The sequence below is a fragment of the Trifolium pratense genome, linkage group LG5 (genome assembly GCF_020283565.1).
Source record: "Trifolium pratense cultivar HEN17-A07 linkage group LG5, ARS_RC_1.1, whole genome shotgun sequence".
Taxonomy (NCBI): domain Eukaryota; kingdom Viridiplantae; phylum Streptophyta; class Magnoliopsida; order Fabales; family Fabaceae; genus Trifolium; species Trifolium pratense.
This window is the reverse complement of record NC_060063.1, coordinates 27794542-27866630: the sequence shown is the minus strand read 5'-3', so window position 1 is coordinate 27866630 and position 72089 is coordinate 27794542. Positions and strand designations below refer to the sequence as shown.

The window sequence follows — 72089 nt, the reverse complement described above, 5'->3', positions numbered from 1 at the left end:
ACTTATCCTTAAGTTAGTTCTGCACACTTAAAATAAATTTTTAGTATCTCCAATTGTACATTTAATACTTTGTTATCATCAAAACTTTAATAAACTCAGGGGGAACATTTAAATTTCAATTTTGTTCCAACACGCATAAAGCCTTAAAAATTTAGAGACTTCCAAATTTTCATATAAGTCTATGACAACACAAAAAGGTGTTGTCAAATGATAATAAAATCGTAGTTGTAGTCTTTACCTACGATAGTTGTTTTGTAGGGCATAAAGAACAATTTTAATAAGCCATTGAGTTTGGTATAATGGTGAGGGATTTAAGTAGTATACATGAGGTGTTAAGTTCGATCCTCATTATCGACATTGTAAACCAAAAAGAACGATTTTAATAAAATTAATAACAAGTATTTTGAACCGCAAGCATTAAAAACCGTTATTGTATGCGCGACTTTGAGAATAGTTTTTATTAATGTCTTTAAAGAACACTTTAAAACTATTATCTTGGTATAAAAATTTAAATTTTCAGCTCAATTATTAAGATTAAAACAAAATTTCACAAGCGTTTAAAATAGCCCCGCTTACACTATACAAAGTATGAAAGATGTTCCAAGTATAACTTCATTTAACCAAATATTTTTTTGGTGCTAAACATAAAAGAAAACAAACTACAACGACAACGTTGAATTAGTATCCAAATTATCTTTGACTTTGAGCAACAAAGAGTCCATAAAAGGAGGAACATAGTCCCAAATCTTCCACTCTAAGCACTTTGACACACCATATTTGACAAAAAATTCCGCACACATGTTAGCTTCCCTAAGCATGACGAACTTGGACCGTCCAATCTTTCTCCATTAGAGTAACAATCGAACGCAGAATCGGAGCATGCACGTAAGAACATGAAAATTGAGAACGCTGTTTCTCAGTCACATAGACGTACCCTTCAATCATTTTAGTTAAATCATTTAGGTCATATTGTAATATCTTCTCTATATAGTACCATTGGCTCATTGCCTTTTAGTGGTATCAAAGGGTCACATTAGAAACAAGAGTTTGATGTGGCGATTCGTTCGTCTTCTTATGCAAAACATAATGGACCACAATTTAGCCATGTTGTGTAGGGTTATGAATTAACGTACAAATGGGTCCTTTATATTTCAACTTTTTGTGGTTGGAAGCATACCAAATATTTGATGTAAGGAAAAGACACGAGTGAGAATCTTCCTGTTATGTTTTTTGTTTTAGTGTTTTTCTTTCTTATAGTTTAGATATTTTTAGTGTTTCATATATTTGTGTAGTATCCGTTTTTAAGCAAACATGTTTTTCTAAAATGATTTGATGTCAACATTTTACACCTCTAGATTGACCAATCCAAACTATATAAAAAATTCTGAAAATTACAATTTATATGTTTGGTTTGGCCAATCCGAATATATGAAAAAATCCCGATTATTTTTAAAGTTTGATGTAAGATATTAAGAGTTCTCATAATCGTTATGATTAGCCAATGTGAACAATTTTCGACAGGAATGTTTAATATGGTACGGGGTAAAATTAGAAAATTGGAGGGTTTGTACCCACTTGAGTTGGTGCATTGGTATTGACTTGAGACCTGAGAGTGTGCTCCTCTTGAGGTCTGAGGTTCGATTCTCTCTGGCACCAATTTGGGTGGGCTAATTTAGCTTCTTCGAAAAAAAAGAAAATTGGAGGGTTTTAAAAATGTAGGCAAGAATAATTTTTCTTACCATTGATATAAGGTGCTTCCATTTTTTCTTCTCTGAATCATGTTCAATTTAATTTGGTTATATATCGCTTCAAATTACAAAAGGTATTACATAGTTCATATATCCTTACATGACAATTTCTCTTACCCCCCTCCCCAAATTTCTCTTTTCACTCGAAAAATGTTAACTGAAATTATTTTATGTGTAATTTTAGTTGCATTTACAATAAATTTTTTTCGGAATACGTTTTTTTGAAGTTTTCAACGTATTTTGCATAAGAATAGAAATTGGAGGGGGGGGAGGGTAAAAAAGAAACCATCTCCTTACATCCTATTCCTAAGCCCAAAATAAGAAAAACTACAAGAGAAAAAAGGCCCATATAATATGATTTAAACTAAGATAGAGGAATTCTTCATGCATAATTTTTAAAGTGTTGAATATGCCTTGAAATCTCGGTAACAAGAAGTCGAAAGTTTTTTCTCAAGAGGACCGTCGATTCTGCCAGTTGCGCATGAGGCGCAGGAAGTTGCGCATGAGGCACATAACACAAGGAAGCCACCGCCTTTTACGCATGATGCGCAGGAATTGGTGCATGAGGCGTCAGTGCGGGCTGACAAATTTGATTTGTTGTTTTTGTGAAGAAAAAAATCTTTTCTTTGAGGACACTCTGACTTGGATTTGTTCTATTTTAAAATAGATTTGTTACTAGTTTTTTGATATATATTTTTCTATAAATAGGGATCACTTTATTCATAGAAAAGTGTGAAGAGTGAAAGGAACAATAAGGATTTGCCACCATCAAAGGCTAGGGTTTTAGAGAGAGAACAAATGAGTTTTCTTTTGGTATAATTCTAGGGCAAAGGTTTATTGTTGGCTTTGTTCACCTTGAGTAGACTAGGTCAAATTGAGTTTCTTCATCACGGGAAGGAATTCGGGATTTGGATAGAGTTAGAGTTTGCTAATTCTTGTAACCCAATTTGGGAATTGCTTGTAAGTGACTTATTTGATTGTAGTGGAACGGAGGGGTTGCTCTCTCCTCCAGACTAGGTTATTTCAACTGAACTAGTTAACAAAGCTTTGTGTCTCTTCTGTCTTTTATTTGTCTACTTGCTTTTAGATTATTATCGTCGTCTCTATACTCTTTGATATTGGTTGCTTGATTGAATTGCTCCACACATCAAGTTTCATATTAGTGTGATTTTATTAAGGAAATTCACAACAAAAAGAAAAATTAATATAGAAATATTCTTTATGCATAATTGCTATATTAAGTTGTTTAACATGTGTCCAAGCGCCACATCATAAATAACTTAATATAGAAGTATTCTTTATAGGAGTTATTATTATACTTTTTCTTGTAAAAAAAATGTATTTTACTTTTTAAACATCAAATTGTTGTATTTTTTAATACAATAATTATATTTTTAATTTTATAATCTATGTTGTCATTTAAAGGCATACTACTGACAACATAAATACATTCAATCTCTCACATATTTATCAATCCTTTCCCTCTATCATCCATTTTTCTCTTCACAATTTCACTTTAGACTAATCATACCATAGACGTGGACATCTCTCGTAGCTGAAACTCAAGTCTTGGCAGCACGTTAATTATGGGAGTATATATATATATATATGATACGGTGAATGGGAACTTTATAGAATACACTATGAGGCGAATGGGTTTTGCTCATAGATGGTTAAAATGAATGAGAGCATGTATCTTTACCAACTCCATGTCTGTGTTAGTTAATGGCAGCCCCACAGAGGACTTTGTCTTTGGTAAAGGCTTGAGACAGGGTGATCCATTGTCCCCGTTCTTATTCTTGCTTGTGGCTGAAGGGTTATCTCGTTTGATGCGGAGGGCACTTGATAACCGTATTTTCACTGGCTGTAAGGTAACTAACAATTTGCACTTTCATACCCTCCAATTTGTGGATGATATTGTTATCATAGGCGATGGGAATTGGCATAATTTGTGGACCTTAAAAACAGTTTTGCGAAGTTTCGAATTAGTTTCGGGTTTGAAGATCAATTTTTTCAAAAGCAAACTCTACGGCATTAACTTGGAGGATGGATTCTTATCAGCTGCTTCTGCCTTCCTTCATTGTGAGGTGGACTCTATTCGGTTTCGGTTTCTCGGCATTCCAGTTGGAGCTAATCCTAGACGAAAGTCGACTTGGTTACCCATTTTGGACTCTATGAAAAATCGTCTCAATAGGTAGAATGGTCGTAATCACTCTATTGGAGGACGGGTCACACTCATAAACTCAGTACTCTCTAGTTTACCTCTTTATTTCTTTTCTTTTTTCAAGGCTCCGAAATGTGTTCTAAAAGAATTGGTGTGTATCCAAAAGAATTTCTTATGGGGTGGAGGTTCGGAATAAAAAAAAATTTGTTGGGTTAGTTGGGACATGATTTGTCTTCCTAAAATAAAAGGTGGTTTGGGCATCAAGAACCTAGAGTGTTTTAATCATGCTTTACTTTGCAAATGGAAATGAAGAGCTTTATGTGAAACTAATTCAATATGGCATGATCTTTTGCAATATAGATACGGTTCAATATCAGTTTCTTCTCTTACCGCAACAAATAAAGTGAATCAGGGCCATTCGTTATGGTGGCGTGATCTTTTGTCAATCGGTAACGACGAGAACGACGATTGGTTTAGATCAAATGTAAGCAACGTGCTGGGCAATGGTTTTATTTTGAGCTTCTGGCATGATAAATGGTTGGGAACCGAGGCTTTGAAACATGTATATCCAGATTTATTTGCTGCATCACTGCTTCCTAATGGTTCCATATCAGATTTAATGTGGCCTGATGTGCTTATGCCAGAACAGCAAGAAGCCGCAACAGAACTGCATCTTATGCTTTATGATATTCAACCTTTGAACAGGCCCGATCGAAGAAGGTGGATTCCAAACCAGTCCGGTGTTGCATCGCGTCGAAGGGCAGATTTTTGATGATCTTTTGGTTGCTGCGTTTCGGAAGTTATGGAGAAACAATATCGCTTCTAAGGTTAGCATTTTTGGGCGGAGATTCCTCTTAGCTAGACTTCCTACGCGTGCGGCGTCGGCAAGGAAAGGAATATTGGTGAGTCCTCATGATTTATGTTGTGTGTTTTGCTTTAAGGAGCATGAAGAAATGGAGCAGTTATTTTTCAACTGCTGCTTCTCTATTCAAGTATGGGAGAGAATTTTTTAGTGGTTGAAGGTGGATTTTATACCATATGAAACCATTTGCAATCATTTGTTAACTTTTGGATCATTATTAAAGAATAAGAAATTTGATAGTGCAAGATGGTTAGCCACCAATTGGAGCATTTGGATTGCAAGGAATAAGATCATTTTTATAGGAGACATTATCGAAGTCTCTAACATCGCTGATCAAATAAAATACATTTCCTGATTTTGGTTTATAGGACGTATTAGGAAATCAACTTCTTTTGCTTTCTCTGATTGATGTATTGATTGATCCTTTTGTTTATAGTACTTAATGGTGCTCCTTTGAATTGTAAGGATTGAATACCTTTTATACTATTTATAATTCAAGTTTTTTGCTTATATAAAAAAAGAGCAGCAAGTAATCACATAAGTGAGTTACAGATTATATTTTAACCAAATTAGACATTAAATTCATAGATAGTCCTCTTATCTTACTTATATAATATTCAACATTTACTTTTTTATGTTATATTCAAACTTAAAAAATCAACAACATAGTCTCATCTTCTAAAGTTAACTCAATGGTTTGTTTTTAGTTAGAAATTTTGTTATTCATTTCTTCACTCATTACTAGATGTCCCGTGTACATGAAAAAGAAATGTTATCAACCGACAATAATTGTCAAGTCAAGTTAATTACTATATTCACATTGCTTTTTGCATGTTCTAGTTTAATTTCCTCAGTCAATTCATTGAATGTCGTCATTGAATTATTGTTACTTGATGTAATCAAATAAAATATTAATGAACTCAAAGCTGATCATTGAAAACAGAAACAAGTTTGCAAAATACATCAACTTGTACCCTCAAATATTTAGAATTTGTGTTATGGCCCCTTACATAGGGGATTGAATATAATGCAGTAATGAATTTCTTCGATTAATTAAAAATGAACAGCTGAGATCAAATATTCCATAAAATTATCAAAATCTAGACTGTGTAATAAAACCGTATGATCGCATATATGGACGGTTGTGATTCACTAATGCGACAAACTGTGTGAATTGGCAACAATAGTGAATCCAAATCCCTTACAAAGATTCATAGTTGTCCACGAGTGTCAACAAATATTACCAATTATTGGTTCCCAAGTCATATCATACTCTCGCTTGAAGATCATGGAAAATGCTAGTTATAGCGAAGGAGATTCACTCGAATTCCATTGCAAAGTGCATTCTATCCAGCCACATTGTTATTGACTTTTCCATCTTTTTTATAAATTCCCATGAACTAGGCGGTGTGTGTTAGAATTTCTACGATTTCATAAACGAAATTCAACCTTAAAAAGCGGAAACGAAATTGAATTTAAATAGCCGAAATACCCCCAACCATTGCTATTGCTTAAGCTTGTTCGTGTTGAAGATTGATCTTGCTTGCATGAGGTTGTTGATGCTCTTCTAAACATTCTACAATCTCCTCTAGATGGTGTAAGTCCTGAATAGAGATATGAGGCTTAAGTAATCAAAACAAGGGTTTGCACTCTATTTATAATTTTTGTCCATCACAAAAATATTTTAAGTGCAATCATAATTGTCACACTATCTTTATGTTTAATGAATAACTACCACAATGTGCACCTTTTCTTCTCTTGTCCATTAGCTTGTAGAGTTTGGAATGATATATATGATTGGTTGGGAACTGATACTATTCCGAGCAATGTTGGATGGATTCATTTTGTAGCATTTGGTGATTAAGCATAGCAGGTTAAAGAAAGTGAGACAACTTATTTGGTGTGCAACTACATGGTGCATTTGGTCCTTAAGAAACTATGTTATTTTTAGAGGAGCTTCAATTAATCTATGCAATCTGTTGGCAAATATCAAGCTTTATTCTTGGTTTTGGTTCATTAATAGGAGCGGAAAAAGCTTATGTTATGCTTTTTCCGATTGGTGTACTAATCCTTTAGCTTGTTTAGAAAGTATATAAATCTCTTTTGTAAGGGTTGAAGTATCCCTAGTACTCCCTTATATTTATATACAACTATTGATTATCAAAAAAAAAACCACAATGTGCACTTAGTAGTAATTATTCTTTATTTAAATTGATTAATAAATAAAAGGAGATAAATCCAACCGTGTGCTTATTTTTCATTGCTCAATTTCTATTCGAGATGTTTTCGTGATACCCCGCTATATATAGCAATGGTGAATTTTGATATGAATATGATTCATGGTGAATTATATCGACAATTATTAAAATTTCCAATAATTTTTTGATATTGATCAACAATGAAGTCCGTCACATGGTCCATTTTTTTCTTTTTTTTTTTAATATTATTTACATGAATCAGATTCTAGATTCTGTACTTTGAGTGGTAAGAAAAAAAAATGGTATTTTTATCCACAAGTTAATGTTAATATATTATATAACACACCTCATTTTCTTTTGACACAATAATAAAAAAGTTATGAAATGCTTTAAAATGTCATACTCTTGGAACTCACTTTCCACTAATTTGAGTTCATACCAGTAAGGCAGTAACTTCAAATGTCATCAAAATGAAAAGCTACCAAACATCACACATTTCAAAAATCTCATACTATTTTGCATTATAAAATCTCTCCACCCCTTTCTCTTTCATTCTTCACTCATCATTCTCAAATGGAAAACAAAGCACAAAACATTTTTCTCTTTTCCTTATTCTTCACATTCATATCTATCCGCTTCATTACCTCGTACCCACTTGAATTCCAAACCCACTCACCACTTCTCCACTCTCTCCCCCACCCACCAACACTCTCATGGCCCGAATCCAAATCCACTGAACCCGACCCGGAAAATTCCTCCACCCTCTACCTCCATCACATAGATGCTCTCTCTTTCAACAAAACCCCACAACAACTCTTCAACCTTAGACTCCAAAGAGACACTGCAAGAGTCAAAACCTTCACCTCATTAGCCTCATCTTTAAACCAAACCCGACCCGGTAAATCCGGATCCGGGTCGAGTGTAAGTAGCTCTGTAGTTTCAGGTTTAGCTTTAGGGAGTGGTGAGTATTTTACACGCATAGGAGTTGGAACACCACCAAGATATGTTTACATGATTCTTGATACTGGAAGTGATATTGTTTGGCTTCAATGTGCACCTTGTGAGAATTGTTACTCACAAACCGACCCGGTTTTTGACCCGAAGAAATCAAGTTCTTATGCTGGAATTTCGTGTTTGTCTCCTCTGTGCCGCCGGTTGGACTCACCGGGATGTAAGGGGAAAAGAGTTTGTCAGTATGAAGTCTCCTACGGTGATGGATCATTCACCGTGGGAGACTTCTCAACTGAAATGTTGACGTTTGGGAGAACCGGAGTTCCACGTGTGGCTATTGGTTGTGGTCATGATAATGAGGGACTCTTTAATGGCTCGGCCGGTTTATTTGGTTTAGGTCGTGGTGGTTTATCTTTTACTATCCAAACTGCATACCGGTTCAAACAAAAATTCTCTTATTGTTTTGTGGACCGGTTTGTTTCGAATAAACCATCTTCTATTGTTTTTGGTGACTCAGCCATTCCGCGAACCGTGTTGTTCACTCCTTTGATTAAAAATCTTAAATTACCCACTTTTTACTACGTTGAACTTCTAGGAATCAGTGTAGGTGGGCTGCCTGTTCGTGGCATTTCAGCTTCACTGTTTCGGTTCGACAAAACAGGAGATGGGGGTGTAATTATTGACTCTGGAACTTCAGTGACGCGACTCACTCGTCTTGCTTATGTGCCACTTAGAAATGCTTTTCGAATTGGGACCAGACATTTGAAACAAGGACCCGTGGACGAGCTTTTTGACACGTGTTATGATTTAGCAGGGATTAAGGAGTTGAAGATTCCGACTGTGGTGCTTCATTTTCGAGGTGCTGATATGAATTTGCCATCGGGGAATTTACTAGTTCCGGTGAACACAGACAAAAGAACTTATTGTTTTGCTTTTGCCGGAACGATGAGTAAGTTGTCTATTATAGGGAATATACAACAACAAGGGTTTCGGGTTACCTATGATTTGGCGGGTTCTCGGGTCGGATTTTCGCCGCAAGGGTGTGTGTGATTCTTACATGAGTTGGGAAAATGTTTTTCTCGATTTTTTTTCTTTCTTTTTAGTCTTTAATTATTGAGTACTACTGTTTAAATTACGTGAAATTAACTATAAATAAACCAAATAATTTGTTTCAAAATTCACTCACCTTACTACTAAACTTTAATTAATTTAAAGCAAATCTTTCTTACTTTCTAGCACAATACATGGAAGATTCATATGCTTTATTTTGTTTTATTTTTTGAAAAAGCAAAAGAAAATATATTAAGAAATGAAAGGCATGCATGCATGAGACAATGCTGCAATAATACTTTAAATAATTGCCATACTGGACATGATGTAGTAACATGCATACACATGCCTCTGCTTAACATGCTTTATTACTCCCTCCGTCCCTTTTTATAAGACCTTATTTGACTAAACATACTATTCATATGTCTTGTTTTGACCGTATTTTTTAAAAAAAATATATAAATGTAAATATTATCATATATAAAATCTTGTTTGATTTGTTTCGACGAAACTAATACACAATTAAAGATATTCGTAATCAAAATCATGTATTGGTGTGCATGCACATGCTAATAGTAGCAAAGGAGAAATTCTATTCTTATGTCACTTTTTACACACCTTGATGTCAAAGTTTGCAAAATAAATACATAATTATATTTTAAAATTATAGATAAGAAAAACTAAGAGGCATAAACAAGAAATAAAATGAGTGTGTATCCTATTGTAGAACCACATAAGAATAATGGAATTTGCTAAAAGATAAATAAAAAAGCATAAAAAACATGCAATGTTACACCAATCCATAAAATTTGTCAGTTTCTCAATTCACCACCTATATGTTCAAATACATTTTGTCTAGATTTTCATTTTACCAGTGTCCATCAATTTTTGATTGGGTAAATGATCATTTACCCCCTACAAAATAAGCAAATTTTCGTTTATCCCCCTATGCAGATTTTTTTTCTGTTTACCCCCCTGCAAAAAATAGATTCACTCATTTTACCCCCCGTATGTACAGCACGACATGTGAATGTGCAAATCTGCAGACATGACTTGTACAGGTGGAAAAAAAATTAATATTTATTTTTTAAATTCCACGTCAGATAATATTTTTTTTTTAAAAAAAATTCCTACAAAATAAAAAAACGGATTTTCTTTTTTTTTTCCCAAAAAAATCCTACAAATAAATTTTTTTTCCTACAAAATTTTTTAAAAAAATTCCTGCAAAAAAAATAAATTTTTTTTTCCTACAAAGAATTTAAAAATTTTTCCAACAAAAAAAAAATGAATTTTCTTATTTTGCTCCCGAAATAAAGTTTATTTTCAAAATAAAAATTTTAAAGATTTATTTTCAAATCTTTTAGAATTAAAAAAAACATGATCTTTATTTTTTAAAAACAAAACATTATTTTTTTGTTAATCTCTTTGAATTAAAAAAAATAGGAAAAAAGTTTTATTCGTGTTTTCCTCTTATACCAAAATCATTTGCCCTAGAACTAGAAAAATAGAAGGAAGCAGAAGACAATAACGAAGTAGAAGACGATTCCGGTGAATGAAGAAGACGACGACGAATATGATCACGACAGTGGAAGCAAAACGACGAAGATTCTGTTTTTTTTAAATCAAAAAGATTTGAAAATAAATTTTTAAAATCTTTATTTTGAAAATAAACTTTATTTGGGAGAAAAATATGAAAATTCGTTTTTTTATTTTAGGAAAAAAATAATAATTTTGTATGAAAAAAAAACTATTTGTAGGAATTTTTTAAAATTTTGTAGGGAAAAAAATTTTATTTGTAGGATTTTCTTTTAATTTTGGAAAAAAAATTCGTTTTATTAATTTTGTAGGAAATTTTTTTTAAAAAAAAATATTATCTGACGTGGAATTTAAAAATAAATATAAATGTTTTTTTCACGTGTACAATCCACGTCAGCAAATTTGCACAATCACATGTCCTGCTGTACACACAGGGGGCAAAATGAGTGAATCTATTTTTTGCAGGGGGGTAAACAGAAAAAAAAATCTGCATAGGGGGTAAACGAAAATTTGCTTATTTTGAGGGGGGGGGGGGGGTTAAATGATCATTTACCCTTTTTGATTTAATGATTTGTTTTGTGGATTCTGATGGGCCGATTACTTTTGATTCGAGATCAAGAGTTAGTGTCTAGCTACATCTCTAACGGTCGGGTTGCTGTCTTCTCTGGTGGTCTGGAAACTAAAGAGTGTCTTTTTAAGAATGAGATTAGAAGTGGACCTCTATTAGGTGGTATATCTGTTTTGGTATTTTCATTGGTGTTCCGCTTATATATGTCGTCTTTGTTTTATAGCTCCCCTTTTATGGGTCTCTGTTGATCTTGTACACAGACCTGATTATTAATAATAATGGAGTATTTACCATTAAAATAAAAAAAAAATCAAAATAGGTTATCAGAAGCGGGTTTGGGTTTATGGTATATCTCATGTTTATAGAATGTGAATTCAAAAACTTTCTTGTCTAAAATTTTATACTCATGGTGAGGTTTATTTTACGTCTCTTAATAATTTGAGAATATTTATTCAACAACCGATAAAAATAAATACATAAGTAGATTTGTATGTGGTACCCACAATAACTAACTTGTAACTAATTTTTATTTCACATTTCACATACATATGACTTCTTATTTGTTGATGAATAAATACTCCAAATTATTAAATAGGTAAATAGCAAATTAGAAAAAACCTTTTATTTATTTATTTTTGTTTACAATGAGATGAGAATCGAACTCAAAATCTACAGTGTACTACTCAAACCCTCACCACTAGATCAAACCTAAAAAAACAAAAAACAAAAGAAAAAATCTTTTACAATAGTCCAAATTTCTTGATCTGGTATCTAATGTTTAAAGATTTTTCTTTTACTGCAAATCTAATGTTTAAAGATTTGTCTCCGCAATTTCATGCTATAGGCACGTGAATAGATAGAATGCAGACAAATTATGTAGCACGTAAGACAAAAGTCTCAGATTTCTTTGTTTTTTGTAACACAAAAGTCTTTTATTTATTGAAACATTAAAGTCTTAGATTAAACATTAAAGTATGCAAAGTATTGAAACTTGAAAGATAATGTTTGCAAGAGGTTCTGCATATTTTTTTTTGCCCACGAAACATATTAATTCTTTTATTAATTTGACTCTGTGTAAGAGAACAAACAATTTAGCAATATTATAATGTTGTTCAAAAGCAAATCACTAGATTTCAGTATAATTAGTGGCACAAAAACCTCCATTTCTCTTTTGGAAGAAGTATCTTTTCACATTATATATAACACTAATTTTTGAAAATGTGTTTTTGATCTGTATAAAATTGTAAAATTTATTTTTGATTTCTATAAAAAAAAATGACATATTTTAGTACCTCGAAAAACTTTTTATTCAGACAGTTTTAGTTTCTTCTATTTTTCAAAAGTTTAAAAATTGTAATTTTATCCTTAAACTTGTGAATTTTTTAATAATTTTTTTTCATGTATGTTTAGAATACTATACAAAGTTTAATTACAATACTTTAAAATATTTTAAAATGGGTAGAATTAAATATGAATTTTTAAATTTTAAAAGATAAATTTTTAAATTTTATAAATATAATTTTGAGTTCCTTTTTTTTTAATTTTTTTTTTATAATATTCTAAACATGCATGTCTATAAAATAATCAATAAAAAATGCATATTAGTTTAACAACAGAGACTAAACCACATGCATAATAATTTTGTATTACCAGCACTTTATTATAGAGGCTAGAAATAAAATTTAATAAATTTATAAGGATAAATATATATATAACCTTTAAATATATTATCTTTTAAGAGTTCCAATTCCGGAAAACAAATCACCTGTTTAAAGAAATGAAAATCTAATGAAGTCAAATTAGTGGGACGGACTTCAATGCAATCAGATAGTCATCCATTCGGAACAACAATAGTTGTTCGATTAAAATCGATCAGATAGTTCAAATTTCAAACTCAATATTTTAAATTATATAATTAAATGAACAACTGTCAGTGTTATGAGTGTGTGTTTTATTTTTTGGGTCTGTTTATTTATTTTGTATTTTTCTATCTACGCCATATGTGTGATTTGATTTTGTTGGGTTATGCATGGATGAAGAGTGAAATCTTTGACAGAGAAGGCCCAACCCTTCTGGGCCGATATTACTCTATGCTCTCTGAATGAAGTTAATTTTGTCGGCCTATAATTTTTTCAAACACTGTATGCTATTTAATTAGTGAACGATATTTTTTCTTAAAACTCTATGCTATTTAAGTAGCGGACGGTATTTTTTCCTAAAATTTTTCATTTTATAACATCCGCTACTTAAGTAGCGGATGAGTAAAAATAGGGTACGCGAGAAGCACGTAGAACGGCAAAAGTAACTCCTCTTGAAAATCATTTAAGTGTAAATATAACTTCTTCTTTTTTACTTAAATTTTTTTTATTATTAATTCTCCGATTGCCCAAAAGATATACTCTATCGTGCAAATAAATTTATATGACATTTAATAAAGATTAATTCTCCATATCATATAATTAAAGTTGAGTGTAGTAAAATAATTTGACAGAATACACAGTCATTATTAAATAACCGTATATAAAATTATTTTATACTGTTAGTATTTTTTTTATAGTGAGAAATTCCACCAACCTTCTATGAAGGGTTTCAAAGAACTCACATGTACAATCACGTACTTGAAAGTCGGACAAAAAAATAAAGATAGTATAATGTAATATGATACACCCGAACTACCAGCACCCTAACATTTTACACCGCCCTATATATATTTTTTTCTCTGACTATAATATTATTTTTTTGGTTTATAATGAACTGGGGATCGAATCCAGGACCTATAGCGTACTACTTAAATCCCTCATCACTAGACCAAATTTTTGACTTTTTCTCTGACTATAATATTTGTTGCCAAAAAGTATATCTCATTTGATTTAGTGTCCATTTTTATTGTGATAAACAATAATACTCTTTTTTTTTTCACCATCAATATCCAGTTCACTGGACCGTTTAATCTGATTTAGGGGTCAGTTCTGATATCTAGTAGTTCCAGGTCCTCCCGATCGTAGTTGATGGGGATCGAACCACAGTCATCCCTACCAAGTTCTGCGTCAATCACTATACTGAAACAACTAACAATGGATAAATAATACCCCCTTGTCAAGCAATGTATAATATTTTTTTTAATAGTAAGTTGTTAATATATTTTTTTTTACACTTTGTCGGGACTTAATCCCTAGACCTTCCAATCCTTTACTAAATACATTAATTATCTAAAAATATATAATAGGAAATATGCTACAGGTTAGGTAGTACTTTGTATACTTATATATGAAAATAGATGAATTCTACAAATATACTATGTTCTATGTTTTTTTAACAAAAATATGTGATTATGTTAACATCCATATTTCCATATGCCTTATCTTAATGAACAGAAAAATATGAAGGGGTTAGGTTGTTCTCTTCCAACCATCAAATTCCGATTTGGTGGAATATATGTTCGGTTGTTGGTAGTGTTTTGTACTAATTGAAATCGATGATCACGTCTAGTGCACCTAATAACCAAAATGAACATGTCCTCAACTTCTCATGATCTGAACTAATACCCTAACTAGTTCAAATTTTGGATTAAATTAAGTTGAGTCAAACTCCCTTGAAAGAATATTTTTTTAAAAAATAAATTTAACATGCAAATCAAGACAAAAATCAATCTAAATTAAATTGGCATTGGCACCCTTTAAAAGAATATTTGAGAGTTGAGCTTAGATTTGAATTCGAGTAAAAAATTTATGTATTTTTTGCATTTAGGTAAAATGAATAGTCTGTTATTATGAAACCTATAGGTTTTTTTTATAAGAATAATAAAAGGGGGTTGAAGAATCAAAAGAAAGATTACACACAAATTAAAGGGAGTTGAGCATTGGATTACACATCAACATCCAAAGCTTTACGATGAAAGCACTAACTGAACCTAATGGTTTCACATAGCTGCAAATCCATTTTCCATTGCTATCTATAGTTTTTAAACACAATATCGTTGCTATATAATTGTAACCCAATCTCCTAAAAATATGCATCTTTCTAAATATATGCATCTTAAAATTATACACATAAATATAGTACATATAGAGAAAAGATATTGACGTAGTCCCTAAAAAACTGTCAATTTACCATTTCAATAAAAAAAAAGAAAAAAAGTTGAAGTGGCGAAAAACATGGTTGTTATTGATTGACAGTATAAAATGCAAATTAGTAACAGAAATTTGAGAGGGATGTATATCTGTTGTGACGATTTTTTCCGTCGCCAATTGTGATGGATTATAAATTCCCTCACTAAACGTTTGCGACGTTGAAAATGTACGGATTTCAATTCGTCACTAAATTTGTTTGTGACGAAAATTTGACACATTAGTGACGGATTTCATCCCTCTCTACACTACAAGAAATCCTTGATTTACAAACAGATTTAATAATCAGTTACTGGCAGAATTTTTCCCTCAATAACTTAGTGGCGGAAAAAACTGCCACATAGTTATAGAATCCGCCAGTATATTTATCTAAAATTAAAAAAATAAAATAAAAATTTATTGGCGGAAATATTTGCCACTAAATTGAATGACAGATTTTTTTGGCACACTTACTGGCGGAAATTTCTGCCACTGATTCGAAAATCAACTGTCAAAATGTTATGAGGGAAATTTCCGCCACTAAATGTAAAGCTGGCAGTCAAAAAGTCGACAGATTTTGTGCCGGAATAGCTTCTCTTTCCATTCCTCTCTCCTCAATCCGTCCCTTATTTCAAACTAATATTCAATCTTTATTATCACCACCACAATCCAATAAGGTTAAAGTCCCAACCCAATAACGTCAAGAACAAAGGCGCAAATGCATTGAATTTCCATCTCCTTCTCTCTGCAACTTTTTGCAAATTTTTATTATGAAAAATGAATTTATGCACAAGTTGTGCAAAAGAAAACACAGCAAGATTACAAAACCAAAGGCACAATTAATTGAAACAATGATGGAAACCAAGCATCCAAGAGGTGATTTTTATCTCTTCCACCTTTTATCTGCAACTGATATCGTTTCTTTTCCTTCTTTCTTTTACGTTTCAATATATGAATCAACAGCAGCAACAATGGAGAATTTGAAAAAAAACCAATAGGCAAAAATTAATAATCTATCCAAAAAAGTTGCAAACTTTGTGGCCTTTTCATTTCAAGAGAGATGAAGGGTAGCTTAGAAACTTCGGCGAGCGGCGTATTCAATCGGCGTCTCTGCAACTTCGACGGGGCAAGTATCAACATCGATGAAGCAGAGATTAGTATTGGTGGGACGATTCCGGCGAAACTATGATGGAAGGAGCGTGGCACGACGGTGGAAAGTAGATCGGAAGGAGATCTGAGACTGAGATTTCTTTCTTTCCACTTTTTTCTTCTTCATGCGTTTCAACTTTTAGTTTTTAAATATTAAAAAAAATTAAAAAAAGAGCTGATACAGCAGGCAATTGAGTGGTTCTGAATCATTTTTTGATTTTTGAAAAAAAAATAAATTAAAAACAGTTACTGGCAAAAACTTCCGCCAATAAGTTAGTTTCTAAGCTTTTCACTTTCTGGCAGATTATTCTGCCACTAAGTTGGGGAATTCTGCCGTACACTTTTAGACGAATTTTGTGGCGGGAATTTCTGCCAGTAAATTTACTGGCATACGTTTTACTGGCAGACTGGTTCTGCCACTAAATATGTAGTTAGTGGCGGAAATTGACACTTTTTGAGGGATAAATTCCGCCAATAAATGAGGTTTTTCTTGTAGTGCTAAAGTTAATTTTTCTAGTAATGTATATTATGTGGATATGAGTACATTTGTTAAGGTAGATGACTCTGATTTTTTTTTTAATAGCAAATTTATTAACCAACAATCAAGACACAAGAAGAGCCAAGAAAGGGGAAGAAAAAAAATACAAACAGTACAGGTGGCCTTCTAGCTCTATCAAAGAGACGGCGCCACCCCACCTAGACAAGGGGGAAAAATCAGCTATTAAAACAACACCACCAAAACTCCTTGTCCTAAAGAATAATCAGCTGTTTTTTTTTTAAGAAGCTAAATTAGTCCATCCAAATTAGTACCAGAGAATTGAACTTGAGACCTTAAGGAGAAACACATTCACAGGTCCCAAACCATTACCACCAGACCAACCCAAGTGGGTTAAGAATAATAAGTTGTTAATACAAATGCTAGGCTCCCAGCTCCATTCATAAAAAAAAAAAGGCAAGGGGAAATTTTCAACCTCTCCAAACTACATTTCCATGAAGTAACTTTCACCTCCTCTATAATGTCTAAAGGCTTCAACTCAAGATTGTTAAAAACCATATTATTCCTTGCTCTCCATATAGCCCAAAGGATCGAATGTCACACCAACCCAAAGCCTTGCCGGGATTTCTTAAGCCAATTCACCAAAACACGCATAAAGTTGGAAAAAATTTGAAGGCATCACAATCTCCACTCCTAACCACTTAAAAATCGCCTACCAAACCAAATGAGTCACTTTACAATGAAGAAATAAATGACTCGACGATTCCGGAGAAACATCACACCAAACACAATTACCTCCCGAATTATTATCAATAATTCCTCTCAAAAGGAGATTTTCTTTTGTCGGGACACGGTCATGTAGAAGTTGCCAAGAAAACTCAATAACCTTTGACGGAGCCGAACTATCCCAAATACTCCCTAAGTAGCACATCATACGCGGACTTCACCGTAAAACACCCTTTCGGAGAAACGTTCCACCACCACTTATCCTCCTCATGAGAAAGTGTCACGTTTTCAATAGTGACCAACAATTGAGCAACACTCTCCTCCTCCCATTGGAAAAGATTCCGTCTCCAAAGCAACTTCCAACTTCGGCTCTCACCCTCTCTATTCTCCACCACATCACTAATACACGCTAACTTTTGTAATGAGAGGGAGAACAAACGAAGAAAAATAACACAAAGAGGAGTTTCGCCAATCCATTTGTCCACCCAAAAACGAATTAGCCTACCATTTCCAAGCCTTCTATCGATTGAATCCACTATCCAATTCCTCGATTCAACACATACTTCAAGATCGCGAATATCTTTCCACCAAAGTGTCACAAAGGATGGAGAGGAACCATTTGACCAATTTACATCTTGCAAAATGTGATCCCCATATTTTGCCACAAGAACCTCCTTCCAATGCGCCGTGCACTACTTTGTAAAAGTCTCCACCTCCATTTCATGAGAAGACTAAGATTTGTCACTTTTAAATCTCTCACTCCAAGGCCTCCATTCTTCTTAGCTTGGCACACCACCTTCCACTTAACCCAACTAAGTTTCTTTCCACTGTTTACCCCACCCCAAAGGAAGTCTCATTGGATGTGCGTCACCTTCTTTATAACTTGAACCGACATCTTTTCAAACGACAAATAGAAAATCGGTATTGAATTCAAAACTGAATTAATTAAAACTAACTTGCCGCCAAGACTTATATGCTTATTCCCCCACGTGTTCAACTTGCTCCGAATCTTCTCCACCAAAGGATCCCAAGTAGACAACCTTCTAGGATTTTCCCCTACCGGAAGGTCTAGGTACTTGAAAGGGATTCCTGCTCGAATACAATTAAGAAAATTACATGTCACCTCCATGAAATTGTCACTAACATTAACACCAATAAACTCTTCCAAAAGTTCACTCTAAGCCTGGAAGCTAACTCTCAAACCCTCGAAGAATGGCCTTTAAAATCCAAAGATTTTCCACCGAAGCTTCACCGATACAAAGAGAGTATCATCCACGTATTGAAGATGAGAGATTATCGGACCTCCTCTACAAATAGAAAACCCTTTAAATAAATTCAATTCTCCCGCTCTCCTAATAGCACCACTAAACCCTTCCGCTACCAACAAAAACAAGAACGGAGCAAGCGGATCACCTTGTTTATTGACTTACAAATAGTATTTATTAGTTTTTCTATATTGAATACTATTTGTGAATCAATTCAATCATCCACCTAAGCCGTTTACCGACACATATTCACATAATATGTGTACCAGATTGTTTTTTTTTTTTTTAATGAAGCAAATCAATTGAAAAGGTCGTAAAATGACCTACATTGGATATGACTGATCAAATGAAGTTGCAGTTATGATTTGGTGCACAGATTCGTGAGGTGGGGGAACTCATTGAAGCTTACTTGAAAAAAGTTTTGTATCATTCTTTATCAGGTTGGGGAAAAGTGTCAGAAATGGCTTCCACATTACCATTAATTTAAGGCACCTTACCTTGCCGGTTCAAGATTGGTGGGAGTGGACCTTCATGTGCTCACCATTGTTACATTAATTCAACTCAAAATAAAATGAAAATATGGGATGTTTTGATCTACTAAAAATTACGAGATTACATAAGACAATTTCGGTTGTACTATATTTAATTTTAAAACTGTATTAGGGATTGGACAAACTGAAGGTGAAAGGACGGAACAAAAATTGAAATTCTTATGTCCCATTTAATCACGAGACAACTTTTTATTCATGCACAAGTTATATAAAAGACCAAAATATTTTTTGTCCACTAAACATCGTACAAGACAAAATTTATTCTATATTTTAATCGTTTGTCATGTGTTCATATACTATTTTGTACGAAATTTATATTTTAGGGGACCCGATGATGCTTAATTGGAGGAGTATATTAATTCACCCAACCATTTTAAATGGTAAAAGACTCAACTCAAGAGACTTTAATTAAATAGTCAATAAATCACAGCATACCATTTTTAAATTCAAATATTTTAATGTAAAATTGTTTACAATATAATATTATGGTTATATGAATATAAATCTTATAACTATTTCAAATTGGTTAGTTAATTTTTCAATTATTTATTTTTATTTATTTTTAACTGAATTAAGAGTATCTAAACATCTGATAATAACTACATATCCAAACTATGTTGACATCTCTAAATATGTCCATTATGTACCTATGGCTCATAAATATAAATAATAAAAAGAAAAGTATGTACAAGGAGAGATCTACTGTGAAAACTTCATAACGACATATGAAAAGAGACATCCTTAGAACGAGTGTGATTCTCCATCAGCCCATGCTTGTCGAATAAGTTGATTACATAATCATAAATTTTAATTTTTGTCTGAGGCAATTTTTAAAAGGAAAATATAACAGTTTATTATTAAAAAAGTTAGATATAGTTATTAATTTATTCAATAATATATAGCTTTCTTGGCGGATATAGGACCCTAAATTAAATGTCCAATTTAGTTTTCTCATGGATTATCCAATTATTAAATTAAGGATATTTTAAATTTTTTGAATTAAAATTTAATATATATTTTCAACTAAAATAATAGGTTAAAATTGACAGAAATTTTATTAGCTATCAAAAATCCTATAAATTAATTAAAAATGTTACAAACTCGTGATAAAAAATTGTTACTAAAAGATCTACTTTAATTATATGAGCTTATACTTATACCAGTATACTTTTAAAAAGAATAAAGCATAGTAATAACATTTTATTTTTTAATAAAAGTCACAATGTTTCTTGACCATAAAAATCACAATGTTTAGTGGAAAAACAAGTATAATGGAAGGGTGATGATATTGATGGACAATGGACAAAGTTGCTAGCTAGGAACCAAAAATAAAATATTCCTTTTGCCTGATTCTCTTGAAAACCAAAATGAACTTTTTCTATATTAATATCTTGTGTAGGGTTATACTTGTCACATTCAATAATGTTAACTTTAAAGTGAATACATTACTTCCTATGGTACAATTACTTGACGAAAGATTATTTTCTCTTATATGAATCTAAAGGCATAGTGATTATTTTGCCTTGAAGTAACCTTGATTCCAAGTATCATATGATGCTACTATATTTTGTTGCAATCCTTCCTAGAATAAATGGGACAATAACATGTAAAAGTTGAGAAATTATCTACGTGCAACTTACTACAATAAAGCATACATCATGATACATGTTATGATTTCTTTTGACAACTACTACTACATAGTGGAGCTTAAGTATTAGATGGCTTTTACAAAATTTCTTGTTTATAATTTCTTAACTAGCACGTTACTTAAGATTAGGGATTGTCTAACAAAGTACTATTTTTATTTTTATTTTGAACTAAAGAGAATATTTCTTATGAACCGTTAAGATAAAACTTTTTATATTGTCGTCATGTGAGTTTAGTTCAGTTGACAAATGATATTGCATTATATATGTAGAAGATCGGAGTTCGAACTATGATCATCCCACTTATCTATCTTAAGGGTGAAATTTATAATCACTATACTAAAAAAACATTATACCGTCAACAATCAATTAAAAATTATCATTTAAATGATTAATATTAGATATGATGAAAGTAAAAAAAAAATTGACGATTAAATGACTATACGGTTGCCTAAAAGTATAAAAATCGTGTACTTATCATATACTTCATCCAATTTTTTTATAAGAAACTATTCACTTTTTAAGTTTATCGAATAACTTTTGCATATAATTTATAATATAGACCAAATATATTAGTTAATCAATAAATATAAAAAATCAATGATGTCTTATAAAAATGACAGAGGAAGTATTACCTTGGGACCTATCTTTCTATTCTTCCTTGGGGAATTGTTTTCTTATTCTTACCACTTTATTTAAAATTCAGCAACCCCATTAATTTATAATATCAATGTTTTAAGAACCGGACCGGAGGTCGAACCGTTGTGACAACTGGTTCAAGGGTCAACCGGTCGGATCGGTTCAACCGTTATTGAACCGTTTATATTGAACCGTTCATATAATTTTTCTATAATAATAAAATATAATAGAATTTTTTTTAACATTATCACTAGTAAGAGCTTTAATTAGCAACCTTCACCACATTAGAAGTCAATGGTTGGAAAGGAAAGATTTTTGATTTTTTAACCTTTCAATTTCAATCCATCGTGTTGTCAAAATAAAAAACCTTTCAATCCATCGTTTTTTTTTATTAAAAAATCAGTTTTTTTTTTTTTTTAAGTGAGAGAAAAACCGGCCGGTTTTTCCGGTTCACCGGTTCACCGGTTTTCCCGGTTCACACCGGTTTTTGACCGGTTCCACTGACTAGCGGTTCTTGCTAGTCGTCCGGACCGCCGAGGGCACCGGTTCGTGGTCGAACCGGTCGGACTGCCTGGTCCGGTTCGGTTTTTAAAACATTGTATAATATGTTTGTTGTCTTGTCCCTCGTGCCAAAATTTCCATGTGACTTCCTTTGTATGAATGCTATCAAGAACTGAAACAAACCAAACACATTAATGTCACGTACCGGTTACCATATACTCCATCCGTCCCAAAATATAAGTAAAAGTGAGTCAACAAAAGTTAATATATCTGGACTAAAATTTACACCAAATACATCAACTTTTGTTGACTAGTTTTTGCTTATATTTTGGGACGGAGGAAGTAGAGTAATTATTTTATGATATTGCACTACAAGAAAACCTTGATTTACTAGCAGAATTATTCCCTCACAAAATGTATGAAAACAGAGAAATGAAGAGTAAAAATCAACATATATGCTTACTTTAAGGTATGTTTTAACTAGTTTACTTATTTGATTTATTGAGAAATACTTTCAGTTAACGTAACAGGGTGTGGTGATCATCAAATATTTTGCATAATTAACAGGGTGATTTATGTAATCTATAGTCGTTTAATTTTATTTATTCAAAATTATTTTTAATTCAATTTTTATTAATAAAATAAAAATTAGCTAGGGTTAAATAGTATTTACCCCTGCAATGTTCGTGAATTTTAGTTTATTCCCTTATAATATTTTTTTTCGATTACCCCCTATAATGTGAAGGTTCCGTCATTTTAGCCTCTTATTGAATATGTTGACTTAAGTTTTTGTCCTTTTGCCCCTTGTAATGTTAGCGAATTTCGATTTACCCAATCACTAAGTACGTCATATTATTATTTATGCAGAATCTTAAGCCAACATAATCAATGAGAGATTAAAATGATAGAATCTTCACATTACAAGGGATAGTGGGAAAAAATTATTACAAGTAGTAAACCGATCGAAATACACTAATGTTGCAAGGAGTAAACACTATTTAACTATGATGACAGTCAATTATATGTTGTTTTTAGTAGTAATTTAGGTAGTTTTAATAGAAATTGAAGCCCAAAACAAACAAATACCTGAAAAAGTGAAGTTACTTGACCCATAAACAAGAAAAGAGGAAAAAACAGCAAAAAAGGGCAAAAATGTAATAAAGCAGCGCAGCCATCGTACCCACGATGAATCCTGGCGTGGCGCGATGAGAAGGCGGTTAAATTGAAGAAAATCTGCAACAAATCTATTCAATCTACTACGATAGCTTGTCATCGTGGCACGATGATGACTTGAAAAACACGAAGAAAATCCTGAAGAAATCTTCTATCGTACCACGATATAATCCATCGTGGCCAAGATGAGGCGAAAATACACGCCATCGTGGCCACGATGGGTGCGATGGACGCTCAGAAAAAACCCAAACCCAACTGAAAAACTATAAATAAAGCCTTCCTCCTTCACTATTATTCATTCCAAAATATTCCAAGACAGTCTAAAATATTCAAGAGTTAGGAGAACTCTAAGGAGGAGGCAAAGAGGCCAAGGAACTCCAAGGCCAACAAGGTTCTTTTCTTTCTGTCTTTGTAATTTATTTTTCCTAGATTAGGTGGAGTCGAGGAACTCCCTTACGAATGCTTGGTTTTGTATTTTGTACAATTTGGGTATGAATTCAATTGCTTTCTGATTGCAAACTCTTTTATTGTCCGGTTTTATATTTATTTTAATATTGATCACTTTAGAATAAAATCTAAGGACCTAGTGGATATCGCATAGGAAACGAAGCTAGTAATCCCGAACGAAGGACGGTATGCTAGGGCCAATATGAAACCATTAAATTATGTATCTGAGGTCTTAGTATAGGATTATAACGCACGATAATTTCTACCTGAACAGAGTTAAAACTAGTTAGAGGCACACGTGACGGCTTATGACACATGGAGCTACTAAGGTAATGATACCAACGTTTTTAACAAAAGTGGAACATGGGGCGATGAAACTTAAATAGAGTAAGGGTAACCACTAACTAGACTCTGCACATTTTGTAATAGAAATATGAAATGATATTGCTTTTAACCTATTTTCAATAGTCTAATTCATGATAGAGGAAAACAAGGGAATAACTACCAAACAAGAGTAAGGGAGGGATCCGATCACACTTAACCACCCTGTGTGGTCACACACACACACACCATTTATTTTTCTGTCATTTAAATTCTGTATTTAATTTCCTGTCATTTACTATTACCCGCAAAGATACCTTTCAAACAAACAAAGCGAATGCAAACTATCTATCTTCCTAAGCGAAACTAGTAACTTTGGCACAATCCATGTGGAGAACGATAAACTTATCACTTTATTACTTGGTAGCGATTCTGTGCACTTGCAGAACCATCGTCAAACTGTAAAAAATATTATAACAATTCTAGCTAAATTATTATTTAATTCAAAAATTATTATTTTAATTCTAGGTGCCTTTTTCCAAAAAACAATTATCACAATTCTAGCGACAGAATTAACTAGAAGAATTAAAATAAGATAAAAGTAGAAAATAAGATAAAAATGAAACGTTCAAAAAAAGATAAAAATGAAATAAATCAAATTAAATAAGTAATTCAAAATCTCATTAATTAGTAGATTAAATTAATTTGAAATGTAAGAGACTTGAGACACCTTATTAGTAGTCACTATGGATACTTAGTTATAAAACAAAATTAGAGATTATAATTGAAATGTAGGCTTACCAAAAAAATTAAAAGTGAAGTGTAGGATACTCAAAATTAAATTATACAATTTAATCAATTGTTAGTTGGTTCAGGGCTAATTGACGCTGAATTTGGTAGGGCGAACCACGGTTCAATTTCCTGCAACTGTGACCGGAAGGAAACTAGAACCACTTGATGCTGGAACTGTGACCGGAAGGAAACTCATATTTTCATTTACAAGAAGAACAAACATCATTCTTAATTATATTTAAAGTATGAACGTCAGCTACTTCTTTAGATGCTCCAAAAATTACAAGCTGAAATTAAGGGATAAATCATGCAATGAACATAATATACATAAGGACATTCTTGAAGTAGCAAAGTTTGTAAACCATTTAACTTTAAACACATATTACTAGATCGGCCATCATATTCTTGATCTCAAATGTTTTGAATGTTAAGATTTTGATGAGAATATGTTGAATAAATTCATTGTTTAACAATGGATTATATATATGTTATCTTGCACATGTACGATATGTAAAAAACACTTTTTGACAAAAATATTCTTATCAACATGTCTAACTACTAGAGCGATTCTTCTTAAAAAAAAAACTACTAGAGCGATTTGTTTTCATATAGATTCACACGTACTTCATTAACAAAGTAATCAAAACTTTTCATCGTTTATCGATATCTTTTTTAATTTCATTTTGTATGTTCCTAGCAAATACATGTAAAATTTCACTTTGACATAAATGTAATATTTCATTTTGACATTTTTCATGAATACTTTGTTTACTTTCTTATTGTAAGCAGCCAAAATCCTTATCATTTGGAAAAAATTTCATCAATTTATATCTCACTCATTCATGTCCTTTAAACATGTAAAGTTCACTAACATAAGGCTCATTCTAGCATGCACAAGGCTCCTAGGTCTCCCACCATGCACAACATGTTTTATGCATTGGATTAAATGTAGTACATGATATTATAGTGTACTGTCAGCACTATATTATTTTTTATTTTTACTTTTTTTTTAATCAGCAATATTTTTTTTTTTACTTTTTAGTTTTCGGGGAAGAGTCTTTATGAGACTGTTTTGCAAGACCCATAAACAAATTAATTTATATTTCATGCCTTATATCTTATAAGTTAAAAGACATGTTTGGTAACAGTCTTTTTACTATGAGTTTATAGCTTATTTTAATAATATTTTCTAAATGCAATTTTAAATAACTTTTGAGCTTATAGGTTATCACGTTTTTTTTCATTTTTACCTTTATTATTTTATCTAAAATTCAATTTTATCCTTATAGTTATTATTATTTTTAATTGAATATGAAATACTTCTACCTACCGGACATTCTGTTTTTTTTTTTTATTGTTTACCTTGTACTTTTTTTTAAGAAACATTATATTTTATTTGACAAATAATTTTTTTTCGACAAACTTTTTGGTAATTTTTTTTTTTGTACAGACAAATGTTTTACTTTTGATCACGTTGACAATTTGAAGAAAATGAAATTTACATCGTCGCTCCCATGCATCTCAAAGTATTTATTATATTATATGATAAATGTAAACACATTTATTATATTTGTTTATAAACACTTCATTTAGCTTATTAACTACTCCCTCCGGTCCTATATACAAGGAATACTTTGGAAAAAAATTGGTCATTTTTATAAGAAACACTCTTTAAATTTATTCTTTATTAAATAGATAATCTATTGTATACTCTTATTAAATTATATAAAATGCAACTTATTCCAATGTTATGCATTAATTACACAGACACATTCCCAATATTAGTTTTGGAATAACACATAACATTTTAGAATTTTTATTTTTTTTATAAAAAGTCTCCTTGGTATGTGGGTTTTTTCAATGTGTTCCTTATATATAGAACCGGAGGGAGTATAAGCTATCTGTCATCACCCCTCAGCTATAAGCTATCAGATAGCTTATCGGTCGTTCGTTATTTTTATCGAACAAAGCGATAATTTAAAATTCAACCAAGAGAAAGTATAATTTGATCAAGAACTAATTTTATTCTAATTTTTACCGTAAAAAAAGAACTAAATTTATTCTAGCTTTTTTTGCAAACGATTTAAAAAATGGGATAAAAGTAATCTTCACAAAATAAAAACGATATTAAAAAGGTAGAATAAAATTAATTAATGACCAATTAACTTTTTAATTCTCATGGGAAGAGTCTCTATAACTTTATAAATTAGTTTGTTTATTGGTCTTGCCGAACAGTCTCATAAAGACTCATCCTACAAAAACTAAAAGGTTAAAAAAAAAATATTGCTGATTAAAAAAAATAATAATAGTAATATAGTGCAGACAGTACACCATAATATCATATACTACATTTAATCCAATGCATAAAACATGTTGTGCATGGTGGAAGACCTAGGAGCCTTGTGCATGCTAGAATGAGCCCTAAAATAAAATATATAGACTAAAAGAAATAATAGCATATTAGTATATAAATTTTTTAAAAAATGTTTGGGGGGACCGTGGCATCCGCTGGTCCCCTACTAGCTCCGCCCCTACTACCAAATCTCTTCATTATGACTCCAACAACCATCCTAAATGTGTATGACAAGTGATGGTGGCTCTGCAAGTGCAGAGAATCGCAACTAAGTAATAAAGTGATAAGTTATCGTTCTCCACAGGGATTGTGCCAAAATTACTAGTTTCACTTAGGAATTTAGATAGTTTGCATTTGCTTTGTTTGTTTAGAGATAGTTGTGCGGGTAAAAGTAAATAGCATGAAAGTAAATGACTATAAAAGTAAAAGGATGCGTGTGTGTCCACGAAGGGCGATTAAGTGTTTTCGAATCACTCCCTTACTCCTACTTGGTAGTTAATTTCCTTTGTTCCCCACTATTAGGATTAGTCTTTATAAAATAGGTTCATGAGCACTCTTTGCCTATTTCTATTACAATCTGAGAAGAGCCTAGTATAGGTTGCCTTTACGTTGTTTATAATTATCCTCGCCCCAGTCGGTTCCACTTCTTCGTAGTTACTTATACTTAGGTATCCTTACCCTTAAGGCTCAATGGTTTCACTAGTTGTCACGTGTGCCTATACTAGTCCTCACCCTAACTCATGTAGGATTGATTGTTCTTATTATTAGCTTTAATCCTACACTCAAACCACAAATACTGAATTTAATGGTCTCCTTAAGAGATTTGAATGTACGTCCTTCGTTCGGGACAATTAGCTTTGTTTCCTATGCGATATCCACTAATTTTCCTTAGAGTTTATTCTAATGTGATCAGTATTAAAATAAAGAATAAAAATCGGACAATAAAAGAGTTTATGTAAGAACAATTGAATTTATACCCAAATTATACAATATCAAGCATTCGTAAGGGAGTTCATCGACTTCACCTAACCTAGGAAAAATAAATTACAAAGACAATAAAGAAAATAACCTTATTGGCCTTATAGTTCCTTGGCCCTCATTGCTTCCTCCTTAGTGTTCTCCTAACTCTCTCTTGAGTATCACTATTGTTGAGTGATTTATGAATGAATAATAGTGAAGCAGGAAAGCTCTATTTATAGTTTTTCAGCTGGGTTTTGGGTTTTTCTGCGCGTCCATCGCACCCATCGTGGCCACGATGGATCGTATCGTGGTACGATGGAAGATCTTCTCCAGATTTTCTACTTTCTTCAACCGCCTTCATCGTGGTACGATGGAAAAGATTTGTTGCAGATTTTCTTCAATTTAAACCGCTTTCTCATCACGCCACGCCGGATCTCATCGTAGGTACGATGGTTGCGATGTTTATTATGTTTTTGCCCTTTTTTTTATGCTTTTTCCACTTTTCTTGCTTCTAGGCCAAGTAACTTCACTTTTCCAGGTATTTGTTTTCTTTTGGGATTCAATTGCTATTAAAAACATCACATAATTGACTCAGATAACAGGCAATTCACAACCTTTATATTTTGTCGGCAATGGTACCACCGATCTTCACTGCAGGGATCATTCTCAATCAACACTTAGTCCAAGAGACGTCAATATTAGCAAGTACAACAGATGTCCATAGGAGTTCATGTTCAACTTTTTCTCTCTCTCACAATTTCGCTCAATATTGAAAGGGTGTCTCTCAATCGACGTGAGACCTGCCATTTTACCATAGGCTTGCAAGGATTCTAAGCAACCAATCAAAGTTCAAACAAATATGCATTTTTAGAGGTCTTTATGGGTTGTAACGTGACTTAGGTAAAGGTAGGATATTTTTGGGAAAGTAGCTTAGAATTGGAGTTAAGTATGACAACTTGTCCTTATTTAGGTGCAACCTGTTACCTTTAGTACCTTTTAATGAAGTACAAGAGAAATTTCTTTTGAGGACCAGATGTGTCTTTGTGTGGTCCTTATTCTATCACTATTTTTTTTTTTGAGTTTTTTTTTTTTGAAGAGACTATTTTTTATGGAATTTTTTTGATGTATTCCGTCTCTTTTTTTCATTTTCTTTTTCTTGTGATAGTTCTCTTGTATACCACCCCACACTTAGATGTTGCTAATTCCAAGAGCAACCTTACACTTATAATGTTGTCAAGACAAGAGAACTAGATCTCTACCTAACTCCAAAGAGAGTAAAAATTTGGTTTTTAAGGTCTTAGGCTTATAATCTGGTTCGTCACCGAAAGAAAAGGGATATTATTTTTATGGTTCAAAGAGGTTAGAAACGGATAATAATATATATGGGTGGCTTTGAAAATGCTCTGAGTTAAGTGAATAAAATGCTTCAATGCGTATAAGTAAAATCAACCAGTCAGCAGAAATAATCGCAAGTTCTAGAAAATAAACAAGTACACGGATACCATAAATGTATAGAAAGAAATTGGTAATACCGTGGAAATATTTGGCTCAAATTCTAACTTGGCTTCAATATCTGAAAATTGAACATTTATCTCATGAACACTATATTCCTTACTCATCTCGTTGTCTCTCGAACATTGGTAGAATAGTATATTAGTATATAAATTTTTAAAATGGATATAAATTATGGTATATTAGTACACTCACTTTATTCGGCAGAGTAAGATATAATAGTATATTAGTATATAAATTTTTAAAAAATTGTTTGGGGAGATCGTGGCCTCCGGTGGTCTTCCTAGTAGCTCCGTCCCTGATAAAATGGATATAAATAATGGCACTATATATTACTATGGGACATCTATCAAATGAGTATATCCTTTAACGGTTCACACAATCACACCACAAAACTTCAACATTGGTAGAATTAATAGTAATAAAACAGCATGTAACAAAAAAAAAATAGTAATAAAACAGCTAGATAATTGGCTTATTTTTTTTTGAACAAGCCAAAATGAGATATATATATATATATATATATATATATTAACAAAAACAATCTTCTTAGCACAAGATGTGCTAAGATAGACTACCAAAGTTTACAAATAGTCACAGGAAGAAATACAAGCAATCATATAAGGCCCAAACATAGCAAAGGACTAGATCACCAACTATGGTAGTTTAAGACTAAAGTAACATTCGTCGTCTTCGACCACCTATAAGAAAAGAGCTTGATCTTGTCCAACATCTGGTGAGGAGTGCTAGCTGAACCTCTGAACAATCTATGATTTCTTTCCGTCCACACAACCCATACACTAGCAAGCCAAATGAGTTGCAAAAAAGACCGACGTGCTCTAGATCCACCAGCTGATAAAGTAAACTGAACAAAATGATCCTTGATAGAAGTGAAACCCGTCGATGAAATGCCAATCTAAGAGCGAACTAAATCCCAAATAGAACCAAAAGTACTACAAAAGATGAATAAATGGTGGGTCGACTCGGCCGCCCCACAACCAGAAACACAATGATGAGCTGCAGAAGATAATATGCCTCGGGTGACAAGGTTTGACTTTGTAGGTAACCTGTCACGCAATAATCGCCACGCAAAAACGGAAACCTTCAAGGGAACCTAAGGATGCCAAATGAGATGCTCCGCATCATCCACAATAATCGAATCCATAGTAGTCAGAAGCTGATAAGCGCCCCGGACAGTGTAGCCTGTATCAGGGTCTGGCTGCCACTGCCACCTATCCGAAGATTGTACCTGTAAAGAAATGACAGAGAGTAAAGACTAACACTCCCCCAATAACTCCTCCTCTCATGCCCTCAGCTGCCTCCTCCACACCCACGCCGCCCCATCCAACCCCCACCCAAAAGAGAACATCTCAGCCACCGTATGCGATTTGGTCTCTGCTAAAGCAAACAAGCGCCCAAACCACTCACAAAGAGGAGTCCCATCCAACCAAGGATTTGTCCAAAAAAGAGTATCGGACCCATCTCCCACCCTCCTAACAACATGGTCAACAAACCACCTACCACCTGGCTCACCACCACCCTCCCTAATACTCACTATCTCTCGCCACCACAACGATCCACGCCTCCCTCCATCTCATACTCTCCATCCCTCTACTCCATACCGAGCCTCCAACACTCTATACCACAACCATTCTCTATCCACTAACAGCCTCCAACACCATTTACCTAAAAGAGCCAAATTAAACTCCCTCAACTGCCTAACCCCCAAACCTCCATACTCCTTACGCAAACAAATAGTTTTCCAATTTACCCAAGCGATTTTCCTGAAATCCTCACACCCCCCCCCCCAAAAAAAAAAATTTAATTAAAAGAGATTCAATAGAAGAAATGATACCTGGAGGAGCTTTGAAAAAGGATAGCGCATAGACAGGTAGAGAGGTTAAGACAGACTTAAGTAAAACCAGACGACCACCAAAAGAAAGAAAACGACTCTTCCAACCAGATAATCTATTCTTTAAACGAGTCAACACCGGTTCCCAGAAAATCAGACGCCTCGAATCACCCCCAATAGGAAGACCCAAATAAAGGAAAGGAATATTTCCCACTTTACAACTCAGTGCAGCCGCAGCCTCGCCTAACCAGGAGACAGGGATATTCACCCCTACCAACATACTTTTATTGAAATAAACTTCAAGCCAGACATATTCTTAAACAACACCAAAGTAGCCCGCAACGCCCGAACATTAGCCCAACATTTCTCCCCTAGCAGAAGGGTATCATCAGCAAACTGGAGGTGCGACACTGAAGTCGAGTCACTCTCCCCAACCCTATACCCCGTAAAAAAGTTATGATTCACCATAGCCTCCATCAGAATATTCAAACCCTCAGCAGCCAAAAGAAAAAGGAAGGGAGATAACGGATCTCCTTGTCTAAGGCCCCGTTCAAGAGGGAATTCATCCGTAGGGCTGCCATTAACAAGAACAGATGCAGTAGCAGTGCCCACGCACTCCCTTATCCACTTCCTCCAAAGATTTGGGAACGCCATCCTCTCCATAACCGCGTCCAGATACCCCCAATCCACGGAATCATAGGTTTTCTCAAAATCCACCTTAAAGAGCATGAGTTCTTTTTTAGCCTTCCTAGCATCATCTACTACCTCATTTGCAATAAGAATATCGTCCAAAATCTGCCGATCCTTTACAAACGCCGTTTGAGATTCTGAAATGACACTACCAATAACGAGACGCAGCCTATTCGCCAAAACCTTTGCCAAAATCTTATACAGGCTGCCAACCAGCGAAATTGGCCGAAAGTCATTCAGCCGTTGTGGACTGTCAACCTTTGGGATCAGAGCAATGAAAGTAGAGTTGATACCCTTAGATAATTGGCTTATGATTTTCTTTTTTTTGGTACATTAGACAATTGGCTTATATAGGTTGTTTTTAATTATTTTGACAAAAAATTTCCTCACGTTAAATCATCTTAATAGTGAGATTGCAACATTATATTCATCAAAAGAAGCATCATGGATTTGTAAAAAAAATAAAAATAAAAAAAAGCACCATGGATGAAGACTGAGTCACTGAGCTGAGCCCATATGATCCGAAGGAGAGGGATATCCTAAATTTTAGAGGCGTGTGAGCTAAAACTCTAATAGTATGCTATTCTTTTATTTTTTGGAGTTTGTATGTATTTTGTTGTTTTTTTCGTCGATGATGTAATTTACTAATTTTAGGTGTTTTTTATTTTTCTTCTTTCGGTTGTGTGTGTATACACTTAGTTTAGGTGATGGGTTTTTAGTACTCAAAACTATTTCTTATTATTCTCGTATATATAACATTTATATTTGATAAAAAAATTATACTGCTCTTAGAAAGACATGACAAAAAATTGTATGAACTAGAAACATGAATTTTCTAGTTTTTCATGTGTTCAAGGAAGAGAACAGTGCCGGCTACTAGCATGTGCAGGGTGTGCTACGTAGCCGGGCCTCAGTTTTATCGGGGCCTCAACAAAAATTTATATGATAGTAGATCTCTGCAAAATTATGAAAAAAAATTATTCACAAAAATAAAATAAGAACTCAATATTTTTTTTAACCTGTCTTTGTTAAAAAATAATTTCAAAGGCCCAACTAAAATGGCTAAGCTTCCGGAAAAAACATAAAGTGAAAAAAAAAAAATACAATATGAAGATTTGTTTCGATGAATTTACTTCAAAAACTGCTATAGAAGTTAAGTGTTGCGCTTACGTAGTTAAAATGTATTTTGTTGTGATTAATTAAAATATGAATATTTTGTATTTTTTTTTTGACGGAAAAGATGAAATATGAATATTTTGTATGTTAGTTATAAGGATGACAATTTTTTATGTCATTAATGTTATTTACAATTTAAATAAAAATTATTCTTTCTAAATTTTTTGCATTTTTTTTATTAAGGCTTCTATTCTTAATATTCGGAGCCGGGCCTCCAAATTGTCGGGACCGGCCCTGGAAGAGAATTAATATGCGGATAGTTTCGCTAATATAGGTTTCAGTTTAGATAGGTTCATTATTTGATACGATATACCTACTCAAATTATAGGAGTTATTTTGTTGATAATAGATTGGGAAAACCTAATTTTAGACTATGTTAAAGTGTTTGGAGGTTTTGGTCTCCCCCTCCATTTTTGTATATCTCTCTAATGCTGATATATATATATATTTTGAGATAGTAGCACTTTGTTACTACTCTTTTTGGGGAAAAAAAATGACAAACTCATATATATATATATATATATATATATATATATGGGAGGGATCAAATTACACCGGTGTAACATTTGAGTAATGTTACACCGCTCAATAACGCTTTAACGAATACAAATTTTACAAAATCGACCGTCGGATTGAAAGCTTATATCGTATAGATCATCCATGTTAAATTTTACAAAATTCTAAAATCGTTTGATATGTTTTTTAGATAGATCAAGATTAACGGTATTCAATAAAAACGCATAAACCATTAATTTTGATCTATCTAAAAAACATATCAAACGATTTTAGAATTTTATAAAATTTAACATAGATGATCTAGACGATATAAGCTTTCAATCCAACGGTGGATTTTGTAAAATTTGTATTCGTTGAAGCGTTATTGAGCGGTGTAACATTACTCAAATGTTACACCGGTGTAATTTGATCCCTCCCCATATATATATATATATATATATATATATATATATATATATATATATATATATATATATATATATATATATATATATATATATGTCTTTCACCAAATCTCAACCACTAGATCAATCTAATAGATGAGAGACTAAAAGAAAAAAAAAATGTCCTAATAAAAATGCCCTATCCCTTTTCTAAGTAAATTTTTTAAATGTTCCTTTTCTATAACAATCTGCCATGTCTCTCTTGCTCGGTTTGATCTCATTTGCTCTTTCTTCAATGTAGAATTTCTTTCTCTGCCAATATGTTATGCACAAGAGCATATTCAATAAAAGTATTAAAGGAGAGTTTCACATACTAATGATATGTACCTTATTATTTTTTATTATTGGAGTTTTATGACGAGGCATTGATGTATCAAAATTGATGATACAATATCTTAAATAAGGTACCGTATCATCAATTTAAGTTAAAAACTTATATAATGGACCGCTTGTTAATGTATGATACTCAAAGTGCGGGTATCACAATTGGAGAAAAATATGTATGAGTTGCATAAGTATTATATGACATTGTATGAATCACTTGCTAGTAATGTAAAATACTCAAAATGATATTACCATTAGAGATGCTCCAAGTGTTATCCATTGTGCTTTAGTATCTTCACTATTTCCGTGTCAATAAATACAAAAGAAACAAAATCAATATAGAGAAAGGGAGAAACAAATAATTATGTAATAAGGAAGGAAAGAAATATCAGTCATTCACCTACTGTCATGTTTTTACTACGCCACCGACCACCGTGTATCTACCATTGCATCGTTGACTGTAAAAGTGGTAGCAACACAACTGTAAAAGTAACTTAGCAGAGAACAAATTGATTGAAAACTCTCTATTATTTTTATTGATGAATGAATTGTATGTTTATATAGAGTACAAGTATTAACTGAAAAGCTAAACTAAAGGAAAGCTATACAATAAGTATTAGGATAGGAACAACATGGATTAGTATCAAAGTATTAGGATGAGAACAAAAGGGATTAGTATCAAAAATGTATATATCCGATAACACTCCCCCTCAAGATGGGCTGTGTAAAGTTGAAAGTCCCATCTTGGCCTTCAAGTGCTGAAATTGTTCTTTGCCCAAGGGTTTGGTGAGCAAGTCTGCAATTTGATTTGTTGAACTAATTTTTGCAGTTGCAATTAATCCTGATGAAATTTTTTCACGAATAACATGACAATCAATCTCTATGTGCTTAGTGCGCTCATGATACACTGGATTGGAGGCAATATGTAGAGCAGATTGATTGTCGCAAAATAACAGTGTAGGTGTAGATTGGGAGATGCCAATATCACTCAACAAATATGAGAGCCAAGTAATTTCACATGTGGTATTGGCCATTGCTCTGTATTCTGCTTCAGCGGATGAACGTGATACCACAGTCTGTTTCTTTGTTTTCCAAGAGACTATACTAGATCCCAAAAAAATACAATAACCGGAGGTAGAGCGACGAGTTGTGGGACAACTTGCCCAATCTGAATCACAATAAGCTTTGAGAGATAATTCTGAGTTTGAAGGAAAGAACAGACCTTGTCCAGGTGTTGTCTTTAGGTAACGAAGGAGACGGATAGCTGCATCCATGTGTGGTTGACAAGGTTCGTGCATGAATTGACTTAAAATGTTGACTGCGTAAGCAATGTCAGGGCGTGTCACTGTGAGGTAGATTAGGCGACCAACAAGACGGCGATATGGTGAAGGATCAGACAATGCACTACCTTCCGAAGGAGTTAATTTCAGGTTTTGTTCCATGGGAAAATCTATCGGTTTCGAGGCAGAAAGGCCACTATCAGAGATGATGTCAAGGGCATATTGTCTTTGAGTTAAAAAAATGCCTTGCTTGGATCTTGCAACCTCAATACCCAAAAAGAACTTTAATCTCCCCAAATCTTTAATTTTGAAATGCTTCTGAAGTAAAACTTTAACCAAGCTAATGAGTTGTGGGTCTGAACCTGTAAGTACAATGTCATCGACATATAGAAGAAGAAACACAGCGCCAGATTCGCGGTGTAAGCAAAAAAGAGACGGGTCTGCTGTACTATGTTTAAAACCAAAGTTAATGAGGACCTCAGAGAATTTGGAATACCAGTTTCGTGATGCTTGCTTAAGGCCATATAAGGACTTTTGTAGCTTGCAAACCAGTTGCTCCCCCTTGCGACGGAATCCGGGAGGTAATTGCATAAAAACATCCTCATGTAAATCACCGTGTAAAAAGGCGTTATTCACATCCAATTGATGAAGAGGCCAATTTTTTGCAGCAGCAATAGAGAGTAAAACTCTAACTGTGACAAGTTTAGCTACGGGAGCAAATGTATCAAAATAATCAACCCCTTCAATTTGGGTGTATCCCTTAGCAACTAAACGTGCCTTATACCGTTCGATGCTACCGTCAGACTTGCGCTTAATTTTGAAAACCCATCGACAACCAATTGGTTTCTTTCCGTCAGGTAGAGGAACTAAGGACCAAGTTCTGTTTTCACACAAAGCATCAATCTCAGATTGCATTGCCTTGCGCCATTCCGGAAAATTCTTAGCTTCAGAGTATGACTGCGGCTCAGTTTCAACAGCTATGGAAGAAAGAAAAGAACGATGCGGAGAAGAAAAACGATGATAAGATATGGAGTTAGAAAGAGGATAAAGAATACCTGGATCATTTGGAGAAGAGGAGGACTGTGATGAGGTGCGGGACCATACATAATCATTAAGACGGCATGGAGGTTTAATGGTGCGTGATGAACGGCGAGGAATATTTTGTAGAGAATGTTGATTTACTAAGTGTTCCTCAAGGTGGTCGGGTTCCAAGGCTAGTTGTGTGGGTGGACCATGGTCTGAAGATGGGGGTGTAGGTGATGTGATGAAATTATTTGTGGCGGTGGATTCATTAGTAAGTAATTCTCCTTCTCCAAAGGGATAAGAATTAGGTGATAATATGTCATCCATAGGTGGTAAAGGTAAAGGGAAGGCTGATTCATTTGTCTGGTCATTAAGCATCTTGTATGGAAAAATTGTTTCATGAAAAATTGCATCTCTTGTAACATAGATTTTTTTTGAAGATAAATCCAATATTTTATAACCTTTTTGACCATGGGGATACCCTAAAAACACTCCTGGAGATGCACGTTTATCAAATTTGTGACTGATGTGTGTGTTGTGGCCATATACTAAACAACCAAAAACTCGAAGATGAGAAAGTTTTGGTTTTTTGTTAAATAAAATTTCATGAGGTGTACGGCCTTTCAAAACATTTGTAGGTAGGCGATTAATCAAGTACGCAGCAGTGAGTACAAAATCACCCCAAAAATTTAATGGCAAGTTGGATTGAAAATGTAAAGCGCGTGCAACATTTAATAAATGTCTATGTTTACGCTCTACAACACCATTTTGTTGCGGAGTATAAACACAACTAGATTGTTGTAACACTCCTAAGTTTGTTAAAAAATCACGAGTTTGAGAGTTAAAAAATTCACGTCCATTGTCGGATTGAATTTTTTGGATCTGAGTATTAAATTGTTTTTCAACTAATTTAAAGAAATAGGGGATGATTGTGTTAACTTCACTTTTGTGTTGCATTAGAAATACCCACGTACTTCGCGAAAAATCATCTACCACAGTAAGAAAAAATTTAGCACCAGAAGAGTGATTTTTATTATAAGGTCCCCATATATCAAAATGGATTAATTCAAAACATCGAACAGTAGAGATGCAACTTAATGGAAATTTCAAACGAGACTGTTTTGCCAAAGGACAAACAGTGCAAGTACATTTATTAGAAAACTTAATGCTAGTATCTAAATTATTGAACTGTGAAGATAAAGTTGGGGCTGGATGTCCTAAGCGCCAATGCCATAAATCAAAGTGTGAACTAAATAAAGCAGTAGAAATGGAATTTGTTGCAGGATTATTCATTGTGTAGAGGCCCTTATGTTGTTCACCCATCACAGTAATCCTCTTCGTCCTCTGGTCCTGTAAAAAACATGAAGTAGGAGTGAAAGTGACCCAAGAATTAGTGTCTTTAGATAGTTGACTAATGGACAAAAGGTTAAATTGAAAGGAAGGGACATGTAGAACATTTTGAATTATAAGACCTGAATGTAAACAAATGGAACCAATATGATGAACGGGAGCAAGTTTATTATCAGGTAATTTAACAGACGTGGAGACTTTAGTGTACGAGTGAAAAAGTGAAAGGTCAGAAACCATATGGTGAGTGGCACCGGAATCTAATATCCATAAGGATGTACAAGGTTTAAAGGAAAAGAAACAACGGAATAAGGTACCTGCGAAATTTGCAAGTGGTCGATTGTTACCATTTTGAAGGAGAGAGAGTAGCTGTTGAATCTGAGTTGGAGTCAAACTAGATGAAGACTGAGTATCCGGAGATGGAACAACAGCAGCATTGGAACGAGCCGGTGAAGCAGAAGGTCTGGTTCCGCGACCGTCACGAGAAGAAGAACCACGGCGAGGTTTGTTGGAGCCAATATTATGTTTCCACCAAGAAGGATAACCAATCTTTGAGTAGCAACGACTGTCTGAGTGCCCATCAAGCTTGCAAATGGAACAGTAATAATGTGGTTTGGAACTGGCCTCTTGTAAAGAATTTGATTGTTGAACAGACATGGCTGATTGATCTATTGAAACCGAACGTGAATCCGATATGGAACGTTGACGCTCTTCTTGCAACAGGAGGGAATATGCTTTGGGAACAGATGGGAGAGGGTCCATGAGTAGTATTTGGCTACGAACAGATGTATATGAATCATTTAAACCCTGTAGGAAATCCATAAGATGTTCAGTCGTATAAACCTCGTTGAAATTTGGTACAGCACCGCAAACACAAGCGGGAAGAGTTTGATAAGAATTAAGCTCATCTTTATAAGCTTTGAGTTCTGTATAATAAGTGGAAATTGATTTAGTTCCTTGAGAAAGATTTGCAATGGCTCGGCGAATTTCAAAAATGCGAGGTGCATTTTTTTGAGTAAATCGAGCAAGGAGGTCAAGCCATATATCCCTAGCACTGTTAATCCATAGGATGGAATTGGCTATGGTGGGGATAGTGGAATGTATGAGCCAAGATTGAACCATACTATTGCACCGGACCCAAAAGGCGAAATTTGCATTGTTAGGTTCAGGTTTAACGAGGCTGCCATCAATAAAACCAAGTTTGTTTTTGGCTTCAAGTGCCATGGTAATGGCTCGGCTCCAAGTGGCATAGTTATCTCCATTAAGGGGTTGTGTCACCAGTACTTGGCCTGGTTGGTCTGATGAATGAAGATAATAAGGTGATGAAGGATCAATTTGGTTAAGGGCAGCCATTGGTGTGAAAAAAAAAAGAGGAAAGGTGGGAACGAAGTTAGGCTGATACCATGTAAAAGTGGTAGCAACACAACTGTAAAAGTAACTTAGCAGAGAACAAATTGATTGAAAACTCTCTATTATTTTTATTGATGAATGAATTGTATGTTTATATAGAGTACAAGTATTAACTGAAAAGCTAAACTAAAGGAAAGCTATACAATAAGTATTAGGATAGGAACAACATGGATTAGTATCAAAGTATTAGGATGAGAACAAAAGGGATTAGTATCAAAAATGTATATATCCGATAACATTGACCGACGATTGTCCCAGCTCTGCATCGCCGATCGCCACATAACCCACTGCGACAAATGTTGCGTATCTCGCTTCCACATCGACGACCGCTGTTTATCCCGCCGTTGTTGTGTAGCCAGTAACCATTAACACAAGCCTTCCAAGTTGGTATACGGCGGCATCTGACCTCAAATTATGAGGCTCTATAATAATAGTTATATATTTTAAAGGTTTATAAAATATCAAATGTGTATCAATAGATTAGTGATAGGTTTTAATGTTTTTGAGTGTAAGTTTTTTTATTGAAATCCTTACAAAGTTATTTATTTTATTTTTTTTGCATGATTTTTATTCTAGTCATTTTAATTATTTATTATGTTGTCTCTTTTTGATGTTATATATGATGATAATTTATTTTTTTATGTGTTTTTATGTTATTTACAGTTTAATTAGAGAATATTTTTTTGCACATTTTTATGTTTTTGCGCTTTTTAAAATATTTTTTAGGCCATTTTTAATATTCGAGCAGGGCCTCGAAGACAGTCCTGCAAAGGCTCGGCTCGGCTCTATCGGGTTGTGCAAGGTATACTACCTCAAAGGGCCTAAAAAATTTAGTGGCCTCTGTTGAGGCAAAATCCACTTTTGATGTTTTAAAGATTACAAACATCTTTAATTATATTTTAAATGATTCTGATCATTTTGTTATCTAACAAGTGCTTTTGAGTGGCATAAGATTAAATAGATTCTAACAAACCACTTGCAAAGTAAAAATCCTGCAAAGCTGTTTCAAGACCATTCTAAGAACATTCTTAGCAGACAGACTGCAGTTTTGACAATAAGCACGTTTTGGAATAAGTGCTTTCTGGTTTTTCAAGTCAACTAAGAACAAAACAAATAAGCACTTTACAATTGATTTTTGGACCAAATCACTACAGGAGATAATCTCTTTTGGGATCAACAACATGTGATGGAATTTAAGTATATGCTTTCCTAGTCATGTGATGAATCACAAGCATTGATCTCTCATAATCTTTTATGGTATTGATCATCCAATGAAAACACCTGATCACATATCCTAGACCAATCAGAATACAACAACACATTTTTAAGTATGAGTTGTGATGTACTTGCAAAAGGACCATTTTGGGAACATTCTTCAATGTGGTGTCATAGAAGTACTTTTTGTCTCATATGCTCATGTACTATTCCAGCTGGTTTTATTCTCAAGCTAAGGCTACTACTGATCAGCCCTTAGAGCTATTTAACAGCTGCATACCACAAGAGAGGAAGGATGAAGGTTCATCTTATTTGCTGGTGCAGTCAAGACTGTTTCAAGACTGATGCAAGACTGATCCTGCACACAGTTTTTCAAAACCATTTCCAACTGTCATGAGTCCTTTTCTGAGCATCCAAACGGCTATATCTGATACATGACAGTGGAAGGAAGTAAGAAACAACTCATATGTACTTGGTAACAGCTCACACATATTTGGATCTTATGGATCAAAGCCAAAAGGAAATCAAGACTGTTCCAAGACTGAACAGAGAATCTGCACATTATGCAGAAGTTGTCTGCTGCATGTAGAGCACTGAGTAACAGCTCTATTTTGCCCTCTAACTGATATACTTGAAGGCCAAGCTTCAACCTCAAGCAAGCATCTATAAAAGGCAATCAAGTCCAAGGGAAAGAGCAAGAGTTTTCAAGCAATTCAAGTGATATAAATCTCATTCAATCTCTTTAGCTCAAAGTCCTTTTTAAGTCACTCTTTTGTATCATAATCTGAGTACCAATCTCTTTAGAGTGCTTTCATCTAAGCTTCTCTTTTATAGTGAGTCTGAAATTAAGCTTAGAAACAAATCATCTATATTGTAATTGCTCAAGTCAATACGTGACTATTGATTGAGTGTTGATTGGTCAAGTTGACTAGGAAAGTTCAAAGCTCTAGGAGCTTTGGTAAGTTGTTGATCTTAGGTCAAGATCAAGGTGAATGTGTAAGTCTTGGATCTGTAACATTTAAGTGATTCTAGTGGACAAACTCACAGGTGGTGGGGACTGGACGTAACCCAAAGATTAGGGGTGAACCAGGATAACTCTTTGTGTTTATCTTCTTTCCCTTAAACTTTTATTTTCTGCATCTGTTTTTACACAGCACAGATCATTCTTAGAACGATCTCACTGAGCACAAAATTAATTTTATTACTAACCATTTATTTTGTGACTTAAGTTTAATTTTAAAAAGGTTCACAATTCAAACCCCCCCTTCCTTGTGAAAAACTTTGCTACTTCAGCCTCAAATTGTTCACGTCTCTACTAAAATTTGTACTTTTTTTTTCTTACAAAAGAAAAAGAAGAAAAAATAAAGTCTAAATCCTACAGAACCAGTTTCATAAGAGTCTGCAAAGAGAAGATCCTTGATGTTCGAAGTAGTATTAATATGGATAAGAAGTTTGTCATTAGAAGCGCTTAATTTAGCCAAAAAAATCAGCACAATTGTTGTCTTCCTAGAGAGTATGAGAGATAGATGGAACAACCAATCTTTGTAGATTAAATTCTTTATGTCAACACCGGTACTTATGAAAGTTAGGAGTTAATCTTAATATAGAAAGTGAATTTAAATAGCAAATCACATCAATAAAGTTCATAAAATTTGCATATATGCAAAAAAGAATTGTAATGATTTTATTATTGCTAAGAAAAAAATTTGAAAAAATTACTACAAAAAATATTCTTAAATTTAAATACAAAAATATAGGTCTATTTTTAAGCACAAATTTTTCTCATTTAATTCAAACTCTTGAGAGTCAACGACATTACATTATTCTAATAAAATTGTTTTTTTTATAACCAAAAAAATTGAATTATAAGAAATATAAAGGGTACTCAACCCTTACAATTCAAGAACATACACCTTATAAACGTCGAAGACATAAAATTGTGATTAACATTTAAAGTAACTAGAAAGTTGATATATATATATATATATATATATATATATATTAACTAGAAACATGATACTAGTTTGAAGTTTTATTTTGATGTTATTAATTACTCTCTTCTTCTTTTTAAGAATCTTTTTAGAATAGTAACACCAAATTAACAAAATGTATTTTTGCATTTTATCTTTTTAATATACCCTCATTTTAATTACTCTCTTCTTCCTTTTAAGAGTCTTTTTAGAATAGTTTTTCAAATATATAACATTAATTAGTTTTATCGAAGAAAAAAAAAAGTAATTGACAAAATTATAATCGACAAATGTACTCTCTAAAACTTTTTCAAACATTTTCTTGTAAACCTGACCCACAGAACAGCTGAGCGTATAACACTCAAACTTTTTCTCAGTTTTTTCATTCTTCATTCATTCTATCTGAATCAGAATCTTCCCCCTTTCACTTCTTCTTTTTCTTCTCCTCTCTCTCTCTCTGGTTTTTGGTCAAGCTCAGACAGCCGTTAGATTTTAATCAAAAGCTCAATAGTTCTTGTGAACAATAAGGTACAAAAAAACAAAACATCCTAGATTCTTATTTGGGGTTTGGTTTTTCTGATCAACCAAGTTAAAAATCTTCTCTTTTTCCTCTTTCATCTTCAAATTACTCACAAAAGTTCATCAATCCAACATATATGATTGAAATGAATCAAAAACCCATGATTGAATAGTAGCTAAATTTTGATTTTGTTTGATTTTGGTTTTTTGTTTATGTTTCTGTTTTTTAGGTGAAAAAAAATGGAATCAGATAGTACTGTGTCTTCTATGATCATGATGGATGAAGATTTGCATCCACATCAATTTTCATCTTCAACCTCTAAACAACATAGCAATAGTACACCTACTTCTACTAGTGTTCATGAGCTTCTTGAATGTCCTGTTTGTACAAATTCAATGTACCCTCCAATTCATCAGGTTTGATTTTTTGTTCTTTTTTGTTTCATGAGTTTGAATTGGATTACATCAACAAATTCTGATCTTGGTGTTTTTTTTGCTTTTTTAAGGTATGATTTTAGTGGAAAGTGTGTGAATTGTGTTTAGTTTTTTTTGGGTTGGATTTTGCTATGTGGATCTTGTTTTTTGGTTGAATTCTAGTTTGGACGATTTGGGTTATTTTATTTTTGTGGGTGTAAACTAGGTATCCTCTGCATGCAGCTGCACAGATTAATCTCTTGAGCCTTATGAGACCCAAATGGGCGGCAAACTCTTCCTAAGAGTTTTAACAGTGCTGCAGGGCCAAGTCAGGGTTCGAACCAATTTTGGTTATGTTTTGTCACAAGTTGTTGACTCATGAGTTCCTTTTTATTTTTGGACCTTGTATATTTAAGGTAAAGTTATATTATTAGGGGTGAATCATGAGTTGCTTTTATATTGGCACTCACATGTGTGAATAATTCGTCTATTAAGTTGAATTTGATGTCTGGAGCTTAGAGTCTGTTTGGATTGACTTATTCGAACTTATCTTCTGACAAAATCATTGTGAGACTGTTTAGGAGAGCTTATGACATTTCCATAAGCTATGATAAGTTTTACCTTTTTACAAAAAGCTCTATGGATAGCTTATGAAAACAAATTATAGCTTATATGAATATAGTTTGACTTATGTCATCTTTTGTTACAGAAATAGTTGTTTAGACATAAGCACTTATATGATAAACGCTTAAGCTATAAGTTTTAATTAAACCGTTTATCCAAACGGGACCCTATTTTATATCAACCCTTTCTCATGTATACCATGATTACAAAGCAACAGATTAAATGACTGTTTTATGGTGTTTTTCACATTTTTTATGTCTGCTTTTATTGGTAATTTCGGAAGGGTGTGAAAAACGATATACACTATGACTTTAGCTACCTAGAGTGTGGTGATATTTGGATCTTTTGGATGATAAAAATTAAGTGCCTTTTAATGGATAAACAATATAGTTATTGTCCCATCCTCTTTGTGGCTATGTGGTTGGAGAAAGGTATGGTGTGACTGTCACACTTATCTCAACAGAAGACATAAATATTTAGGTGATGTTTTTTGTTCAAATACTTTTGTGGAAAAGTAGGATAAAAACTTGCACACATTAGTTATAAGAGTATATAATTAATGAACTTTTCCCTATGAGTATTGGAAACCTTGATTAGGCATCTCTCAGTGTCGGACACGCATCTGTGTCAGATACCGACGCTTATGATTACACTGAATTATGTCATTTTCTCAAATAATTATCGGTGTCGACGTGTCAGTGTCCATGTTCGTGCCTGTGCTTCATAGGTTATAAGACTATATAATTAATGAACTTTCCTATGAGTATTATTGTCTTAAGCTCAATGAAGAACTGTTTGGTAATAGCCTTTCAAAACATGATTGCGAGAGGAACCAATACCATGTCATTCTAAATAGTGTTGTTTAGTTGATTAGGATGTCAAAAAAGCTTGAACATTTTTTTTCTGCAATGCATATTGCATTCAAGGTTTCTAAGTTATGGCTAAGGATAAATTTGTTGATATTCTATTGAATAGGCCATAAAACCTGACATATATTACTAGGAAATTTAATCACATAGTTTGAGTGAGTTATAATTTCTACAAATTATGTATAGAAAATGCCACAAGTTGCCATATATATATATATATATATATCCAAGTAAGATGAGTTGTTCAGAGTTGTTGGATTCTTGTTGATCTTTTTCTTTGGAGTTGTAGCCTATATTGAAACTTTGTCTTACTCTTGGCCACAGAATTTGAGTTGACCCCCGAAAACTATCTTCATTTTACTAATTTCCAATGAAAAGCGTTATCTCGAATGGAAAAAAAATAACAGTATTGTGTTACCTGATTTGAGAATCTAACACATGAAATCTATCCACTCATCAGGGATCTTACATAGTTTACGTATTTGTATATAGCCGATTTCTCTTGAGGGTCTGTTTGGATTGACTTATTTAAGTTTATCTACTAGCACGAGCACTTGTGGGCCTGTTGGAAGAGCTTACGTAAATAGCTTATGACATAATCATAAGCTTGTTTTAGCTTATTTCCATAAGCTCTTCTTGATTGCTTATGAAAATAGCTTATATGAAAACAATTTGACTTCATTTTATCTTTTGTTATTGAAATAGCTTTTGCACAAGCACTTATTAATTAAGGTGTTTATCGAAACAAGGCCTAAATCTGATTATTTCTTTAATTTCAGGATTCAGCTTATGCATAAGTTTATTATAGCACTATTAAGTTTAGCTGATTATTTTCCTTGCAGGAATACATAGATAAATTTTGTTAGCTGTGTTAAGTTAGCTATTGACAATTTCTTAAAAATTGACTTTTGTTTTTGTAGTGTCACAATGGACATACCCTATGTTCAACTTGTAAGACAAGGGTGCACAACAGGTGCCCAACTTGCAGACAAGAACTCGGCGATATTCGGTGTTTAGCATTGGAGAAGATAGCAGAATCACTTGAACTTCCTTGCAGATACACCTCTATTGGGTGTCCAGAGATATTTCCCTATTACAGCAAACTCAAACATGAATCTATTTGTAACTTCAGACCTTACAACTGCCCTTATGCTGGGTCAGACTGTTCTGTTCTCGGCGATATTTCACAGCTTGTTGCCCATTTAAGGGACGACCACAGAGTTGATATGCATTCTGGATGCACTTTTAATCACCGTTATGTCAAGTCAAATCCCATGGAAGTTGAAAATGCTACATGGATGTTAACGGTAAGTATAATCATATTTCATTACCTTGCATTTGTAGCCGAGTTTCTTTGATTTTGGGGCTGGTTTGAACTGTTTTTTTGAGATTATCTACTGCAACAAGCACTTGTGAGACTGTTTGGGAGAACTTATGAAAACAACTTTTGACATGTCCATAAGACGTTTTCAACTTATTTCAAGAAGCTCTTCAGGATAACTTATGAAAATATGTTATAGCTTATATGAAAATAGTTTGACTTTATCTTTTGTTATAGAAATAGCTTATATATAAATACTTATATGATAAGCACTTAATTAAGTTGTTTATCCAAATGGTTATGTACACAGCCACATATCAACAACTTACACTTATTGTTTCTCATCCTCATCCAAACTGATATGCCATACTGTTTTATCGTTTCTGTTAGGTCTTCCACTGTTTTGGACAATATTTTTGTCTGCATTTCGAAGCCTTTCAACTTGGAATGGCTCCAGTTTACATGGCATTCCTCCGTTTCATGGGTGATGAAAGAGACGCCAGGAGCTACAGCTATAGTCTTGAGGTAGGAGGAAGCGGACGCAAACTAATCTACGAGGGAAGTCCAAGGAGCATTAGAGATAGCCACAAGAAAGTTAGAGACAGTCATGATGGCCTCATTATATACCGAAACATGGCGCTTTTCTTCTCCGGTGGAGATAGGAAAGAGCTGAAATTACGAGTAACAGGAAGGATATGGAAAGAACAGCAAAACCCTGAAGGTGGAGTTTGCATACCGAACTTGTGTAGCTAGATTGTTTGCATTGTTTCCCTCCATATATAAGTTATGTAGGGGTAATTGATGATCTTGCAAGCTGTTGATAATCTTGGAAAGTTAATTACATTACACCTGCTGAAAATGGTGATGTTGGTTTCAACTTTCAACTTATAAATAACAAGTTTCTTTCCTTTTTCTAACCAAGATACTTGTCAAATCTTTGTTCCCAAGTGTATCACATTTTCTTTTTTATTCTCATAAATGTGTTTAAATTTTGCATTGCTAATTGCTTTTTTCTTTGTGGCTTAAATTTGTCTACATACTTTTTCAACGATTCATTAATCATTATGAATCGAACTCTGGTACTCTGAAATTTACAACACTCAAATACATTTGCACACCATGATCGAGATCAGTTACTAAAGCTAATATGATTACATACTATTTTTTTTCAATCTGATTCCATGAGTTACATAAACAATAACTTGCCTTGTCATTTTTTTCCTCCCAACCATATGGAAATAATATGTTTTTTAGTTTCTTTAAATGTTGACACATGTTGTGTTTCTACATTGTTTTCTGAATATTTTAGTGAAAAGTTTTACGAGGTTCACTGTGTTACACACTTGCATCCAGGGTTAAATAGCTGTCTCAATGATGATGCAACATCATAAGACCATGTGCAATGGGGTGTTTAAAGTAGTGTTGAATGGGTGTTTAATGTGTTGAATGATTGGAGGAAGTGTGTTGAAGATGATGTGGAGGAGGGAAGAGTTGAAAATTTTCAACACATGTTGAACCTGACGCAGAGGACACGCGGCTGCATTTTATTTGGCCAAAACAGGTGTGAGATGCACGCGCGAAAGGGAGAGTGGGGAAAAATTTCACGCGGAGAGAGAAGAAGATAGGGTCACGTGTGAACATCTGATTGGCTGGGCGGATTCTTATCACATTAATACTTTGAACTTAATTATTTCATCGCAAAATAATTTTTTATTCTTTTACCAAAATTCATGATTTTTTTTTGTCTATAAATAGAGACTTGGTTCATTTGATTTGGACACAGAAGAAAGAAAAAAACCAGATTTTTTCACTATAATAATCTTATTATTATCTTCCTATTAGTGTTAATCTTGAAGTATTAGTCTTTTTTTTTAGTGAAATGGATCTCAATAATCACTTCAACAACACCCAAAATTCTTCTAATCATCCCAACAATTATCAAAATCCAAATCAATTTTTCAACCAACATTCTCAAAACATACCTAATTTTGGTTTAGCACCAAATTTCAACCAATCATCCTTTGTTCCAAACTTTCAACCATATTATGGATCTATGCTGAGAAATCCATCTCAAACACTCCCGTTTAATGGTTATATGCCAATGGTGAATGAAAATTTTCCGAGTGGTGGTACACCTAACTTTCCCGAATTTTCAACTCAAATAACTAATGCTAATGAAGTCACTCCAAATTCAGATGATTCAACTCCTAAGAGCAAGAAAAACCATCAACCAGCATGGAACACTGATCAAAATTTGGTGCTAATTAGTGGGTGGATTAAATTTGGAACAAACAGTGTTGTCGGGAGAAACCAGAAAGGTGATACATATTGGGGTAAAATTGCTGACTATTGTAATGACCATTGCTCATTCGATTCTCCGCGTGATGGAGCTGCATGCCGAAATCGTTTTAATTATATGAACAAAATATTGGGTAAATGGATTGGCGCTTATGAGGCCACAAGGCGTTTGCAAGCAAGCGGTTGGTCGGAGAATGACGTTTTAGCAAATTATTTTGAGGCCGCTAGTACTAATTATCTTGCTTGTGTGTTGTATTGCATTTCAAATTATTTGTATCGTACTAATTACGTTACTTGTGTGTTGTATTTTAAATTAAGTTAAAATGATTTGTATCGTATAAATTATTTAAATAAATTTTGTTTTTATTAAAATAAACTAAAAAATAAATTGTTAAGTGTTTATTATTTTAATTTAATTTTAATCGATAATTGTAATTTTACGTAATCATAAAAATATAAATTTAAATAAGAATATGAAATAAAAATGGCGGGGTAGAGTGTTGAATGAAAAAACCATTGGAGAAAATTGAATGAATGTTAAATGATTAGGTGGAAGAAAGAAAAAATGATGTGGAGTGTTTGGAAGTGAAAAAGTGGTATTGAAGTTTTATAACCATAACCATTGTACATGGTCTAAGGAGGTGGTGGTTAGCTCAGATGGCAATAAAAGTTTGGGTCTAGATGACTTTAATGTCGCTTTTTTCAAGAGATTATGGGATATTTTAAGAGATGAAGTGGATATTATGTTTTAGGGTCATGGTAACATGTGTCCTAAGAGCTCTTTGTAACAGCTGATTTATCGTGAAATTTCTCTTATTACTTTTTCACTCTTGTTATTATTCCTAAGATTGATGAATCTAGGAAGATTGGAGACTTTAGGCCTATCTACCTTGTTGAGTCCTTGTATAAGATTGTCTCCAAATTCTTAGCAACTAGATTGACAAGAGTTATGCCTAAGTTGATTTCGACAAAACAGTTAGCTTTTATTAAAGACAACAACTGGTTGACGGAGTGGTGAGTGTATGAATGTATTGACTTAGCTAGAAGGACGGAGGGAGAGTGTTTTATCTTTAAAGTGAACTTCAAAAAGACATATGATTCAGTGAGCTGGAGTTTCCTTGATTACAATGTAGAGACATGACTTTGGATCCAAGCAGCGTAGTTGGATTAAAGCCTATGTTTTTGGTGGCAATCTAGCTATTTTGGTAAACGAAAGCCCTACTGAAGAGATCAACATATAGATGGGTTTAAAACAATGTTTGATATGCTTGAGTCCTTTTGACCTAATTCTTTCTCTCCTCTCTCTGCCGTTGCTGGGCAAATTTTCTACACTTCTTTCTTTGATGTTTTTTGGTTTATCGATTAGAGAGTGCTGGTTTAGGATCAATTTTTATCTGAAATCACCTCTCTTGATTGTTTTTTATTTCTTTTTATTTGATAAGTGGCATCCACATGCTTTTTAGGTTTTATTCCAGTTTTCTTTCTTTTTTATTTTTTCACCTGGTGTTGTTTTAATCTCTTCTTAGTGCGGAGTCTTTGTTTTGATTTCCCGTCTTAGTACGGTGTTTGTCCCGTCTTGGTAAAATGTTTTTTGTTCAGATTTGCAGTTTTATTTCGATCTCAATTCAGTGCAGATTCAATGACTTTAGCATTATCAACGTTGCAGATTCGGATATATGATTATTCCGGACATTTGAAGTTTGTCATATCAATCGTAGGCTGTGTCATAGACATTAGGTCGTCGTTTTATGCTATTAACTCGGATGATGTGAGTCTGTTTGCAGTTTTTAGCAAAATTGAATATGTAATGATTTTGATTGATGTATTTCCTATAAATTTGAATGAATGAATGAATATTTTTTGTTTTTGAGTAAAAAAAAAAAAGTTTGATATGTCAAATCTCTACAGTTAAAAAAAAATACTGTAAAGAAAAAAATAAATATAATGGGCTTGGGCCAAAAGTTAGAAAGAAAGAAAAAACAAATGGGCCTAGAAGCGGTAAATAAATACGAGAATGAGAAAATCACCGAAGAGAAAGATGAAACGGTACAAATGAGATTGTGAATTCGTGACTGGAGAGAGACTCAACTGAGACGGCATCTAGCGGTTGAGATTCTTGCAGCCCTTTACCGAGGCTTCTATTTCTTCTTCTTCTTTAGGTATTATTATTCTTCCTCTAATATACACTATTCTCAATTTTTATTAAGTAGTTGTAACATTAATCTGAAACTGTATTTGAAATCCCTTTTTACTTCTTATAATTATTTTGTTTAGGAATTCATAACATGAAAAACTAGGTAAAATGAATGTTTAAAAATTTGACCGGCCAGTTCAATCGGTGCGGACAACCTTGGAGAACCGGGGGTCTGGTGCATATCCTTGGAAAACTAGTCCCGGGGTTACACCAGTTGGACCTCAGGTCCGGTTTTTTTTTTTGTCAAATAGCCTCGTGGTTAGAAATTTCAACCACCTTGTAGAATGACTAGAGTTCGAACCCTAACCCCCTGCATATATAATGCATGCTGATTGAGCTAAGTTCATGGGACTTATGTACATTACTCTTAATTTACACAGATTTTTAGCAAGGTTACTGATATTTAGTAAGGTTATTTTAGTAAAAATATTATTCTATTTGATTTATGCATTCTTTCTAATATGAGTGAAATGATCGTATAGGTCATTTATTTTGGAACTGAAAGAGTAATTAATTAACAATGGATAGACGTAGAAGCCAGAGTTGCTCTCATTCAGACACTAAGTCACATGAGCATACCGATGAGAGTTGTAAAGTGATTTCAAAGTTGTTGCTTCCTGAAGACTTGATGATTTATATATTTACTTTGGTTCCTCTCAATTGCCTCATTGACTCTGCAAGGTATGTATGCAAACCTTGGGCTGATACCATCGGCAGTTCCCATTTTGTTGAAGCATGTGGACGTCGAAGACGTTCTAAAATTAGTCTTTACGTTGAAAACGGCACAACACGACGCAATTCATATATGTTGGAATTTAAAGATGATGTGAATGGCCAATTTGAAAGGACCGATTTTGGAACACCTCAAGAAATGGGACATTTAATCAGCACTTGTGATGGCATATTTCTGCTTTGGAATGAACGACATGGTAGTAGGGAAATTGTTGTCGTGAATCCCCTTCTCAAGTGTTGGCTTAGAATTTCTCGTTTTCCTGATTATCCTTTTCGTGAGTCTTTGGAATATATAGTAGCTAGCTGTCAATGTAATATAACACGAGTTCCTCGTACTGCCAAGTTCAAGTTGTTCCTTATGGATTCCGTTAAATTTTCGGGTGCGTTTTGGTTTGTTTTCTATGTGCTAAGAATTGGAATAGATAATTCATGGGAAGAGATAGCTAGAAAAGAATCACCTCGCCCTAGCTGGAATATTTTTTGGCAGCAACTTTATAGTGGAGGCAATGATATTTACTGGATAACAAAAAGTGAAGTGATTGTGATGGATGTTGACAAAGAAGTTATTTTACAAGAATATCCACTTCCCCATTTGCCGAATTATTCGGAACTAAAATATTTATTGATGGGAAATCGTATTTCTTGCATTGCATCTAAAGATCTTTCCAGTACAACTTATCAAATCTACATTTTGGATTTTGATTCAGGAAAATGGTCTCTTTATCATGAGATGGGTCCTTTTGATTATGTTGCTGCTTGTGGTCTTGAGCTTGATATTATTGATGTGGTATTTCGTTTTTGGATCAACGATCAAATTATCTTTCGAGTATCTCTAGGTCCAGTGCACAATAACAGCGATATATTCAAAAACAAGAAATATATGCATTTTGGCTACAATGTCAAGACCAGACAATTGACAAAGATTGAGGGCATTGCCGAGGGCAATTTTGAAGTATGGCTTCACACTAACAGTTTAGTTTCATTGCCACGTACTCCAACATAGCTAAGTTTCCCGGTATAATATATGTAGTAGTATTATTTATATTTCTCTTTGCTGAAAAACAAGTATTTATGTTTCTATTTTGATTTGGAAACACTTGATGTGTGTTTGTTTGCTTAGTTAATCTAGCTTTTATTATTACTAATTTTTTAGCTTTGTTTATTCTGGTGAATGATGACTTACTTTCAACTATGAATTCTAAGCTCTGTTCTGGTAACTTTACAATTATATATTATCTAGGAAAGAGGTTGAGATGAGAGTATTTGAATTTTCTGATGTTATAGTTATTACAATTATTTCAAAAATCCTATTTATACTTCAGTAATTCAGTTACTTGAATGATTCTATAATTTCTAACAATAGAAGTACACAAAGCCGTTGCTGAAAATTAATCTGTTTTATATATAGAACATGATTCCTCTGTAATCTTTATTCCTTGAAATTCTTTTGACGAGTAGTAATCAAAATTTGTCATGCTACATAACTAATGCCAACCTATAAAGTTTGAATATGTAGTAGGAGTACAGGTGTGATACGATACAACTATTTGAATATATATTTAATGTTCATGTTATGTTAAACATCTGTCAAAAATTGGACTCTAGGATGAGAGTTCAATTAAGTCCCTCAGCGGTATACCTCTTATTTTGACAATTAGATCAAATAATACTACAAGATTTCATTACTCACTACTACATTGGATTCTAGGTTGTCTTTCACTCTTTCATTTTGTGTCGTCTTCTGCATTTTCAGACAGAGAAACACTCCTTCCCATCCCGGGCGAGTACACGCATAATCGTCAAGCTCATGGACTTTGCCTGCCTTGCTGCCATGGTGAATGTCAAGTTCATAATCGTTTGCTTAGTGCGTTTCGATGTGGATTTTGAGAAATTTTTTTTTTCTACCCCAACAATTATCACTTTACCTCAACATATTTTTCAAAATACCTATTTTACCCTTATCAAATTTCAGTATATTTTAATATTTTTTATTTTGTCGTTTTATAACTTTTATGGTAGATCGATCACACCCCTGAAAAATTGTTTCGGTAAGTTTTTATCTTTTTCGGTATGTTAATTTTACCGGAACACTTTTTTCAAAGTGTTCCGGTTTGGAAAAACTATGGATGGATATTTACCGGAATAATTTTAAAAAGTGTTCCAGTTCGAAACATATTGCAGAATCAATGATTTTACATAAGTGTTCCGGTAGGTGTAAAACGGGTTCTGGTAACAGTTAGCCACAGTCAAATCGTGACAAATACTGTAATCTGGAAAATTTAAAAACACAATCCACAGCAGCAACACAAAGACACAAACCATTCGACAACAAAAATCCAGTAATGGTCGGAATCATTCCATTAGAAAAAACCTCTTCCACTAAAGGACTACGAATGAATCTAACAAGGAAAAAAAAAAAAAAAACTTAATAGAACATTCAGAAGCCATTGTTATCAAAGCCTTAATTGTTGGACCCATTAACACTAACCCAACAAAAACATTTTTGTTGAATTTCACTAATTCTGTATTAACCCTTTTCCCAACTGAGATTCTTCATTAACCCTTTTCGAGATTTTTGATCAAGGTTTTGAGGACGGTGATGAAGTGAGAGAAATTGTGAAACTTTTCCAGAATCTTCTTCGTCGATTTCAACCTCATCGTCTTTATCCCTTTTTCTCTTCATCTTTTCATAAACAAACAAATCTTCTTTAAACAAAAACAAAAGAACGAAGTGTTATAATTTAGAGGAAAATGAAATTGATTAGAGAAATGAAGAATACCTTACGAAAGCCGCGATGAATGCATTTCGCCGCTGCTTAAGAATGACAGTGAAAGAGCGATATTGTTATGTTTTCCATATTTTAGTGTTTGCCACGGTTTAACCGTTCTTTTTACCAATTGTTCCGGTTCATACTTGTTACCGGAAAATATAGAAGGAGTGTTCCGAAAAATGTTCATATTAGCCACGGTTTAACTTTGGCTAAATGTTCAAAACCCAGTTTTTTTAATTTTTCGAAAGGGGTAAAATGAGAATATTTGTTTGTTTGTAGGGGTAAAGTCTTAAATGTAGGGGTAGAAAAAAAAATTCGGATTTTTATTAGAAGTAATGAGACCTGTTATGTATTGGATTTTGACCTCGCTCTGCTCGCTTAGTGAGTGCACACAGACTTAGAAATTGATTTATGGTAAGCCCTGTTGAAAATTGGTAAAAGTAGCTAAATTGGCTATTTTACTAAGAAAATCTTTTATTTACAAATAGTTGGATTTTTTTTTATTAAAACTTGCAATTTTTTTTTGTTTACAAAATACCTTGCAATTAAAACAAGTTAATAAGTTTTTTTTTGAACGGCAAATATATTATTAATCAGATCTCTGCATAAGACATATAGAGACCGGTGGTCAAGAAGGAACTACCTAACAAAGACGTCGTATATATGCGGAACACCGAAAATAAACACAAAAACAAACACCACCTAATCGAGATCCACTTCCTAATCCCATAATTAGAAAGACACCCCTCGATTTCCAGGCCACCAGAGAAGACACCAGCCCGACCCAAAATCGTTGAATCAGAGCAAAATCACGTCGGAGAAAAATTGGAGCTAAATTACGCTGGATAGAAATCAGAGCATGTTGAATTTACACCGGAGCTGAATTACGATGAATCACCACACAATTTTCGTTTCCACTTTGTTCTCTTCTTCTTCGGTTCTATGGAGCTGAATGACGCTGAAGATTTCATCACTGTAAGTGAAAATCTCTCTCTCTCTCGCTCTCTCTCGCTCTCTCTCTCTCTCTCTCCATTTTGTTCTTCCTTGAGATTAAATCGTTGCTAAGATTTTTCTGTGTTGAAAATCATGAAGTCTGATATAGGATTTGTGTTCGTTTTCGATTTTCATTCTGTTATCTAATTGCGTGTTGATGATTTTAGTTGCTGACATTTTTCTGTGATTGGTTTTTGATTAAGTGATTTTTGCAAATGTGGTTTCTAATATTAGTAAAGGTTAATTAAGAAATTAGGGTTAAGTGTTCTGGTTGAACTGTTTTGACTTGAAATATAGCCTAAATAATTTTGAATTTTGGATTCAAATGATGAATTTCACATGAATGCATATTATGAATTTTTTAAATTATGATGTCTATGTCTATTATGCTTTTGTGATCTCTTGTTATATTACATGCTTTGGTGATAGTTTCCGAACAAAGATTAGATAGTTGTAGGTTATAGAAGTAGGCCTTTGTTTTGTTTAGGATTAGGTTATCTGTGATATGATTTGGTTAATCTAAGACTATTTTCAAGAATGAACCTATGAAACCTTGTCCTATACTGTATATTAGGAATGTTCCTGCTATGAAAGATGGTTTAAGAAAGAAAATTGAAGTGCATTTTAAGAAAGAAAATTTTCCATGCAATAATTACTGAGACCTGGTTTTTAAGTTTAGGGTCATGCTAAACCTATTTTTCTTATTTATTTACTTCTTATAATTTATTTACTGCAAACCCTATTTTTATTTTTAAAAAAAATTCAGGAAGGAAACACGCAGAAGTAAGAGAATTAAATCCATGCAGAAGTGCAGTTACTGTGACTCAAACTCTAAGTCACATGATCATGCCAACAAGAATATGAACAAAAATTTAAATAATACTAAGAGTTGTAAAGTGATTTCAAAGTTGTTGCTTCCTGAAGATTTAATGATTGATATATTTACTTTGGTTCCTCTTACTTTTCTCATCAACTCTGCAAAGTATGTTTGCAAATCTTGGGCTAATACTCTCGGCAATTCCCACTTTGCTGCAGCATTCGAATGTCGCGGACATTCTAAATTTGGTCTTTACGTTGAAAATCGCATGTCCAGAAGTAGTTCTTATTTCTTGGAATTTAAAGATGATGTGAATGGCCAATTTGAAAGGACTAATTTGGGAACACCTAAAAAAATGGGATATGCAATCGGTACTTGTGATGGCTTATTGCTACTTTGGGATGGTTATATGCAAACATATGTTGTGAACCCCCTTCTCAAGTGTTGGCTTAGAATTCCTCCTTTTCCAGGTTCTAGGAAATATTACCACTTGGTTGTGATTGTACTATAACATGTGTTCCTCACATGGCCAAATTCAAATTATTCCATGTAAATGTCCTTGAGGTTTCGGGTGTTGTCTGGTATGTTTGCTATGTGCTAAGAATTGGAATATATAACTCATGGAAAGAGATAGCTAGAAGAGAATCTCCCCCTAACAACGACCATCTTCATTGGCAGAAACTTTGTAGTGGAGGCAATGATGTGTATTGGATAACAAAAAAGGGAGTGATTGTTATGGATGTTGACAGGGAAATTATTTTACAAGAATATCCACTTCACAATTTTTCGTCGGTTGCATCATCATATTTAGTGATGGGAAATCGCCTTTGTTGCATATTGCTTGATTATATTAATAGAGCACATCAATTCGAGATTTTATATTTTGATTCAGAAAAATGGTCTCTTTATTATAAGATGGAAAGTATTGATTTTGAGGCTGCATGTGGTCATGAGCTTAATATTTGGAGTGTGCGATTTCGTTTGCTGATCAACGATCATATTATCATTCGATGTCAAACAGAAAACTCATTTACATGTATCGAAAATGTACGTTTTTGTTACAATGTGAAGACCAAACAATTGACAAAGATTGAGGACATTGACGTGGGTAATTTTGAAGTGTGGCTTCATACTAATAGTCTAGTAACATTGCCAAGTAGTCCGACATAGCTAAGTTTCCCGGCATATTATTTATAATTATACTAGATGAAAAACAAGAATTTATGTTTCTATTTTGATGGAAATACTTGATCCGTTTTGCTTAGTTTGTCTCGCTTTTATTATTAACTAGGGGTAAACCCGTGCGTTGCACGGGTTTGATTAAAATATATAATTAAAATACTTTTATAAATAAAAAATAATAATTGTGATAACTATAATCACATATAGTTAAATAATATATATATATATTATTTTAAAATATGATTATATTTAATATTAGTATATGAGTAAAAAAAAAGTTGTTTAAAAATATTAGATTTTTTATTAATTTATATCGTAGTTTGTTTATATTTTAATGTAATAGATCTCTTATAATATTTCATAAGTTTGAAAGGATGTATCATTTTTTTATTTTATTAGTGTAATCATATAAGATTTTAGTTTTCTTTATATGAGTTGCAATTTTATCGTCAAATGTCACTTTGTTTTTTATTCTTGATGTATCCCTTATTTTATTATTTTCAATAAGAGTTGGAGGCATACCTAATTATACTTGTAGACAATATTGCTCATGAGAAATGTTAAAATAAGTTTTGATTATAGAATATGATTCATATATGGTGGCTTTGACTATTTGTTCCACGTGATCTCATTTTTTGAAAATTATGTATCAAATAGCGTATTTGCTTACTACGTTCTATGCAATTTAAAGTTCTAAATAACTTATCTACTTACTCTGTCTTGGAGTTTATTCTCACTTATTCACTTGGTGAAATTTTATTCCAACTTTATTAGTCCCAATTTTTTAGTCTATTGTTTGGTTCACTTTTTTTTTTTTGCTTGGTCATTTTGTTTTTGGTTTGTTTTTCTTTTTCTTGGTGAGGTTTGTGTCTCTTCAAAATTATTGTTAGTTTTTGTCCCTCTTATTTAATATTTTCTTGAACATTTATTTTATTTTTCTTATTATATTATATAAACTTAAATATTTGTTGTTGTCAATATATAAGTTTGGACGAAGATTTTATATATTTGAATTTAGGTTTAGTTATTTGGTTAAGGTAAAGAAAGTCTTAAAGATGAATTTAAGATTTAACATGTGTCATCTTCTTATTTTCTTAAAAAAATGTCATCTTATTCTTATAAATATTCCACTATTTTATTTTCAGCTGTAACGTAAACATTCTTTTAGAATATGTACTTAATTTATCCAAAAAGTTATATTATTATATAAATTAAATTAATAATTTTTGAATTATTGGTGAATTTTAGTTGTGTGTAAATATGTTTAAATATATGTGTGATTATATTTTCTAAATGTATGTAAATATATTTTAACATCTACGGTTTTAATAATTTCTAAAATTTATTTTGACAAATGAGCATCAACAATTTTTATTTAATAATTTTTGTCTTTTTTAATTTAATTTAGAAAGTTTTTAGTACAATTCTAAGTGGAGGAAAAAGTATTTAGCACAATTTCTAAACTAACATATTTTTAGCACAATTCTTTTCATTGATTCATTTTATGGCCGTAAGAATAAGATGGCATACGTAGATTAAAATAGGACCGTCTATTAAAATTCATATATATTCACATTGAACCATCCAGATTTAGGCAAGTGTTATACTATAAATGCATGAAGATTATATATTTGGACAACCTCTAAGTCAAGTTGAATCAATATACTTCTTACATGTATTACAATTATAAGAACCGTATGATTTGAGTGTCAACTAAAAAAAAAAACTTATTTTAATTTCTACTTTGTTTTTGTTTCTATATTTCTCTTGATCGAGATCTATATTTCTCTTGATCGAGATCAAGTAGATCACCTACACATTGTAGACAATATAGTATTTAAAAATGAGACACATATTTATATTTCTAAATTATTTGGATTGTCCTCTTTTAATTGAATGCCTCCAACATCAATATACTCTCGATCTATATAAATTTTAAGGCACATCAAAATCAATAAAAAGAAGTCTCTTTTATCCTCTTCAACTTATTTACATGAAAAAAATTAATTATATTCCCATTAATCAACAATTTTTTATACAAATCTTTTACCTTATATAAAATAATAAATGAAAAAGAAAATAAGAAACAAATAAGCTAAAACATTAGACTAATAAAATAATAAATGAAAAAGAAAAGTTGTCTAATTACAAACATTATATCAATTAAAAAAAAATGATGGTTTACAAACTGCCATTAGAGTTAAATACACATCCTTACATGAGGTGCCATTTCATAGGCTTTATAAGGAGCAAGGATGCAACGTAAACAAAAATAGAAGTATGTTTTATCCTGTTCTCCTCCTTCACATGAAAAAATAGTCATATTCATATTAATCGATTCAACTCAAAGTTTAATTAATCATCGAACAAAACACCGGTTGATATTTTAAAAAATATCCAACCTAAAAAAGAAATATAAAAAATGATTAGAGATGTTCCAAACTCAGAGTAATAGAAAAATTCCAATTTACAAACATATTAATAGGCAACTATCACATATATGTATATCAATTTCTTAATCAATCACATGTAGACATACCTGATATTCTAAGAGGTTAGACACCATCACCTACCAAGGACAAAAACCAATATACTTACGATGTAACTATATATATGCACACAATAGCTTTTAAATCAATTCAAGACACTATAATGTGTAACTATAACATATGGAAGGTGAAAATGCATAACTTTTTCTTATTGAAATGTTAGACAAAGAAACCATAGAGTTTTTGCCATGAGATAGATAAATTAAAATTTTGTTAAAACATAGAAGGTAGACTTCCTGATATGGTGGTGGTGATAATTAGCTTTTGGGTTAACTTTATATAGAGCTTGTGTTTGATAATTAGCTAAATTTACATATTCAATATTAGTGTCTCCAAGAATTCTTTGTTTTCAATTGCATTAATATGGAATTGTAACATACAATATATATTTTAATATATTATTATTATTAGAGTAACTCTATTATATGAAATATGAAAAGGTTTTAATAGAGATTGTAAACTTTTCTTATAGAGTGTCACATCATCACAATGCATGCTTGTGAGCAACTCAACAACTAAAGTATTTTATTTCATAAAATTTATTTTGTCAAGCATGAAATTTTTTTGAGGAGTAATTTTTTTATTTGGTTTATTTATTTAAAGTAAATTTTTGCAAATTGCAAATCATATTTACACATGCATGATTTATATTTTATGTTTGGTAGTGTAAAATATGAAAGAGCATATATCTACTCATTGTTCTTTTTGTAATTTGACTTTTTTTTCTTTTCTTTCTTTCATTATTATTGGGAGTCATTATTATTGTAACATATAGATAATTATTTTGGAGGATAAATGGACACACAAAATAAATTGTTGAATTTAAGATTTAACATGTGTCATCTTCTTATTTTCTTAAAAAAATGTCATCTTATTCTTATAAATATTCCACTATTTTATTTTCAGCTGTAACGTAAACATTCTTTTAGAATATGTACTTAATTTATCCAAAAAGTTATATTATTATATAAATTAAATTAATAATTTTTGAATTATTGGTGAATTTTAGTTGTGTGTAAATATGTTTAAATATATGTGTGATTATATTTTCTAAATGTATGTAAATATATTTTAACATCTACGGTTTTAATAATTTCTAAAATTTATTTTGACAAATGAGCATCAACAATTTTTATTTAATAATTTTTGTCTTTTTTAATTTAATTTAGAAAGTTTTTAGTACAATTCTAAGTGGAGGAAAAAGTATTTAGCACAATTTCTAAACTAACATATTTTTAGCACAATTCTTTTCATTGATTCATTTTATGGCCGTAAGAATAAGATGGCATACGTAGATTAAAATAGGACCGTCTATTAAAATTCATATATATTCACATTGAACCATCCAGATTTAGGCAAGTGTTATACTATAAATGCATGAAGATTATATATTTGGACAACCTCTAAGTCAAGTTGAATCAATATACTTCTTACATGTATTACAATTATAAGAACCGTATGATTTGAGTGTCAACTACAAAAAAAAACTTATTTTAATTTCTACTTTGTTTTTGTTTCTATATTTCTCTTGATCGAGATCTATATTTCTCTTGATCGAGATCAAGTAGATCACCTACACATTGTAGACAATATAGTATTTAAAAATGAGACACATATTTATATTTCTAAATTATTTGGATTGTCCTCTTTTAATTGAATGCCTCCAACATCAATATACTCTCGATCTATATAAATTTTAAGGCACATCAAAATCAATAAAAAGAAGTCTCTTTTATCCTCTTCAACTTATTTACATGAAAAAAATTAATTATATTCCCATTAATCAACAATTTTTTATACAAATCTTTTACCTTATATAAAATAATAAATGAAAAAGAAAATAAGAAACAAATAAGCTAAAACATTAGACTAATAAAATAATAAATGAAAAAGAAAAGTTGTCTAATTACAAACATTATATCAATTAAAAAAAAATGATGGTTTACAAACTGCCATTAGAGTTAAATACACATCCTTACATGAGGTGCCATTTCATAGGCTTTATAAGGAGCAAGGATGCAACGTAAACAAAAATAGAAGTATGTTTTATCCTGTTCTCCTCCTTCACATGAAAAAATAGTCATATTCATATTAATCGATTCAACTCAAAGTTTAATTAATCATCGAACAAAACACCGGTTGATATTTTAAAAAATATCCAACCTAAAAAAGAAATATAAAAAATGATTAGAGATGTTCCAAACTCAGAGTAATAGAAAAATTCCAATTTACAAACATATTAATAGGCAACTATCACATATATGTATATCAATTTCTTAATCAATCACATGTAGACATACCTGATATTCTAAGAGGTTAGACACCATCACCTACCAAGGACAAAAACCAATATACTTACGATGTAACTATATATATGCACACAATAGCTTTTAAATCAATTCAAGACACTATAATGTGTAACTATAACATATGGAAGGTGAAGATGCATAACTTTTTCTTATTGAAATGTTAGACAAAGAAACCATAGAGTTTTTGCCATGAGATAGATAAATTAAAATTTTGTTAAAACATAGAAGGTAGACTTCCTGATATGGTGGTGGTGATAATTAGCTTTTGGGTTAACTTTATATAGAGCTTGTGTTTGATAATTAGCTAAATTTACATATTCAATATTAGTGTCTCCAAGAATTCTTTGTTTTCAATTGCATTAATATGGAATTGTAACATACAATATATATTTTAATATATTATTATTATTAGAGTAACTCTATTATATGAAATATGAAAAGGTTTTAATAGAGATTGTAAACTTTTCTTATAGAGTGTCACATCATCACAATGCATGCTTGTGAGCAACTCAACAACTAAAGTATTTTATTTCATAAAATTTATTTTGTCAAGCATGAAATTTTTTTGAGGAGTAATTTTTTTATTTGGTTTATTTATTTAAAGTAAATTTTTGCAAATTGCAAATCATATTTACACATGCATGATTTATATTTTATGTTTGGTAGTGTAAAATATGAAAGAGCATATATCTACTCATTGTTCTTTTTGTAATTTGACTTTTTTTTCTTTTCTTTCTTTCATTATTATTGGGAGTCATTATTATTGTAACATATAGATAATTATTTTGGAGGATAAATGGACACACAAAATAAATTGTGGGACAAATTTTAAATAGATATGAGAAGCTCTCTAAAGCATGCCACATCATCACAATGAAGGCCTATGAGCAATTCAACCTTCCTTTTACTAGTAAAAGATAATCTTTAGCTTTGCTTATTCTGGTAAATTACTTACGAACTTATTTGGAGTTGAAACACATGTTGTGCTCTCTGGTGTTTTTCTTATCCAACTTCAATCTTAAATATCAGTAGCAAACTTTCAAAAGAATAGAGAGGTACAGCTTTATCACCATGAGGATGGATTTGAAAAATGAGTCCCAATTTTGTATAAAAATAGAACATGATTCCTCTGTAAATGCATAGATGTTATATGATTCCTCAGTAATCAAAATTTGTCCATATTTTCTGTGTGAAAGTGATTCAATATGCTACTGATGAACCCCTGATATTAAAATAGCATTGTATTGTATCACCATCCAAAACCTGATGAACCCAAAACCTTAAGGTATTAGGTTTATGGGTCTTATAAAGTATAGTATTCACGGTCCACTTTTCTATTTAATGTGAGACTCATCTCACTTGAAATACCAACAATTTCACATGCTACATAACTAATGAGAAGTAATGGAAAGATGATGAAGATGATCCATCTTCTCTCCCTTGAAGATCTGTCTCCAGCCCGTTTTTTCTCTATATATGTTTTCTTCCCTCACATCTTTTGGAAAATGAATGGAATTGCCAATTTTCATGTTTGAATGTGTTCAAATAGATATCAGAAATGGTGAAATTTGTAAAGTGAATTTTATAGCTTGCTAAGCAAATCAGAATTTTTTTCACCCAAAATTACTTGCCAGTTGTGCCAACTGCCTTTCGAGCAAATTTGCCTGAGTAAAAATTCCTTGTTTCTCGGTGGGTGTGTTTGGTAAGTCCATCAACATAATTTGGAACGGACAACATGATATTTGGGAATGGACAACATTATAGATGGAAGTGGATCCATCAACATAATTTGGGAACAGACAACATGATATTACTCATTTAAACCTTTCAAAAATCTAATCACTTGGTCACTCTCTTTATAGGATTTCATCTTAGCAATAGCAGCACATCCATGAACACAGTTATGAACACAATGTGAATCAGGAATTGGATGAAAATTATCAAGTTCTTGCCATAATTTTTTCAATGAGGTATGGTAAGTAGAAATAGTACTATATATCACCTTGCTTAAGAGATGAAATTTCATCTTGCAAATCAGAGATACGAAAAACATCACCTTGATAGAATCTTTCTTTGAGTTCTTGCCATATCTCTGAAGCTGAATCCAACCATAGAATACTCTGAGAAATTTCTGGGCTAACAGAGTTATTGAGCCAAAGTTAAAGCATAGTGTTGCACCTATCCCATGCCAAAGAATCACGATCATCATCATCCGGTCTTGGAAGCGTTCCATTGATGAAGTGCATTTTGTTCTTGGATCGAAGCGCCATAGTCATAGCACGAGACCAGGAATGATAATTGGGGCCAGAGAGAAGAGGTGTGACCAAAGCAAGATTAGGATTTTTATTCGGATGCAAGAAATAAGGGTTAAGAGTATCATTTTGATAACCCTTATTCTGAGAATTGGATGAACTTGCGCCATTGAAGGCACCAACATTGCTATCCACAGACATGATGGAAAAACAAGGCAAGATCGAGGAAAAAGAATGAGAAATTCAAGGGTACAAACTTGAATTTGGGGAAAACAGAAACAAGAAGCAGAATTGGGAAAAATTGCAGCGAAAGAAACGAAATTGAAGGAGTGTGTAACCTGATTAACAATGGCATACCTCAATTTGAGGTCTGATACCATGTGAAAACTGTGATTGATACACCATTGTAACACTAGAAGAAGCTTGAACAAGAAGATGAAGGAAACGGTAAAGCTCATTGTGAGCATGAACCAGAGAAATTTTATTATTACACACTTAGTTTGTACAATGAGAATGAGTTAACTATATATACAAGATGAACCAACTAATAGTTAACTAACATTCAGTTATGAATGTGTAACAAACTACTAACCAACTACAAACTAATCACTAACTGAATACTAACTAACTAAAGGATTGTATTGCAGTAACTTGAGAAACATACATTTTGGTTACAATGTCAAGACCAACCAATCAATTGTCAAAGATTGAGGGTATTGCCGAGGTCAATTTTGGAGTGTGGCTTCACACTAACAGTTTAGTTTAATTGCAAGTTTCTGGTATGATATGTGTAGCAGTATTGCTTATATATATATATGTCTTAGTTAAAAACCAATATTTATGTTTTTACTTTGCTTAGACAGACAGTTACTAGAATATTTCTCTAGTAAACAATAATGTTATTGAAATACCTTATGTAATGAGACTACTGTGTCATTGTTTTGAGGTTGAAATTTCATAAATTTGAATATGGAGTACGAGTGTGTGTGAGATACCATACTAATATAGAATAAAATAGAATCTGTCTATTTTAGGGGTGTGGTTATGGTGCATAAGCCCAAACTTATGCACCATGCATAAACTTGCTTCCTACACCCACCATATTTGTTTCCTACACCAAAAGTCAACCAAAGGTCAGACCAAACCCAAAATTAGGCAATCTATTACTCGCGCGCCCCCCATATACTACCATATTACTTGCGCCCCCCTTTTGCTTAGCGCACCCCCCAATTATTTTTTTTTCTTTTTCTCCTAGATTTCTTGTGAGCCCCCCAATTTTTTTTCCTCCCCTAGATTTCTAGCGCGCCCCCAATTTTTTTCCCTCCTCCAAACTTCTAGCGCACCCCCCCAATTTCTAGCGCGCCCCCCGTTTCCAATTAAATAATAACTTTTGTTCCTTTGAAGTATATATTATAAAAATCCATTTTTAATTAATTTTCGTCATACACCCCCTCGAAGCCCAACATAATAACGAATGGTTCATGTATATATAAAGCATACTTGTCAAACATACAATTTAATTTTAAGTTTTATCAATCATAATCACAATATAAATAAAATTTCATACATTAATTACATATATATATATATATATATATATATATATATATATATATATATATATATATATATATATATATATCAATTTTTCTTTACAATAAAGAAATGATCGAATCCAATATCTCATGCATACTATCCAAATTTTTTTCAACTAAATTAACCCTAATTGCTTTATATGATTTTTTGCTTTATGTAGCATGGTTTTGTAAAATGGTTATGTGATGTTTTACTTAATAACAATGGTTTTAATGTATAACATCTTGGCACTAATGCCCATATGAAACCATTTAACTAAAATAATGGTTTCAGTGTATAACGCTATGAAACCATTTAACTAGACTAATGGTTTCAGTGTATAACATCTTGAAACCAAATAACAAGACTAATGGTTTCAGTGTATAACGCTATGAAACCATTTAACTAGAATAATGGTTTCAGTGTATAACAGTATGAAACCATTTAACTAGACAAATGGTTTCAGTGTATAACATCTTGAAACCAATTAAAAGGACTAATGGTTTCAATGTATAACATCTTGGCACTAATGCTCATATAAAACCATTTAACTATAATAATGGTTTCAGTGTATAACAGTATCAAACCATTTAACTAGACAAATGGTTTCAGTGTATAACATCTTGAAACCAATTAACAAGACTAATGGTTTCAGTGTATAACATCTTGACACTAATGCTCATATAAAACTATTTAACTATAATAATGGTTTCGGTGTATAACGCCATGAAACCATTTAAATAGACTAATGGTTTCAGTGTATAACGGTATGAAACCATTTTTGCTGTGGAATGGTTTCAAAGAGTTGTTCTCCAAAAACATATTTAACCCTTAATAAAAATTGTGAAATAAATTTAAATTTTTAAGACGATATAAAACCGAAGAGAGTGAGGTATCCCCAACCGTTCCAAATAATTCAAAATACCCTAAATAAAATTTTGGGAAAATTTTATTAATATCTTATATTTATAAAAGCATATTTACCTCATTTAATTAACTAAAAATAGTTCCAGGTCTCAGAAAAATACCAAACTGGTCCCAAAATTCTCAGAAAATTATTTACTATTTTTATGTAAAAATAATAAAAAAATTTGGAGTCTCCTTGGCACCGCACGCGCCCCCACGCGCCGCCAGTGAGAGTGGGCGTGGACGCGCGTCACTGTTCGTCATCTTCTTCACCCATTTTCTGCAGAAACGGGTCACTACGACCCGGTTCGTCGACCCGGTTTGTTCTCCCTCAATAATCAACGAAACTCGACGTTCTTTATACCGTTTTGATCGTCGTTCGATTTTATGAATGTTTCCGGTATTAATTTTCGAAATCGGTGATCGAATCGCATGTAAAATGTGGTCGAAATTGAACAAGCAAAAATATAAATTTCTTTAGTTATGATTATTACATGTGTAAAATCATCTGATGGCTGTGAATGACTTATGCACCATACATAAGAAAATGCTTATGCATATTAACTATTGCCCTCACCACTAGACCAAACCTAGTGACTTAATATATAGCATTAGTTAGTTTTATTGAAAGAAGACTATAATAGACAAAATATAACTTTAAATTATCAAAACGACAAATAATTTGAAACAACTTTTTTTTTCAAAAACGACAAATAAAAAAGAACGGAGTGAGTAATTATTTGGCGCTATTATAAATAAAAAAATAAAATAAAGTTTATAAAATAAATAAATATGTTTTTAAAATAAACATAAATTTTAAAAAATTGAATAAAAAAATTTATTTAAAAATTGAATAAAAAATTGACAATTTTTTTTTTTTTAAATTATCAAATAGTAATTTATTTTTAATCAAAACAGATGTTTTTAAAATTAAAAAAAAATTGAGTCATATACTTTTTTTTTTGACAAAATTCGTATATATTTTTTAAAATATCAAAATAATAATATTTTTTTTAATCAAAATGTCAATGGAGAACTAGCAAATAAAAATAGGATAAATTTGAGGTATAAAATCGTAGAATTATAAAATTTAAAGGATAATCATGGCATAGTGATAAAACAAGATCTCATTGACCTTGTTTGTCTCTGCACTGAAAAAAAATGCAAAACAAAAAGAAAGCAAAGGTGGGCGAGATACCTAATACATGTGACGGCGGCCATCAGATTCAAGGGAGTTTCTTTAGGTATCACTCATTCATTCTCTTTCAATGTTATTATTCATCTAGGAGTAACATTATTCCAATTCAATCAACAAGTAAAAAATTTACACAATTTCTTTATTTGCTTTATGTCACACTGTATTTCAAATCTCTTTATAAGTTCTATTTGAATATTTTTAAAAGAATTTACCGGAGCGGATTGAATTACAAAAATACTCTATTTGATATCATATATAAGTAATAATTCATTTTTTAAATTCATTGAATAATTTTATGAGACCAGAGGAAGTACTCCCTCCGTCTCAAAATAAATGACCTGTTTTTGACTTTGTCTACTATTCATATGATCTCATTTGACTGTATTTTTCTACTGATAGGTATATCGTATATGCAAATATTAGATGTTGTTTGATTTGTCTTGATGAATATTTTCAAAATATATAAATTTTATAATTTTTAATAATAGATAATTTAAGATATTTATAATTAAAGTCGTGCATCGGCAACCGTGAACTGATCAAGTAGATCATTTATTTTGGAACTGATGGAGGAATATTTTATAAATGATTTAACTGATGGTTTGACTAAAGTGTTTGATGGAATTAAGCTATATATATGTATATGCAGTCAATCCATGAAGAAGTCTATTTGCTATGATTCAAAGGCCAAGTCACATGATCATGCCAAGAAGAATAGGAAGCAAAATTCAAATAGTACTAAAAGTTGTAATGTGATTTCAAAACTATTTCTCCTTGAAGACTTGAGATTTCATATCCTTTCTTTTGTTCCTCTTAATTGTCTAATTAACTCTGCAATGTATGTGTGCAAACATTGGGCTGCTACTATTGGCAGCTCCCATTTTGTTGAAGCGTGTGAACGTCGTGCACGTTCTAAACCTGGTCTTTACGTTGAAAATCGCACAACACGGAACAAATCATATTTCTTGGAATTTAAAGATGATGTGAATTGCCAATTTGAAAGGATTGATTTAGGAACACCTCAAAGAATGGGAGGTGTGATAAGTACTTGTGATGGCATATTGTTGTTGTTTTCGAGCATTTTTAAAGAACTTTTCATCGTGAACCCCGTCCTCAAATGTTGGCTTAGAATTCCTTTTTCTACCATTTTTCAGCACTATGATGAATTTAGCCTTAGAAGTCGATGTACTATAACACGTGTTCCTCGCACTGCCAAATTTAAGCTTTTCCTTTTTGATGTCATTGAGGTTTCGAGTGTTTCTTGGTATGTTTTCTATGTGCTAAGAATTGGAATAGATAACTCATGGAAAGAGATAGCTAGAAAAGAAGTTGGCTCTAACATTCTTTTGTTGCAACAAATTTATAGTGGAGGCAATGATCTTTACTGGGCAACAAATAAAGAAGTGATTGTGATGGATATTGACAAAGAAAGTATTACACGAGAATATTCATTTTCCCTTTTGCCTTTGACATTTTTAATGATGGGAAATCGTATTTCTTGCATTGTGTATAAAGATGGAACACATACAACATATCAAATCTACATTTTGGATTTTCATTCAGGAAAATGGTCTCTTTATCATGAGATGGAACCTTTTAATCATGTGATTACTTCGTTCGGGGTCTTTTGTTTGTGGATCAACGATCAAATTATCTTTCGAATAGCTCTACGTTCACAAGAAAATATGTCTGGAAACATTAAAAAAATACATTATGGTTACGATGTAAAGACCCGAAAGTTGACAAAGATTGAAGACATTGATGTGGGCAATTTTGACGTATGGCTTCACACTAATACTCTTGCTTCATTGCCAAGTACTCCAACATAGCTAAGGTTCCTGGTATAATATATGTAGTACATTAGTAGTATTTATATTTCTCTAATTAACTGAAAAACAAGTATTTATTTTTATTATTATTATTATCATCAATCTAGCATTTGATTTGGTTTGCTTAGTCATCTAGCTTTTATTATTATCAATCTTTAGCTTTGCTTTTATTCTAGTGAACTTTCTTTTTTTAATGACAAATATATTATATAAAACTATAAAAACGAAAAAAAATATATTCCACCAAAACCTAACGATCTAGTAAATTGTTAGACAAATCTTGTGCTATGTTGTTTTTCTTATCCTTTGAAATACAGACATATAATTTGAAATATGTCAGATTGGTATTTGCACAAGCAAATAAATTTTGAAATTGATATGGGGTGGAGAAAGGAGGGAGCTATGTAATAATTAATAATTTAGAGATCGATATATTATATGAAATTAGAACATACTTACTTGATAATCAACAATCATGTTTACCGGAGAGCCGATATCGAAACCACCGATATGTTAGACAAGGTCTTCCTTTGCCTATCACTTGCTCCGGTCTTTGAGGTCTTTGATGGGTAAAACCACAAATGAGCTTACTGTGTTTGTACGTGACGGCAAAGGGGGCCTAGCCAATCTTATATAAGATCACAACCCTAGTATCACCCATCATGAACTCTAGAGTTGGGCCTACACTTTGTTTCTACACAAATCAGAATTAGTGTTCAAGCTCATTATTACTGATCACAATTATCGGGCTTAAGCATCATCAAATGGATCACAACAACATCAACCCGTTTTTATTAAAACCAAAACTCACAATTGATTGCAGCCCACATAATATTGGAAAATATTCTAACATTCTCCCACTTGGGCAAAATCAATTGTATATTTTTAATTTGAGAAAACATTTTGAAAACGACTCTCGGTTTGATAACATATTTTAATGTGGCCACAATGATCCCAAGATGCAACATCTAATTAAGACTCCATCCAACAAAAGTTAAATGATATCGAATCATGGCGGCAATTATATCGTTATTGATACAACACCTTTCATGGTTACAAATACCACCAAACTCCGTCGACTAGTCATCTGCGTAGAGTGTAGCGAGAAAATGATATGTCTGTGATCTCAACCATACTATCATTTTCTTCGTCAGTCCTCAATTTCTCTCAAATGCCTTAAAGCCAGAGAAATTCTATGGTCCATAAGATACCACAAGTCCAAGCTCCCAAATGATGTTGACTACCGCGGTATAATGATCTAATCAACATCGAGCTCCAATATTTTAGACATAATTTCTCTCAAATGCCTCAAAGCCAGAGAAATTACATGGTTCTTAAGATACCATAATGTCTCAGCTCCAAAATAGTGTTGATCACCGGCCAAGTGATCCCGACAACACTGAGCTTATTTATTTATGTTTTCACATAATGCCTCAGCTCCAAAATAGTGTTGATCACCGGCATAGTGATCCCAACAACACTGAGCTATAATATTTATTTATATAATGCCTCAGCTCCAAAATAGTGTTGATCACCGGCATAGTGATCCCAACAACACTGAGCTCAAATATTTTTATATTTCAAATAATTTCAAATTTATAAAAGGAGTTCATATAAAATTCAAACTCCCACTAATCAAGCATATCAAAAGAATATAAGTTATCTTCCACTAATCAAGTGGTATATTAAAACTCCCACTTATCCAAATGTTCCTTCACAATTTTTAAAGAAACTCCAAGTCTTGCATCCATTTCTTATAATTTAAGATATTCAACAT

General features: G+C 32.6%; 5 protein-coding genes across 5 annotated transcripts; all 5 read left to right on the top strand.

Annotated features, from left to right (window-relative positions):
* The first annotated feature begins 7401 nt into the window (after positions 1-7401).
* On the top strand, positions 7402-9100 carry LOC123885780 (aspartyl protease family protein 2-like). Its single transcript, XM_045935101.1, has one exon. It carries the CDS (start codon positions 7546-7548, stop codon positions 8971-8973), a length of 1428 nt encoding a protein of 475 aa, XP_045791057.1. The 5' UTR covers positions 7402-7545; the 3' UTR covers positions 8974-9100.
* Positions 9101-43279: 34179 nt separating this feature from the next.
* LOC123885456 (E3 ubiquitin-protein ligase SINAT3-like) lies at positions 43280-47624 on the top strand. The gene is made up of 4 exons (XM_045934743.1): positions 43280-43488; positions 43710-43896; positions 46307-46693; positions 47098-47624. Exons 2-4 carry the CDS (start codon positions 43720-43722, stop codon positions 47458-47460), a joined length of 927 nt encoding a protein of 308 aa, XP_045790699.1. The 5' UTR covers positions 43280-43488; positions 43710-43719; the 3' UTR covers positions 47461-47624.
* Positions 47625-51021: 3397 nt separating this feature from the next.
* Positions 51022-53195, top strand: LOC123884539. The gene is made up of 2 exons (XM_045933652.1): positions 51022-51164; positions 51682-53195. Exon 2 carries the CDS (start codon positions 51720-51722, stop codon positions 52932-52934), a length of 1215 nt encoding a protein of 404 aa, XP_045789608.1. The 5' UTR covers positions 51022-51164; positions 51682-51719; the 3' UTR covers positions 52935-53195.
* A 2147-nt stretch (positions 53196-55342) lies between these two features.
* Positions 55343-57797, top strand: LOC123884902. The gene is made up of 2 exons (XM_045934130.1): positions 55343-55677; positions 56462-57797. Exons 1-2 carry the CDS (start codon positions 55655-55657, stop codon positions 57021-57023), a joined length of 585 nt encoding a protein of 194 aa, XP_045790086.1. The 5' UTR covers positions 55343-55654; the 3' UTR covers positions 57024-57797.
* Positions 57798-69139: 11342 nt separating this feature from the next.
* LOC123886380 lies at positions 69140-70312 on the top strand. The gene has a single exon (XM_045935702.1). The coding sequence runs from the start codon at positions 69140-69142 to the stop codon at positions 70310-70312; it is 1173 nt and encodes a 390-aa protein (XP_045791658.1).
* Positions 70313-72089: the final 1777 nt, after the last annotated feature.

What these genes read in the sequence shown, in the direction of transcription:
- LOC123885780 (XM_045935101.1), top strand. Translation starts at nt 7,546, where the DNA reads ATGGAAAACAAAGCACAAAACATTTTTCTCTTTTCCTTATTCTTCACA.
- LOC123885456 (XM_045934743.1), top strand. Translation starts at nt 43,720, where the DNA reads ATGGAATCAGATAGTACTGTGTCTTCTATGATCATGATGGATGAAGAT. An exon ending in TGTACCCTCCAATTCATCAG is followed by an intron (nt 43,897 to 46,306) that starts GTTTGATTTTTT and finishes TTGTTTTTGTAG; the next exon opens with TGTCACAATGGACATACCCT. An exon ending in ATGCTACATGGATGTTAACG is followed by an intron (nt 46,694 to 47,097) that starts GTAAGTATAATC and finishes CGTTTCTGTTAG; the next exon opens with GTCTTCCACTGTTTTGGACA.
- LOC123884539 (XM_045933652.1), top strand. Translation starts at nt 51,720, where the DNA reads ATGGATAGACGTAGAAGCCAGAGTTGCTCTCATTCAGACACTAAGTCA.
- LOC123884902 (XM_045934130.1), top strand. Translation starts at nt 55,655, where the DNA reads ATGACGCTGAAGATTTCATCACT. An exon ending in ACGCTGAAGATTTCATCACT is followed by an intron (nt 55,678 to 56,461) that starts GTAAGTGAAAAT and finishes AAAAAAATTCAG; the next exon opens with GAAGGAAACACGCAGAAGTA.
- LOC123886380 (XM_045935702.1), top strand. Translation starts at nt 69,140, where the DNA reads ATGAAGAAGTCTATTTGCTATGATTCAAAGGCCAAGTCACATGATCAT.